Source organism: Macaca mulatta, chromosome X, assembly GCF_049350105.2.
Source record: "Macaca mulatta isolate MMU2019108-1 chromosome X, T2T-MMU8v2.0, whole genome shotgun sequence".
Classification (NCBI taxonomy): domain Eukaryota; kingdom Metazoa; phylum Chordata; class Mammalia; order Primates; family Cercopithecidae; genus Macaca; species Macaca mulatta.
The window spans coordinates 40870926-40943014 of record NC_133426.1 but is presented as its reverse complement, the minus strand read 5'-3'; the positions used below and the strand labels follow the sequence as shown (position 1 = coordinate 40943014).

The 72089-nt window shown below is 42.9% G+C and overlaps 1 long non-coding RNA gene and 1 other non-coding gene across 2 annotated transcripts; both read left to right on the top strand.

Annotated features, from left to right (window-relative positions):
- The first annotated feature begins 13598 nt into the window (after positions 1-13598).
- LOC144338861 (U6 spliceosomal RNA) lies at positions 13599-13705 on the top strand. Its single transcript, XR_013413246.1, has one exon. It is a non-coding gene; the product is annotated as a U6 spliceosomal RNA (small nuclear RNA).
- A 12152-nt stretch (positions 13706-25857) lies between these two features.
- On the top strand, positions 25858-69030 carry LOC144338444 (uncharacterized). The gene is made up of 3 exons (XR_013412613.1): positions 25858-27287; positions 44418-44480; positions 66833-69030. It is a non-coding gene; the product is annotated as an uncharacterized LOC144338444 (long non-coding RNA).
- The last annotated feature ends 3059 nt before the right edge of the window (positions 69031-72089 follow it).

Below are 72089 nucleotides of genomic sequence, written 5' to 3'. Positions count from 1 at the left end.
TTAAACCATCACTACTGCCAAATTCTGTTTCTTTTTTTTTCCACACACAAAACGGATGTAACTTCTGCCAAATTCTATTGGTCTCACAGATCAACCCTGGTGCAGTGTCAGAGGGGACATCACAAGGGTGTAAATACCGTGAGGTGGGGATTCTTGGGGGCCATCTTTTACACAAAGCAAAACTATAAAGCAAGATACATTCAGAGAGTTCTAGTTTTCACCTTTGTGTGTTCCACAGTGCCTACCTCTACCTTTAGGAAACCACTTTTGTTACTACTTGCTTTATTTTTCCATTGTTTTGTTTGGAAAAATATCAGAAAATATGTACATATATCTGTAGTTCCAAAATTAACTTACTATACACCTTTTCAGCACCTTGCTTTCTTCAATTAACACCGTGTCCAATAGACCACCTAATGGCAACCTATAGACATCTTTATTCTATTTTATACCTTAATTCAACTCCATTATATAGTGATCCTGTAGCTTACATAATGTTGTAATGGCTTCTTCATTTATCGATTTTTCTCCAGTTTTTGGACATTAGTTACTTATAATTTTCATCATCATAAACAATGCTGCAATGAATATCTTTCTGTATAAAGGTTTTGCTGGATGTGGAATTATCTTAGACTACTAGACTCACAGATACAGATTCATTAAGTCAAAGATATGTTTTTGTTTTTTTGTTTTTTTTGGTTTTTTTTTTGAGACGGCGTCTTGCTTTGTCGCCCAGGCTGGAGTGCAGTGGAGCGATTTCGGTTCACTTTAAGCTCGGCCTCCCGGATTCACGCCATTCTCCTGACTCAGCCTCCCGAGTAGCTGGGATTACAGGCGCCCACCACCACGCCCGGCTAATTTTATGTATTTTTTTTTTAGTACAGACGGGGTTTCACCGTGTTAGCCAGGGTGGTCTCGATCTCCTGATGATCCGCCCACCTCAGCCTCCCAACGTGCTGGGATTACAGGCGTGAGCCACCGCGCTTGGCCCTTGGTAGCCTAATTCTTTTTAATCTTCACTATTTTAACAGATATACCTAAGTGTATTATTTTAGTCCCTATATATTTTCACATCATGCTAGGTACTAAGTTAGTTTACTTTATGTATTTCAATGATAACTTGTTATTTTAAAAACTATACTCTCTCTCTCTATATAAAATACCTTTTTTTACTGTTTAATTTTTCTATATATTTAACATGAACTGCATGTAGACTTACATAATATTTTTCTTTTTTTCTTTTCTTTTTTTTTTTTGAGACAGAGTTTCACTCTTGTTGCCCAGGCTGGAGTGCAATGGTGCAATCTTGGCTCATTGCAACATCCACCTCCCAGGTTCGAGCAATTCTCCTGCCTCAGCCTCCCAAGTAGCTGGGATTATAGGCATGCACCACCATACCTGGCTAATTTTGTATTTTTAGTAGAGACGGGATTTCTCCATGTTGGTCAGACTGGTCTTGAACTCCTGACCTCAGCTGATCTGCCCGCCTTGGCCTCCCAAAGTGCTGGGTTTACAGCTGTGAGCCACCGTGCCTGGCCATAGAATATTTTTCTGAGCTAGTAAATATTTAGTACATTTCCATGCAAGACTAAAATATGTACAAAAATTATAAAGTGCATCAAGGATTATGATTATATTTGTCATATAGTAGTCACTAAAATTATTCAAAAAAGTTTTAGTACAATATATTCATATATTTAGAGATGCTAAATCAAGTTATTTTGTTGGATTTGTGGAATTATAATTTTATCTTGGCTATAATAATAGCTGTTAACCCTTTTTTGCTAAGAAAACGTAAACTACAGTTAAAGATCTATTATTTATGAACTACATAGTCCCTAAATGTTTTCAAAACAGCACTGCCATGTTTCCCATTAAGGTAGCTATGGCACATGTTTCTAAGTTCAGATGTCATCATTCTTCACTAGATGAGCAAAATTATTTCTTTCTCCTCTTACTTTTCAGAGTGATATTTTAAAAATATTTTTGGCACTTAATAAGAAGTGTAATTTTTAGGTCATAAAAGGTATATATAATAAAGTACTTTGCAAGATACATTCAGAGAGGTATAGCTTTCTTTTTTTTTTTTTTTTTTGAGACGGAGTCTGGCTCTGCCGCCCGGGCTGGAGTGCAGTGGCCAGATCTCAGCTCACTGCAAGCTCCGCCTCCCGGGTTTTCGCCATTCTCCTGCCTCAGTCTCCCGAGTAGCTGGGACTACAGGCGCCTGCCACCTCGCCCGGCTATTTTTTTTGTATTTTTTAGTAGAGACGGGGTTTCACTGTGTTAGCCAGGATGGTCTCGATCTCCTGACCTCGTGATCCGCCCATCTCGGCCTCCCAAAGTGAAGAGAGGTATAGCTTTCATCAATCACATTCAATACTGTGATTACTGATTGTGAATATATATTTAGGAGTTGGTAATACCTAGCGGTTTTTCTGATATGTAACAAGACTCAACAGCAGAGCTCCCTGGGGGTGGGGGATGGGGTATATAAGACCAAGACCAACTGCTAATCATCAATCTCAAGGTCCTCAATGAATAATTCTAACAAACTGGGTCAAAATGCCCTGAAATTTCTTGGTCCCCTGGAGCCTGTGGGGCCCTAGCTAAAAGGAAACACTGGTAATTAGTATGTTTCATGCCTTTGCCAGCAAAACAACTCAGGCCTGTTCGAATTAACCCTCACAGCATAAGAGCAAAGGCACTGACTGTATCTCAATACTTTCCAAAAAGCTAAAACAGTCTGGAGCAGATTTTTCGACTGCAGTGCAAAAATTAGCAAATATGGACAGTAAAAGTGAATGCAAAATGAAATTTAAAACACTTTTTTTTTTTTTTTTTTGAGATGGAGGCTCGCTCTGTCAGCCAGGCTAGAGTGCAGTGCTGTGATCATGCTGTGATCACAGCTCACTGCAGCCTCCAACTCCTGGACTAAAGTGACCCTCCTACCTCAGCCTTCTGTGTAGCCAGGACTACAGTGAGGATACTGCGCCCTGCCTGTAGAACTTTCTAAAGGTGCTTCTTGATAATCTGCATCAATATTCTTTCATGATCCATTCCCTTCGCCTAACAATTATATATCTACCATTTCATCATGAACAAATAATGGGCAGAGAAAAATTCCTAAAGTATTTACTGCAGTTCAGTGGATAGTAGCAAAAAGTTGGAAACTACCAAATGTCCAGCAACATGGAGACTGTTTTAGTAAGTTAAGTCCATATGCAATTATTCAAAATAATTCTGTAGGTCTGGTGCGGTGACTCACACCTGTAATCCCAGCACTTTGGGAGACTGAGGTGGGCGTGTCACTTGAGGTCAGTAGTTGGAGACTAGCCTGGCCAACATGGTGAAATGCCATCTCTACTATAAATACAAAAATTAGCCAGATGAGATGGTGGGCACCTGTAATTCCAGCTACTCGGGAGGCTGAGACAGGAGAATCACCTGGACCCTGGAGGTGGAGGTTGCAAGGAGCCAAGATTGTGCCACTGCACTCCAACCTGGGTGACGCCAGAGCAAGACTTTGTCTCAAAAAAAAAAAAAAAAAAGCAGAAATTAAAGAGTTTAAATAATGCCACACTCCCTATTCAACAAATGCTGCTGGGATATCTGACTAGCCATATACAGAAGATTGAAACTGGACCCCTTCCTTACAACATCCACAAAAATAAACCCCAGATGAATTAAAGATTTAAATGTACAACCTAAAACTATAAAAACCCTGGAAGATGATCTAGGAAATACCATTCTGGACATAGGACCTGGCAAAGATTTCATGACAAATACTCCAAAAGCAATTGCAACTAAAACAAAAATTGACAAACAGGACCTAATTGAACTAAAGAACTTCTGTAAGCCAAAATAAACTATCAACAGAGTAAACAGACAATTTGAGAACGGGAGAAAGTATTTCCAAACTGTGTATCCAAGAAAGGTCTAATATTCATAATCTATAAGGAACTTAAATCAACTAGAAAAAAAACGAACAACCCCATTTAAAAATGTGCAAAGGAAGCTGGGCGCAGTGGCTCACACCTGTAATCCCAGCACTTTGGGAGGCCGAAGTGGACGGATCACTTGAGGTCAGGAGTTTGAGACCAGCCTGGCCAACATGGTGAAACCGTCTCTACTAAATATAAATAATTAGTCAAGCATGGTGGTGTGCGCCTGTAATCCCAGCTACTTGGGATGCTGAGGCATGAGAATCGCTTGAACCTGGGAGGCGGAGGTTGCAGTGTGCTGAGATTGTGCCACTGCACTCCAGCCTGGGCAACAGAGCGAGACTCCATCTCAAAAAAAGAAAATAAAAAAGGGCAAAGGACATGAAATGACACTCTTCAAAAGAAGGCATACACACGTACACAGTGGGGCAGGGGGAGGGAGAGCATCAAGATAAATAGCTAATACATGTGGGGCTTAAAACCTAAATGATAGGTTGATAGGTGCAGCAAACCATCATGGCACGTATTTACCTGTGTAACAAACCTGCACATCCTGCTCATGTATCCTGGAACTTTAAATTAAATTAAATTATTTAAAAAAAGAAGACATACACATGGCCAACAAGCATATGAAAAAAGGCTCAACATCACTAATTATTAGAGAAATGCAAATCAAAACCACAGTGACCTGAAAGCCGGCAAAGCCCACCTTGCCTTAAGTCTCAATGAAACACAGACACACACGCAATGAGATACTATCACACATTAGTCAGAATGGCTATTATTTAAAAAATTAAAAAAAAAAAAAAACTGATGCTGAAAGGTTGTGGAGAAAAGGGAATGCTTATACACTGCTAGTGGAGATATAGATTAATTTGGCAACTGTGGAAGGCAGTATGGCAATTTCTCAAAGAACTCAAAGCTGACCTACCGTTCGACCCAGCAATCCCATAATTGGGTATATATACAAAGGAATAGAAATCATTGTATCATAAAGACACATGCATGCATATGTTCATCACAGCACGATTCACAATAGCAAACACATAGAATCAACCTAAAAGGCCATCTATGGTAGACTGGATAAAGAAAAGGTGGTACATATACACCATGGAATATTGTGCAACCATAAAAAAGAACCAGATCACATCCTTTGCAACAACAAGGATGAAACTGAAGGCCATTATCCTAAGCGAACTAACAAATTTTACAGAAAATCAAATATTGCATGTTCTCACTTCTAAGTGGGAGCTAAACCCTGAGTCTACACGGGCATAAAGAAGGGAACAATAGACACCTGGACCTCCGTGAGGGTAGAGGGAGGGACAAGAATAAGAATCAAAAAACTACCTGGCTGGGCGAGGTGGCTCAAGCCTGTAATCCCAGCACTTTGGGAGGCTGAGACGGGCGGATCACGAGGTCAGGAGATCGAGACCATTCTGGCTAACACAGTGAAACCCCGTCTCTACTAAAAATACAAAAACTTAGCCGGGCGAGGTGGCAGGCGCCTGTAGTCCCAGCTACTCGGGAGGCTGAGGCAGGAGAATGGCGTGAACCCGGGAGGCGGAGCTTGCAGTGAGCTGAGATCCGGCCACTGCACTCCAGCCTGGGTGACAGAGCGAGACTCCGTCTCAAAAAAAAAAAAAAAAAAAAAAACAAACTACCTATTGGTTACTACACTTATTACCTGGGTGGTGAAATAATCTGTACACAAACCCCCATGACACATAATGTACCTATAAAACAAATCTGCACATGTACCCCTGAGCCTAAAAATTAAAGAGTTGAGAAATTTGGGGATACAGGGTTAGAAAAGCTCACAACGTCTATATCCCAAATAAGAAGAGAGGAGCCCGAAAAAGACTTCGTGTCACAAAGTGTACAGGAAAGGCATTGTCATGATATGCTGATGACGCTGCACATCTTCATGTAGGCCACACGAGCGAGGCTTGGCTGCAGTCTGACCTGAGTGTTGGCAGATTGCCCCCTGATTCCCACTGGAACAAGGGGAGATGAAAACAAGGAACTGCTGCAAGGCAGTTTCTTGTCCTTATCTTGTGAGAGACTGCATCTCCCTCATTTGGGGAGGGCAACCCTTTCCACCTTCCCCACCTCCGAGCTAGGGTGCAGCTGCGTGTTTCTGAGGCACTCTACAAAACTGATCAACCATGGTTTATACCTGGCTTATCTGCAGCAGAGTGACCTGTCACTCCAGGGGCCTGTCATTTGGCTCCTCAGCTTCCATGCCACCCTGTGGGACTAAGGACTTGGGAAGCCGACACCATGCTGATCTTGCTTACGTTGTCTCTGTAAGTAATATACCATTTCAAATCCATGTGCCCTCATTACCTCTTACCAGCCAAACCTACAGTAGTGTGGCAAGCCAGCCTAAGAGCTGCAATAGTGTCAGCCACTATGCTGTTGCTGCTTAGGGAGCGCTTGACCCCTTGGCACGATGGCCCATAAGACCTCTCACTTAAACAGAGAGACCCTGCCCTAAAGGAAAAATTGATTAAGGGTGTTGGTGCCCTCACCTAAGCGTATTGCTTGAGATGACATCAAGGTAGCCACCATTAATTTGAAAGGGAGAGAAGCACAGGACCAGTGAAGCAAATACTACATAAGGGAGACTTTACCACTATGTCTAGGAAAGAACATTGGGCATGGTTACAGCACATGGAACTGTGCTGTAAGCAACAGTTGGAAGCAAAGAGATCTGAAACCTTCTATGGTTTTGAAGGAATTAAATTACCAAAGAAACCAAGAGCCTGCTCTCAAAACACTTCGAGGTGTAAAACGACCCTTGGGCAGGAAATGATGTGAGAAGGCTGCCATGTCTCCAATCCCCAACATTATCTCTCTGACTTCATCTCCTACTTTCCCCCTCACTCCCTCTATTCCAGCCAGCCTCCTTACCATTCCTTTAACCATAAACATGCTACCACCTTTGCCTTTGCTGTTACCTCTGACTGGAAAAAAATGTTTTTTTTAGAAATTCACATGGCAAAGGACACTGTGGATTCCAGCCCAAGGCCTATTTAGGGGAAATTGATAGAAACTGTCTAGCTTTCTTCCTGCAAATTGCCACTCCCACAGGCATCCAGGTCCACTGTTGGCATAAAACAAAAGCTAAGTGAAACCTAATTGCCCTGCCATCTGTCATGCAAGAACCTCAAAAAGGCCGGGTGCGGTGGGTTACACCTATAATCCCAGCACTTTGGGAGCCTGAGGCGGGGTCTAACCAGAGGTCAGGAGATCAAGACCAGCCTGGCTAATATGGTGAAACCCCATCTCTACTGGGTAGAGATGGGGTACTGGGTAAATACACACATTACCCAGGCGTGGTGGCATGCGCCTGTAATCCCAACTACTCGGGACACTGAGGCAGGAGAATCGCTTGAACCCGGGAGGCGGAGGTTGCAGTGAGCCGAGATAGCACCACTGCACTCCAGCCTGGGCAATGTATCGAGACCCCATCTCAAAAAAGGAAAAAAAAAAAAGAACCCGAAATCTCCACAAAAAGCACCTCATTATTTCCAGGAGTTGCTAGGGGTTGTCACACATACTTAGGAACAAGTCCACTGCAACAGTCTCTGTAAGACTCTACTCTCAGCTGGATACCACAGACACTGCTGCCGCTCTAAGGGCTCTGTTAGGGTGTTGGTTTCTCCTGCAGGATTGCAATAGTTCTGCCCTGGTGGCCCCCTGGACTGTAGGGGGCTGCAGAAGGTGTGCAGTGGTCTGTGGGTGGTTGGGATGAACAGCTCTCTCCCTGGGTTATCTTCTGCTAAAGTAGTACAGGGCGGTGCCAGATGAGAAATGTCGGCTAAGGCAGCTATCGGAAGTACTGTAGTAAGAAAAGGGCATTGGTGTTCTCCAGGTACACTTGTGAATTGGAACCACATTTCAGAGGACACATTTTTTTCTCTTTTTTTAGAGACAGGGTATCGCTCTATTGGCCAGGGTGGAGTGCAGTGCCTATTCACAGGCCTGATCACAGCTTACCACATCCTTAACTCCTGGCCTCCACCAATTCACCTACTTCAGCCTACCAGTTAGCTGAGACTACAGGTATGTGCCATCATGCCTGGTTACAGAACACTTTCCTTTCTTTTCTTTTCTTTTCTTTTTTTTGAGACAATCTCATTCTGTCGCCCAGACTGGGGTGCAGTGGTGTGATCTCTGCTCCCTGCAAGCTCTGCTTCCCGGGTTCAAGTGATTGTCCTATGTCAGTCTCCCAAGTAGCTGGAACTACAGACGTGCACCACCCCACCCAGCTAATAATTTGTACTTTAAGTAGAGATGGGCTTTCACCATGTGGGTCAGGCTCGTCTTGAATTCCTGGCTTCAAGAGATCCCCCCGCCTCAGCCTCCCAAAGTGTTGGGATTACAGGTGTGAGCCACTGGGCCTAGCCTTAGAGAACGCATTTTTAACATCTAATGCAATTTCAAAACATACATTCTCTCTGACCCAGCATTTCTACTACTATCTATCTACATTAGAGAGACACTCCTAAACAGAGACAAAGACACAGGGACAGAGATGTTAATCACTGGATTTTTGTCATAAGGAATGCAGGTCAACAGTGAAATAAACCTAAACCATGGCATATGCATACTGGGGAATATTACGCAGCAGTTAAAAAGAATGAAGTGAATCTATATGCCATAATTTAGAATAGTCAACTTCTAAGACAAACTGTTTACTGAATAAAGCAAGTTGCAATGTATATCATGAAATAAAATCAAAAAATCTAAAAAGCCATGCCATATATATTTCAATGAGTATCTCTATGTATACAAGCACATGTAAATGGTAACTGATAATGGTGGTTAACTCTGGGGAGAAGGAAGAGAAGGATTGGGGGTGGTGACTGAGAGTATTTTAACCCTGTACTTAAGAGCGAAGTATCTTTGATGGATAATGAATGCTTATGTAGTTAAGAAATTAATTTTTTATAACGGCCATTTGGCTGTGTAGAAAACATTGTCATGCCCCCTACCCCTGTCCCTTGTCTCTCATCAATTTAGCACACACTGGCCCAACTTCCAACTGCAGTAGCTCCTGCATTACATTGCCCAAAGACTTTCTCTGCCACCGAAGCTTGATTTCCTGCTGGAGTCAGCTTTACCACCTATGTGACAGACTGAAAATACTGGTGCTGCTCCCCTCATGCTGGCACTGCCGATGGGCCTGCCTCGAGGCTGGTTCTGTGATGCTGGAAAACCACCAACTGACTGGATTCTGGTGTAGACTCGGGCAGGGCGTCAGCGGAGTGGAGAGAAGAGACGTTCCTGGTGGGGAAACTGAGAGAAGCGGGAAGCATGCGGGAAGGACGGAAAGCACTCTGCTGTCCACTTGCTCTTGTGTTGTGAGGCTTAATTCGAACCGGCCTGAGTTGAATCAGGGCCCAAACAATGTCCACATATTGTTCTGGTGAATATGTCCCTTAAGTCTCTTTTACTGTATAATCCTTCTTCTATGGGTTGAATGTATGCGCTAAAAAGAATGTATTAGAAACTTAATCCCCAAAACAACCATATTGAGAGGTGGGGCCTAATGAGAAGTAATTAGTCCAGGAAACAGATTAGGCCTCTGTCTTCATGAATGGATGAATGCTGTTATCTCCAGAGTGGATTCATTATAAAGAGATGGGTTAGGTCCTCTTTTTACTCTCAGCTTTCTGCCCTTCACAGCACAAAGGCCCTCACTAGACACTCAAGACACTGTCTTGATCTTAGACTTCCCAGCCTCCACAACTGTGAGAAATAAATTTCTGTTCATCATAAGTTACCGTGTCTCAGGTATTCTACTATGGCAGCACAAAGGGGCTAAGACGCCTTCCTTCCATACTTCCTTTTCTCTATTTTGTCATTTACTTAGTGAATAAATCATGTCACTTGTCCTACAGAATATCCCATATATTAAATTCATCTGGTTGTATCCTATTGGTATCATATAACATGTTCCTCTGTTCCCTTTATTTTCTATAAGCTGGTAGTCACATTAGGAGACTTGATTAGATTCAGGTTCAATTTTTTGGCAAGCATACTTCATAGGGTGCTGTGTACTTCCTCACTGGGAGGCACGTGGAGATTTTTTTCCCCCCGATATGGAGTCTTGCTCTGTTGCCTAAGCTAGAGTACAGTGGCGTGATCTCGGCTCACTGCAACCTCCACCTCCTGGGTTCAAGCAGTTCTCCTGCCTCAGCCTCCCGAGTAGCTGGGATTACAGGTGCCCACCACCATGCCTGGCTAATTTTTGTATTCTTAGTAGAGACGGGGTTTCACCATGTTGGCCAGGCTGGTCTTGAACTCTTGACCTCATGATCCGCCCACCTCGGCCTCCCAAAGTGCTGGGATTACAGGAGTGAGCCATTGCATCCAGCCCCACAATGGAGATTTTTGAAAATTGAAGTGTAATTTTAAAATTGAGATAAAATTATTAAATTAAGGTTAAATTAAATGAAACTACCTAAAATATAATGTATGACTATTAACTGAACAGCTTGATGAATATTTACATATTGTACAACTATGTGACCACCATTTACATCAAGACATAAAGCATTTCCATACCCAGACTATCCTTCATAAAAGCTGATGCTCCAATTCTGTCATTTTTGTGTGTGTGTGTGGCAGAGTCTCGCTCTGTTGCCCAGGCTGGAGTGCAGTCGTATCATCTTGAATCTCTGCAACCTCTGCGTCCTGGGTTCAAGGGATTCTCCTGCCTTAGCCTCCCAAGTAGCTGGAATTACAGGCACACACCACCATGGCCGGCTAACTCTTGTATTTTTAGTAGAGACAGGATTTCACTATGTTGGCCAGGCTGGTCTGGAGCACTAGACCTCAAGTGGTCTGCCTGCCTTGGCCTCCCAAAGTGCTGGGATTACAGGTGTGAGCATCTGCACCCGGCCTCATTATGCTTTTTGATGCTCAAATTATCCATCTTGTGCCAGTGACGGACCTTAAAAAGTCGGCTCCTTCGTACTGTCATACAACCCTTGGAATCTGTAATTTCTCCCTTAACTTTTAATAATTCCAAGTTCATCTTTTACATTTCCAGCCTGGGAATTGGAATTAGCCAGTTCCCTAAGGAGTTCTGCTTGTTTGTTTGTTTTAAATAATATTTACTCACTATGATATGGATGCTGGGTCTTTATTGCTATCATGCTGTCATTTCTTTCAGGTCTTTTCAGTGCACAAAGCTAAGAAAATTTTTTTTCAAAATAAAAATAAATTATGAATAAATACTGCTATTTCTAATCTAAATTAAAGATTAAAGGGTTTTTACTTAATTTCTTTGATTTTGTGTTTGCATCTCTTCTCTCGTGTAAAATCTTGGTTCCTAATGATATTAACATAATGATCTATTTGCTTTCTTCCCCTATATAAATGAAATAGTTTCAGGATAACAATACCGATGTTATTACTAACAGATAGATCACTAAATGCCATTTAAGATTTATTCGCAGTTATTTTAGTCCTTAGGATCCAGCCCACTAAGGATGTACAGGAAAAATACTGTGTTCATGAATCACTTAAAATCATTATTATATGTGTAGTTTTGCCACCAACTTGATATATAATGAGGTTCAATTTGTTTCAGTTTGTCTTCAATTTTTAATGACTGCCTCTTTTCCTTTTTATTATATTCAGTTGTTAAATTATTATTATTATTATTATTTTTGAGGTGGAGTCTCTCTCTGTCGCCCAGGCTGGAGTGCAGTGGCGCGATCTCGGCTCACAGCAACCTCCGCCTCCCAGGTTCAAGTGATTTTCCTGCCTCAGCCTCCTAAGTAGCTGATATTACAGGCATGCGCCACCAAGGCCGGTTAATTTTTTTGTATTTTTAGAAGAGACGGGGTTTCATCATGTTGGCCAGGCTGGTCTCAAACTGCTGACCTCAGGCGATCCACCCGCCTTGACCTCCCAAAGTGCCGAGATTACAGGCGTGAGACAGCGCCCGGCCCAGTTGTTAAATTATTTACAACAGTCTTACTATTCTAACATCTACTGGTGCATAACAAATGATACCAAACTTAGCGGCTTAAAATAACCAAATTTTATTATCTCACAGTTTCTGTAAATCAGCTTTTATTATCTCATCAGTTTTCAGTGCAGTTTAGCTAGGTGGTCCTGCCTCAGGGTCTCCTCCTGAAATGCAGTCAAGATGTCAGCCAGGGATATGGTAAGGCTTGACTAACGCCGGAGGATCTGCTTCTGCCAGGGCTCACTCACGTGGCTTTGTTGGGCTTTGGATCCTCGCCACATGGGACTGCTCTACAAGGCAACTGGTTCCCCCAGAACAAGTGATCCAAGAGAGAGAAACAGGGTAAAAAGGAAGCTACATTGTCTTTTAGAATCTCATCTTGGAAGGCCGGGCGCGGTGGCTCAAGCCTGTAATCCCAGCACTTTGGGAGGCCGAGACGGGCGGATCACGAGGTCAGGAGATTGAGACCATCCTGGCTAACACAGTGAAACCCCGTCTCTACTAAAAAAAAAAAATACAAAAAACTAGCCGGGCGAGGTGGCGGGCGCCTGTAGTCCCAGCTACTTGGGAGGCTGAGGCAGGAGAATGGCGCAAACCCGGGAGGCGGAGCTTGCAGTGAGCTGAGATCCTGCCACTGCACTCCAGCCTGGGCGACAGAGCAAGACTCCGTCTCAACAAAAAAAAAAAAAAAAAAAAAAAAAAGAATCTCGTCTTGGAAATTTTTATACCATCACTTCTGCCAAATTCTGTTTTTTTTTTCCCCCCCACACAAAACAGATGTAACTTCTGCCAAATTCTATTGGTCTCACAGATCAACCCTGGTGCAGTGTCAGAGGGGACATCACAAGGGTGTAAATACCACGAGGTAGGGATTCTTGGGGGCCATCTTTTACACAAAGCAAAAATATAAAGCAAGATACATTCAGAGAGTTCTAGTTTTCACCTTTGTGTGTTCCACAGTGCCTACCTCCACCTTTAGGAAACCACTTTTGTTACTACTTGCTTTATTTTTCCGACATTTTGTTTGGAAAAATATCAGAAAATATGTACATATATCTGTAGTTCCAAAATTAACTTACTATACACCTTTTCAGCACCTTGCTTTCTTCAATTAATGCCATGTTCAACAGACCACCTAATGATAACCTATAGATATCTTTATTCCATTTTATACCTTAATTCAACTCCATTATATAGTGATCCTGTAGTTTACATAATGTTGTAATGGCTTCATCATTTATCAGTTTTTCTCCAATTTTTGGACATTAGTTACTTATAATTTTCATCATCATAATGCCACAATGAATATCTTTGTGTATAAAGGTTTTGCTGGATGTAGGTTTATCTTAGGGTACTAGATGCACAGATAGAGATTTATTAAGTCAAAGATATGAAAAGTTTCATGTTCTGCTTATGTGTTGCTAAATTGGTTCACAAAAGAGTTATACTGCATTATGTTTCCACCTACTATGCAGAGAGTGTTCGTTTTCTATGTATTGTGATCTGCATTTGGTAGCCTAATTCTTTTTAATCTTCACTTATTTTAACAGATATACCTAAGTGGATTTCTGTAGTGTCCATATATTTTCACATCATTCTTACTACTAAGTTAGTTTACTTTATGTATTTCAATGATAACTTGTTACTTTAAAAACTGTATTATAGTGCTCGCTTCGGCAGCACATATACTAAAATTGGAACGATACAGAGAAGATTAGCATGGCCCCTGCGCAAGGATGACACGCAAATTCGTGAAGCGTTCCATATTTTTGCGTAGTCTTCGATAATCATTTCAGTATCTGCTAACTAGCACTAAGGAAATAGTGTGAATCTAAGCAAAAATGGGTGGCACCCAATGACGAAATTGTGGTTTTCATTACAAAAAAAAAAAAAAAAAACTGTATTATACATATTTCAAATACCATTTTTTACTATTTAATTTTTCTGTATATTTAACCTGAACTGCATGTGGACTTAGAGAATTTTTCTGAGCTACTAAAATATTTAGTACTTACATTTCCGTGAAGACTACAATGTGTACAAAAATGATTAAGTGCATCGATGATTTTGATTACATTCCATATAATATTCACTAAAAATTATTCCAAACATATTTAGTATAATATATTCATGTACTTAGAGAGAGTGAAATATTCAAGTTATTTTGTTGGATTTGTAGCATTATAGTTTTATCTTGGCTATAATAATAACTGTTAAACTTTTTTGCTAATAAAACATAAACTAGAATTACAGATCTATTATTTATGAACTATATATAGTCCTTCAATGTTTTCAAAACAGCACTCTCATGTTTCCCATTAAGATAGCTATGGCACATGTTTCTAAAAGTTCAGGTGTCATCATTCTTCATTAAATGAGCAAAATTATTTCTTTCCCCTTTTACTTTTCAGAGTGATATTTTAAAAATATTTTTGTCATTTATTAAATATGCAGAGTGTAATACATAGATCATGAAAGAATTATTTATATAATAAAGTACTTTGGCAAGATACATTCAGAGAGGTCTAGCTTTCGTCAATCATATTCAATATTGTGAATACTAATTGTGAATATATATTTAGGTATTGGTAATACCTAGCTGTTTTCCTGAAATGTAACAAGACTCAACAGCAGAGTTCCCTGGGGATAGAGGATGGGGGTATGTAATACCAAGACCACCTGCTATCATCAATCTCATTGTAGGTTTTTTTTTTTTTTTTTTAAGACAGAGTTTCACACTGTCGCCAGGGCTGGTGTTCAGTGGCTCAATCTCCGCTAGCTGCAACCTCCACCTCCCGGGTTCAGGTGATTCTCCTGCCTCAGCCTCCCAAGTAGCTGGGATTACAGGTGCACGCCACCATGTCTGGCTAATTTTTTGAATTTTTAGTAGAGACGGGGTTTCACCATGTTGGCCAGGCTGGTCTCGAACTCCTGACCTCATGATCCGCCCGCCTTGGACTCCCAAAGCGTTGGGATTACAGGCGTGAGCCACTGCGTCTAGTCTTTTTGTTTTGTTTTGTTTTTTCTTTGTTGTTGTTGTTGTTGTTTTTGAGACAGTCTCACCTTGTCGCCCAGGCTGGAGTGCAGTGGCAGATCTCGGCTCACTACAGCCTCCACCTCATACACCCAAGTGATTGTTCTGCCTCAACCTCCCAAGTAGCTGGGATTACAGTTTCCCACCACCACACCCGGCTCATTTTTGTATTTTCACTAAAGACGAGATTTCGCCATGTTGGCCAGGCTGGTCTGTAACTCCTGACCTCAGGTGATCTGCCCGCTTCGGTCTCCCAAAGGGCTGGGATTATAGGTGTGAGCCATCGCGCCGGCTAATCTCATTGTTATCAATAAACAATTCTATCAAACTGGGTCAAAATGCTCTGAAAATCTTTCCGGCGTGGGCCCCCGCCCCTCCCTGCCCCGTCCTGCCTGTGAGGTTCCTAGCTAAAAGGAAACATTATTAATTTGTATGTTTGATGAGGTTCCTAGCTAAAAGGAAACATTATTAATTTGTGTGTTTCCAGCCTGTGAGATTCCTAGCCAAAAGAGAAAATTATTATTTTAAAAATTATTTATAACAGAAAAAAAAAATTATTTATTTATGTATTTTTTTGATATGGAGTTTCACTCTTGTTGTCCAGGCTGGAGCGCAATGGCGCGATCTCGGCTCACCGAAACCTCCGCCTCCCGGGTTCAAGCGATTCTCCTGCCTCAGCCTGCCGAGTAGCTGGCATTACAGGCACATGCCACCACGGCCGGCTATAACAGTTATAACGGCTATAACAGTTATATAACAGTTATTATTATAGCCAAGATTTCGTATTTTTTAAGTAGAGACTGGGTTTCTCCATGTTGGTCAGGCTGGTCTTGAGCTCCCGACCTCAGGCGATCCGCCCGCCTCAGCCTCCCAAAGTGTTGGGATTACAGGCGTGAGCCACAGTGCTCGTCCAGGAAACATTATTAATTTGTATGTTTCTTGCCTTGACCAGCAAAACAACTCAGGTCTGTTGGAATTATCACTCACAGCACAGGAACGAAGACATCTACTGTATTTCAATACTTTCCAAAAAGCCAAAACAGTCTGGAGCACATTTTTCTTTTTTTTTTTTTTTTTTTTTTTTGAGACGGAGTCTCGCTCTGTCGCCCAGGCTGGAGTGCAGTGGCTGGATCTCAGCTCACTGCAAGCTCCGCTTCCCGGGTTTACGCCATTCTCCTGCCTCAGCCTCCCGAGTAGCTGGGACTACAGGCGCCCGCCACCTCGCCCGGCTAGTTTTTTGTATTTTTAGTAGAGACGGGGTTTCACCATGTTAGCCAGGATGGTCTCGATCTCCTGACCTTGTGATCCGCCCATCTCGGCCTCCCAAAGTGCTGGGATTACAGGCTTGAGCCACCGCGCCCGGCCTGGAGCACATTTTTCGACTACAGCACAAAAATTAGCAAATATGAACAGTAAAACTCTACACACAATGAGATTTAAAACAGATACTTTCGGCCGGGAGAGGTGGCTCATGCCTGTAATCCCACCACTTTGGGAGGCTGAGACAAGTGGATCACGAGGTCAGGAGTTCAAGACCAGCCTGGCCAAGACGGTGAAACTCCATCTCTACTAAAAACAAAACAAACAAACAAACAAAAATTAGCCGGACATGATGGCGGGCGCCTGTAATCCCAAATACTCAGAAGGGTCGGGTTGAACCCGGTTGAACTGCTTGAACCCAGGAAGTGGAGGTTGCAGTGAGCCGAGATCACGCCACTCTACTCCAGCCTGGGCAAGAGTGAGACTCCATCTCAAAAAACAAACAAACAAAATAAAGATACCTTTTCTTTTTTTTTTTTGAATCAGGGTCTCACTTTGTCGCCCAATCTAGAATGCAGTGGTGTGGTCATAGCTCACTGTAGCCTCCAATTCCTGGGCTAAAGTGACCCTCCTGCCTCAGCCTCCTGAGTAGCTGGAGACACAGTGAGGATGTGGTGAGGAAAAATAGACCTCTTAATTCACTGCTGGACTGCTGGGCGTGGTGGCTCATGCCTGTAATCCCAATACTTTGGGAGCCTGAGGCAGTGAGATCATGAGGTCATGAGTTCGAGACCAGCCTGACCAACATGGCGAAACCCCATCTCAAAAATACAAAAATTAGCCGGGCGTGGTGGCGCACACCTGTAATCCCAGCTACTCAGGAGGCTGAGACAGGAGAATCACTTGAAACCGGGAGGTGGAGGTTGCAGCGAGCAGAGATCTCACCACTGTACTCCATCCTAGGTGACAGAGCAAAACTCTATCTCAAAAAAAAAAATAAAAATAAAAATAAAAAAATTTACTACAGGAGAAAACATGAATTTGTAGGGACTTTCAAAGGTACTTCTTGGTAATCTGCATCAACATTATTTCAAAAATCCATTCCCCACTTTTTTTTTGTTGTTATCAATTATATGTTTACAATTTCATCCCAAATGAATAATGGGCAGAGAAAAATATCTAGGGTGTTTATTGCAGTACAGTGGAGAATAGCAAAAAGTTGGAAACTACCAAGTGTCCAGCAATATGGAGACTGTTTTAGTAAGTTAAATCCATATGCAATTATTCAAAATAATTTTGTACAAGTCTATTTTGTTAGTTGCATGTCTAATATCCTTTATGCTCTTCTATACTAACAATCTGGATACCATTCAGGGCAGCAATGTTCACTGCTCCAGACACAAAATCCTGACAATTCTGATACTACTTTCGCAGACTCCCTTGCACCTGGGGCTGGACATTTTTAGTTATGGCCAATAAAATGTAAAGATAAATCTACTGAGGATTTCTCCGAAAGTTTTTGTTTTCCTAATAAAAGGGATAGATAGTATTGATGCCAGCAATCACCTACTGAGGACCTATTAACTGAGACTAATTTCTATTTATGAAACAAGGGATGGTTGGGTTTTGTGCTGGTTGAAATCAATAGTGTCGCCGGGCGCAGTGGCTCAAGCCTGTAATCCCAGCACTTTGGGAGGCCGAGACGGGTGGATCACGAGGTCAGGAGATCGAGACCATCCTGGCTAACACAGTGAAACCCCGTCTCTACTAAAAAATACAAAAAACTAGCCGGGCGAGGTGGCGGGCACCTGTCGTCCCAGCTACTGGGGAGGCTGAGGCAGGAGAATCACTTGAACCCGGGAGGCGGAGCTTGCAGTGAGCTGAGATCCAGCCACTGCACTCCAGCCTGGGCGACAGAGTGAGACTCCGTCTCAAAAAAAAAAAAAAGAAATCAATAGTGTCCCTAACTATGGTGGGTTCTGTGATGCAGGGCTCAGATCCCACTTCAGGACTCCCAGCTATTGGGAGTGCTACAGGCTTCATCTGCCTCTGGGAATTGAATTCAGTTGAAGTCAACTGCCTTGCTCAATGTCACCCCCACCCCTTCCCAGGGGCGGCTCACATCAAACGACATGGGTGTATAAAGACCCAGCTTTCTTTCTTCAATTTGGGACAGCATTGCAGGGCCCTCTAAGCAACAAAGCCGGAGCCCTTGTTGGTACTGCACCACAGTCTAACTTCTCCTCCTGTCTAATCCTCCCTCATTCCCTTCCCCCATATGTGTTGATCCTGAAAGCACTCCCTGATAAACTTCCTGCACACAAATCTCTGTCTCCGAGTCTGTTTCCTGGGAAACCCCACCCACAACACTACTGATACATTTATTCAAATGAAAAGATGTTCAAAATATATAGTTAAATGACAAAACAAGTTATAAAGCAGTATGCATGCTGTCATTCTGGTTTTTTTTAAACTATACAGGTTATAGGTCGGCCTAGAAAAAATATCTGGGGGCCAGGCGTGGTGGCTCATGCCTGTAATCCCAGCACTTTTGGGAGGCTGAGGTGGGTGGATCACTTGAGGTCAGGAGTTTGAGATTAGCCTGGCCAGCATGGCGAAACCCTATCTCTACGAAAAATACAAAAATTAGCTGGCTGTGGTGGCACGCACTTGTAATCGCAGCTACTCAGAAGGCTGAGGTAGGAGAATTGCTTGAACCCGGGAGGCAGATCCGAGATTGCGCCACTGCACTCCAGCCTGGAGCAAGACTCCATCTCAAAAAAAAAGAAAGAAAAAGAAAAGAAAAAATATCTAGGAAACTTTTGAGGAGATTAAGAGAATATTTTTATAATCTTGTGATATCGGGAAGTTTCTTAAATAAGACATAGTAGTGCAAACCATAAAGAAAGGCTTATACATTTGAATAAATTTAAATTAAAAACTTTTGTTAATGAAAAGACAAAAACACAAGCCACAAACTAAAGACAATATTTTTATATTTTCAACATGATACCTGACAAGTGATTGTATCCGGAATATATAAAGAATCAATGAGAAAAAGTCAAATCCAATAGAGAAGAGGGCAAAGATATGAAAAGGCAATTCACGAAAGAAAAATCATACATGGCCAACAAAACATTAAAAGACTCAATCTCACCAACTCTCAGGAAAATGCAAAACATTTTTCACCCATCATGTAGACAAAAATGAAAAAGATTGATAGTATCTGGTGCTGGCAAAAGTGTGGGGAATCCGGTATTGATACACACAATATAAAAAAATAGCCATTTTGTAGGTAATTTGGCCCAGCCTTTTTGAAGAGTAATTTTTAATAGCAAAAAAACTTTAAGCAACCTACATTTCTATTGGGAATAGGGTAGCAAGCAGACGTTAAAGACAAAGAAGCCAAAGTAGATGTGCTGGCATGAAACAAACTCCAAAACAAAATGTCAAGTAAATAAAGCAAGTTACTTAATATGTGAATAGTATAATCCTATTAATTAATTAATTAATTAATTTATTTATTTTTGAGACAGAGTTTCACTCTTGTTGCCCAGTCTGGAGTGCAATGGCACGATCTTGGCTCACCACAACCTCCACCTTCGGGTTCAAGGGATTCTCCTGCCTCAACCTTCTGAGTAGCTGGAACCACAGGCATGCGCCACCATGCCTGGCTAATTTTTGTATTTTCGTTAGAGACAGGGTTTCTCTATGCTGGTCAGGCTGGTCTCGAACTCCCGACCTCAGGTGATCTGCCCATCTCGGCCTCCCAAAGTGCTGGGATTACAGGTGTTGGCCACCGCGCCTGGCCCCCCATTTTGCTTTTAAAAGATCACTGTATATTTCAATATATACATATATGCAAATTTAAAGAAAAGGATTTGGAACAATATCTACCAAACTTAGTAGTAGTTGCTTCTGGAAAGGGAAAATGGTTGGGGTGAGTAGAAAAAGAGGGACTTTACTTTTTACTACATATTCTTCTGAATTTTTTAACTTTTTCCTTAATATTTCATTGCGAAAAAAATTTTTAATAAAAAATGGAGACAGGGTCTTGCTATGTTGCCCAGGCTGGTCTGGAACTGCTGATTTTAAGCAGTCCTCTCACCTTGGCTTCCCAAAGTACTGTAATTATGGGCATGAGTCACCATGACTGGTCTTATTATGAAAATTTTCATTTAATTTTTTGTTTGTTTGTTGGCTTGTTTTTTTTGAGACAGAGTTTTGCTCTTGTTGCCCAGGCTACAGTGCAGTGGTACCATCTCCGCTCACCACAACCTCCACCTCCCGGATTCAAGCGATTTTCCTGCCTCAGCTTCCGGAGTAGCTGGGATTATAGGCATGCACCACCACGCCCAGTTAATTTTGTAATTTTAGTAGAGACAGTTTTCTCCATGTTGGTCAGGCTGGTCTCGAACTCTCAACCTCAGATGATCTGCCCGCCTCGGCCTCTCAAAGTGCTGGGATTATAGGCGTGAGCCACCACGCCTGGACGAAAATTTTCATTTAATTTTTAAACATAATGGCAACATTGAGTTTTATAGCAAACATTCATAAAATCATCTAGATTTTAGCATTAACATTTTACTACATTTGTTTTCTTACTAATCTATTTATTTATCTATCCTTCTATTCATCCATTAGTCTATCTTATTTTAATGCATTTAAAGTAAATTGTTAACATCAGTATTCATCTCACTAAATACTTCAGCAGGCAAATAGTTAATAAGAGTTGAATATTTGTTTATAGTTTTTCTTCTATGTAAAATTTACCTATAACGAGAGACATATATTTTAAGAGCGTATTCACTGAGTTTTGAAAAATACCATATGATCAAAAGCCCCATGAGGATATAAAACAATTCCATTACCCATGAAAGTTTCCTCATGTTCTTTCCCAAGCATTGTCCAATCCCATCTACCAGAGGCAACCACTGTTCTGGTTTTTTCGTCTATAGATTACTCTGGTCATTCTGGAATTTCATGTAAATGTAATCATACGGTATGTAGTCTTTTATGTAAGGCTTTTTCCACTGAGCATTATGATTTTGAGATTCTTCATGTTATGGTATCTATCAGCAATTAATTCCCTCTGTGTAGTATTCCATTGTATTGAAGGAGTTCAGAACATGTCACCCTAAAATATGTCACCATGCCATATTGACTATTTGGGGTTAAAGGCACTTGAAAAACAGCAGATGCAAGAAGGACACTCTGATTCCCCTTTTCTTTTTAAAAATACGAGATAAAATTATTCTGCGAGCACTGCCTTCTTTATATCAAGAGAATAGAAACATTCTTATCAAGGATGGGCAGTTGAGACTGGAGAAATCTGTACAAACCGATCTTCTTTAACCTTCTCGTATATTTTAGTTACTTTTCCACAATTGCCTCTCTGTTCAACTCAGTATAAAAGCATTTAGGTTTTGCCAATTCTTTTTTTTTTTTTTTAGGCGGAATTTCGCTCTTGCCGACCAGGCTGGAGTGCAAGGGCACGATCTCGGCTCACTGCAACCTCGGCCTCCCGGTTTCAAGCGAGTCTCCTGCCTCAGCCTCCTGAGTAGGTGGGATTACAGGTGCCTGCCACCATGCCCAGCTGTTTTTGTTTTTGTTTTTTTTAGTAGAGATGGGGTTTCACCATGTTGGCCAGGCTGGTTTCGAACTCTTGACCTCAAGTGATCCACCTGGCTTGGCCTCCCAAAGTGCTGGGATTACAGGCATGAGCCACCACACCCGGCAAAGTCTTGCCATTTCTTTGGGTCTTCATTTCCTTGTTATGAGGTCACCTGTATTACAGAAAACTTATATTGAATAAATTTGTATGCTTTTCTCTTGCTCATCTGTCTTATGCCAAATTAATTCTCAGGCCCTGCTAGAGATCTGAAGAAGGTAGAAGTAAAATTTTGCCTCCCCTACAGTATGAATATATGAGAGCTTGTTTATCCATTCTCCTATTCATGGACACCTGAGTTTTTCCTGGGCTTAGCTGCTATGAATAAAGCTTCACTGAGCATTCATACTCAAGTCTTTGTGTAGAGAAATCTTTTCTTTACTTTTCTTTTTTCTTTTCATTTCTTTTCATTTCTTTTCTTTTCTTTCCTTTCCTTTCCTTTTCTTTTCTTTTCCTTTCTCTCTCTCTCTCTCTCTCTCTTTTTCTTTCTTTCTTTCTTTTTTAGACAGTGTCTCACTCTGTCACCCAGGCTGGAGAGGCTGGAGGGCAGTGGTGCGATTTCGGCTCACTGCAACCTCTGCCTCCTGGGTTCAAGTGATTCTCCCGCCTCAGCCTCCTGAGTAGCTGGGATTACAGGCATGCGCCACCACGCCTGGGTAATTTTTGTATTTTTCAGTAGAGACGGGGTTTCACCATATTGGACAGGCCGATCTTGAACTCCTGACCTTGTGATCCACCTGCCTTGGCCTCCCAAACTGCTGGGATTATAGGCATGAGCCACTGCGCCTGGACAGACAAATACTTTTATTTCTTTTGGGTAAATACCTAGGAATGGAATTGCTGGGTCATAGCGTAGTAAATGTTTAGTTTTATAAGAAACTGCCAGATCTTTTTCCAGAGTAGTTATACAATTATACATTTTCACCAAAAGGGTTTGAGAGTTCCTGTTGCTTTACATCCTCACCTTTTGGGGTGGTCAAGTCATTTTAATAGGTATGTAGTGGTATCTCACTGTGGTTTTAATATGTATTTCTCTAGTGACTAATGACCTTGGTCACTTTTTCATGTGCTCATTGTTCATTTGTTCATTTTATTTTAGGAAGCATCTACTCAAATTGTTTGCCCATTTTAAGTTAGGCCATTTGTCCTAGTATTACTAATTTTTCAGGTTCTTTATATTTCCTGTATAGCAGTGCTTTGTCAAATATGTATTCTATGAATATTTTCCCCAGTCTGTGGCTTGGTTTTCAATTTTATTTATTTATTTATTTGTTTGTTTATGGAGACAGGGTCTTGCTCTGTTGCCCAGACTGGAGTGCAGTGCTGCCATATTGGCTCACTGCAATCTCTGCCTCCCGGGTTCAAGCGATCCTCCCACCTCAGCCTCCCGAGTAGCTGGAACTACAGGCATAGGCACCATACCCAGGTTAATTTTTGTATTTTTGGTAGAGACAGGGTTTTGTCATGTTGTCCAGGCTAGTCTTGAATTCCTGGCCCCAAGTGATCAGCCCGCCTCGGCCTCCCAAAATGCTGGGATTACAGGCGTGAGCCACCATGCCCAGCCATTATTTATTTATTTTTAAGAGATGGAATCTCCCTATATTGCTCAGGCTGGTCTCAAACTCCTGGACTCAAGCAGTCCTCCTGCCTTGGCCTTGCAAAGTGTTGTAATTACAGATCTGAGCCACTGCGCCTGGCCTCAATGTTCTTAATGGTGTCTTTTGATGAACAGTTTTAAATTTTGATGAACTCTAATCAATGTTTTCTTTTATGGTTACTGTTTTCTGTGACCTGCTAAGCAAACTTTGCCTATCCCAAATCATGAAGATATTCTTCTGAGGTTTCCTCTGAAAGACATACGGTTTTACCATTTACATTTAGGTGTATGATCCATCTCAGATTAGTTTTTGTATATGGTGTGAGGCACAGGTTGAGATTCATATTTTTCCATATGGCATTATTTGTTGCATCAACTTTCCTTCCTCCACTGGATTGCTTTGGTGCTTTTGTAAAAAATCACATGACTATATATGTGTGTGTCTATGTCTAGCTTTTTATTCTACTTGTTAATTTATGTGCCATACTCTGTTGATGACAATAGTTTTATAATAATCCTTGAAGTCAGGTAATGTAAGTTCTCAAACTTTGTTCTTTTTCGTATTCTTGGTCCTTTACATTTCCATATAAACTTAAGAACTACATTTTCAGCCAGGTGCGGTGGCTCATGCCTGTAATCCCAGCATTTTGGGAGGCTGAAGTGGGCAGATCACTTGAGGTCAGGAGTCTGAGACCAGCCTGGCCAACATGGTGAAACCCCATCTCCATTAACAATACAAAAAAATTAGCTGCGCACGGTGGCGCATGCCTGTGATTCCAGCTACTCAGGAGGCTAAGGTGGGGGAATTGCTTGAACTGGGTAGGAGGAGGTTGCAATGAACCCAGATCGCACCATTGCACTCCAGCCTGGGCTACATAGTGAGACTCCTTCTCAAAAAAAAACATGCAGAAAACTCCCAGACTTGGGTTCATCATCTCCTCCCCAAAATCGTGGATTTGTTGTCCTACATAATCTTAACAGCAGGGAGACAGGACAATTTTGACAGAGGCTTAGGTTTTTGATGTTTGTTCTTTTTTGCTTGTTTGTTTTTGAGATTGAGTTTTGCTCTTGTCAACCAGGCTAGAGTGCAATGGCGTGATCTCTGCTCACTGTAACCTCTGCCTCCCAGGTTCAAACGATTCTCCTGCCTCAGCCTCCCGAGTAGCTGGGATTACAGGCGCCCACCATCATGCCCGGCTAATTTTTGTATTTTTAGTAGAGACAGGGTTTCACCATGTTGGCCAGGCTGGTCTTGAACTCCTGACCTCATGTGATCCGCCCGCCTCGGCCTCCCAAAGTGCTGGGATTACAGGCGTGAGTCACCGCACCTGGCCTCAAGTTTGTTCTTTTTAAAACCCAATAATTTGTTTTTTAAGACAGTTCCGCATTCCAACATAGACTCCCTTACAGTAGGAAAGGTCCTCCAAATCCAAACATAGAACAGAGTGGAGTAATACTTTCTTGGCTGTGATAAAATGTGAAAAGGCAGCCTTTGGGACTTTTGCTTCTGAGAAGATGGAGTACATGTACTATTCCTCCTGCTAAGTACAGCTCAAAATCCTAGATTTGTTTGTTGGTTTGTTTTTTTGAGGCAGAATCTCACTCTGTCACCCAAGCTGGGGTGCGGTGGTGTGGTCTTGGCTCACTGTAACCTCTGCCTCCCAGATTCAAGGGATTCTCCTGCCTCAGCCTCCCAAGTAGCTGGGATTACAGGCATGTGCCACCACACCTGGCTATGTTTTACATTTTTAGTAGAGAAGGGGTTTCACCATGTTGGCCGGGCTGGTCTTAAATTCCTGGCCTCAAGTGATCTGCCTGTCTTGGCCTCCCAAAGTGCTGGGATTACAGGCTTGAGCCACTGCACCCGCCAACACCCTAGATTTTCTATGTAAAATAAGCATATGAAGACTGAAAGGCAGAGAGAAAAAGGCACAGTCATTAGGGGCCTTGGGACCCAAGGAACAACACGGCTGTGAATTCCCAGAATTTGCTTTTTGTCTGACATCTTCCTGACTGGGTGCTGATGAAGCCAGCAACCCAGAAACATCAATAGCCACAGACAAACACACAAAACATAAAACCTCCAAGAAAAGTCTGCTCTTTCTAGCCAAAGGACCAGGAAGAGGACAGCTTAGTCAGACAGAAAACTTCTAGACAACAATCACTTTGCTGCAAGCAAACACAACAGAAAAAAAAAATTGTGGCTCCACCCTGTGGGACAAAAGCCAAATGGGGAGCCTAGACTTTCACCCTTACCAGACTGTAAGGACGTGCCCCACACCACCCCTTCCCCACACCCAGTGGGGTCAGAGAAGGCTGAGTAGGAAGGCAGCAGGAACATCCCTGCTGGGGAGTAAGAAGCCTCCTCGTTCCCTGTGTCAGTGGAAACCACATGGCAGCCTCCACGTCCACCTCCACCAGGCAGTAACAAAGTACTCCTCTCCCTCCTCTCTGGGGTGGTGTCAGAAGAGGCCTAGTGGAGAGTTTGAACTTTCACCACTGCTCCATGGTAATGAGGTCACCCTGATACGATGGCATCAAGGGAGGCAATAATGAAACACCTTCAACCCTCCTCACCAGGGTGGTATCAATGGAAGCCTACTGGGGAGCCTGAACTCCCACCCTTGCCTGCCAATAACAAGGAACACTCCTCCCACACTCACTCTCCCTGAGGGGAGAACCTGGACATTCACCTTCATCTGCCAGTAGTAAGGCACGAGAGGTCTGCTCAAACACGGGATTTAAATAATATTTGGAATCTTACAACATCATGCCCAAAATGTTTTGGTTTCAATTAAAAAAAAAAAAAATCAAAAATCACTTGTTATACTGAGAACCAGGAAGATGTCAACTTGAATGAGAAAAGACAATTAACCTAGATGACAGAATTGCTAGAATTATTTGACAAGGTTTTAAAGCAGCCATCCTAAAAATGCTCTAGCGAACAATTACAAACATGCTTGAAACAACAAAAAAAGTAGAAAGTCTCAGCAAAGAAATCAAAGATATAAGGGAGAACCAAATGGAAATTTTTAAACTAAAAATTGGAATAACCGAAATAAAATACTCAAGGCATATACTCAAGAGCAGAATATAGACAGAAGAAAGAATCCGAATTTGAGGATCAAATAGAATTTACTCAATCTGAACAACAGAGAAAAAAATGGACTAAACAAACAAACAAACAAAAAAAAGAACAGGGCTTCAGGGTCATGTGAGACTGCTGTAACAAAATCTATATCTAATACTCAGATCATGGGTGTTCCAGAAGGAGAGGAGAAAAATGTGGAACTGAAAAAATTATGGCTAAAAGCTCTGAAATTTAGCCAAAGCAATAAACCTACAAGTTAAGAAGCTGAGAAAATCCCAAACAGGATAAACCTAAAGAAATCTATGCTAAGGCCCATCACAGGCAAACTTTTGAAAATTAAGACAAAGAAAAAAATCTTGAAAGCAGCCAGACAGAAACAACATGTTACCTATAGGGGAAAAACAACTCGAACGACTGTGGATTTCTTCTTATAAGAAACCGTGAAGGCCAGCAGGAAATGGCAAAACAGTTTTCAAGTGCTGGAAAGAACTTTCAATGCAGAATCGTATAGCCGAAACATTCTTCAGGAACGAAAAGGAAATTGAGATATACTCTGATGACAAAAAACTGAAAGAATTTGTTGCCAGCTGACTTGCCCTAATGAATAGCTAAAGGAAGTTCTCTAAGCAAAACGAAAATGAGAGAAAAAGAAATCTTGGCCCATCGGGAAGGAAGAAAGAATGATAAAGCAAAAGCATGGGTAAATACAATAGACTTTTGTTCTCTTCTTGAGTTTTCTAAATTATATTTGACAGTTGAAACAAAATTATAATCTTGGCTTATGCAGTAGTTCTCAATGTATGTAGAGGAAATATTTAAGACAATTATATTATAAACGGGGGAGGATTGAGAGTTATAAAAAGAGGTAAAGTTTTAACACTTCACTCAAACTGGTAAGATGTTGACAACTGTAGAGTAAGTTACGTATATATAATGCAATTCTTAGGGCAACTATTAAAGAGATACACCCAAAGAACACTAAAGCGAAATCAAAATAGCATTCTAAAAAATGCTACAGGAAGGCAGGAAAAAAACCACTCTGGTGGCAGATGAGAGGCTGATGGGAGTGGCAGAGGGAGTGGAGGCACGGGTGCATTGGAGATGGGTATAGGGTGAGGAACTGGCCAGGCTCTTCCACAAAACTTTGCCTTGGTGGATTCGTTTATACTGGTACTTTTTATGCTGGTACTCAGAGAGCTCTTCTCGAAGCCAGCAGGCTGATCAGCCATCACACCAGAAGGAGCTCCCTGCAAAGGGTTGGGCTTGGCTGATTTCAGTACTGGCAGAATGGTGCCTTTGCATTCTGATTACAAAAGCCAGAAGCACCACTTTGTGTGTGGCCTATACTGCTGGCAAAATGGAATTAAGATGGCTTTGAAAAGGGCCTCATGAAACCTTGGCAAGGGGGAGAAGCAAGTTCAATACATTTGGAGCTGTGCCCCAGATGCTTAAGCAATATTTGGGTTCAAAATCAGAAAACCTTGGCAAACTTTTTCTACAGGATTATAACAGAGACCTATTTTAACAGGCATCTTCAGTCTTTCAACGATTCAAGAGAAAATGAATACTGATGAAAACTGACTTGCAGAGTAGTTCAATTTCCCTTTCGTTTATTGAGGGCAGGAGTTCTGTATCTTTTCAGGTAGGCAGTGAGCCCCCAGATCTTTTAGTAGACCACCTCCTAGGACCGGCTGGCTCTCTGCTTCTGGCCCCTTCAATCCTGAGTCTCCCAGAGAATACCTCTGAAGACTTTTCATTACAGTTGCTTATAATTTTTACACTTAAAAAAAAAAGAAAACAGATAACTGGAGGTTATTTTTAAAGATTTTTATTTTTATTTTTATTTTTTGAGACAGTCTTGCTCTGTCACCCAGGCTGGAGTGCAGTAGCACAATCTCGGCTCCCCGCAATCTCCATCTCCCGGGTTCAAGCAATTCTCCTGCCTCAACCTCCCGAGTAGCTGGGATTACAGGCGTGCACCACCATGCCCGGTTAATTTTTGTATTATTAGTAGAGACAGGGTTTCACCATGTTGCCCAGGCGGGTCTCGAACCCCTGAACTCAAGAGATCCACCCTCCTCAGCCTCCCAAAGTGATGGGATTACAGGCATGAGCCACAGCACCCGGCCAGCTGGAGGTTATTCATACATTCCATGCCATTTACTATTCCAAATGCTGTTTTCATCAGTTCAACATGAAAGCGTCTTAATATTCTCAATAATGGCACTGATTATGGATTAAAATTCATATTCAGAAAAAAGAATAAACTAGCCAATCTCCCCTTAAAGACACAATATGTAGATGATTAAATCTAACAGGTTTGTGGAAAATTGATATTTTCGCAGTATAAAGTTTTCCGGTGTAAGTTTCCTTGCATTTCTATTAATAATATCAACAGTATTTTACAGCTTTCTCTGTAGAGTTCTTGCACAATTATGATAGATTTAAGTATTTGCTTCTTTTGTGCTATTGTAAATGATTTCTCTTAAAATTTCATTTCCTAATTTTTTTATGGCATATAAAAATGCAACTGATTTTATATACTAACATTTTATCCTGCACTTTGGTGACCCTCCACATATACAACTTTCCATATACACAATCATGCTTCTAACAAAGCATGAGAGTTATTGCTCCTTTGCAAGACATGATGCATTCTCGTTTATTCTTTCTTACCTCATTGTACTCACTAGGAGCTACATTACAATGGCAATGAAATAGTGAGAGTGGATAACCTCGTCTTGTTTCTATTTCAAAGCTTTCAGTATTTTATCATTGTGTATGTTTGTTGTCGGTGTCATTTTAAGGAAGCCTATGTCTATTTGTAGCTTTCTAAGGATTTTTATCATGAATAGAAGCTGTATCAAATACTTACAATGCATTTTGAGACACGTATAATTTTGTTCCTTTATTCTGTTAATATGGCAAATAGTAACATTTATTTTCGGATTGTTCACTAATGCTGTGTTTCTGAAATAAACATATCCTTTTTTTATAAAAATAAGAGGCACTTTTTGCCAGTTCTACTCAGACTGCGTCATGATGAGTCACAGTGGCAGCTTTCTAGAGCTTTGAATATTTTTTATGTTATGTACTGAAATATTGTGGAAAATGCATTCTCTAAGAGGTAATAACCGGAATTGGGAAAAATCTTTAAAAAGATTTACTGGTTGGTTGCTTGTGTGAGTGTATATGTGTATGTTTGCTTTAAAACCAGATTCATAATTATCCATCCTTTTCTAATTAATGTAGTTATTACCTATTTTGATTATGCGTTGCTACACACACACACACACACGTAGCAACGCATATGTATATATAGTTTCTGTGATCTGAATGACGTGCCCTCCTTTATTCCTGATGTTAGTAATTTGTGTCTTCTCTCTTTTCTTCCTGATCAGTCTAGCTAGAGGTTTACCAATTTTATATTTTCAAGAACCAGGTTTTGGTAGCATTGATCTTTTTATTGTTTGTTAATTTCCTATTATATTGGTTTCTGCTCCTATCTTTTCCTTTCTTTGGGTTTAATATGTTCTTTTTCTAGCTTGTTTTTTTGTTTGTTTGTTTTAATTTTTTCAGAGACAGGGTAGTGGTATGTTGCCCAAGCTGGTCTTGAATTCCTGGTCTCAAAGTGATCCTCCATGCTTCGGCCTCCCAAAGTATTGTGATTATAGGAGTGAGCCACCCTGCCCGGCCCTCTAGCTTATGGTGGAAGCTTAAATAATCAGTTTTAGACATTTCTTCTTCCTTTTTTTTCCAAGAAACAGGGTCTTGCTCTGCCACCCACGCTGGAATGAAGTGGTGCAATCACAGCTGATTGCAACCTCAAACTCCTTAACTCAATCAATCCTCCCACCTCAGCCTTTCAAATAGCTGGGACTACAGTGCGTAAGCCACCGCACCTGGCCTCTTCTTTCTAATATAAGTATTTAATATTATAAAATTTCCTCTAAGGTCTAAACACTGCTTTAGCTGAAACTCACAAATTTTGATATGTTGTATTTTTATTTATATCCCATTAAAAATACAGTATTAGTTCCTGTGTGATTTCTTCTTTGACCCATGGCTTAGAAGTGTGTTGTTTAGTTTCCAAATTTGGGGGCATTTTCCAGATATCTTTCTCTTATTTATTTGTAATTTAATTCTGTTGTGGTCGAGGAGCACGTTCTGTTTACTTACAATCCTCGTAAATTTATTATGACTTGTTTTATGGCCCAGCATATGGTCTGTTTGGTGAGTGTTCCATGTGCATCTGAAAAGAATGTGTATTCTGTAGTTGTGCAGGGTATTTTTAAAATTTTATTCTTTTCACTGATACATAATAGCTGTACATATTTAGAGGGTACACGCGATCATGTAATACATTCATATAATCTGTAAGATGAAATCAATATAGTTGGGGTATCATCACCTTAAATATTTGTCTTTTCCATCATAAAGCTGGAAGCATTCTAATTCTTCTCTTCTAGCTGTTTTGACATATACAATAGATTATTGTAAACTGTAGTCACTCTTCTGATCTATCAAACACTCGGTCTTATTTCTTTCAAACTGTATATTTGAACCCATTAATCAATCTCTCTTAATCTCCCTCTCCCTGCTATCCTTCCCAGCCTCTGGGAACCACCAACCTACTCTCTATCTTCATGAGATCTGCTTTTTTAGCTCCCACTTATTAATGAGAACATGCAATATTTGTCTTTCTATGTCTGGTAATAACATGGATGGAACTGGAAGTCATTTAACATAATGCATTCTCCAAGAGGTAATAACATAATAACATTTAACATAATGACTTCCCATTCCATCCATGTTATTGCAAATGACAGGATCCCATTCTTTTTTTTATGGCTGACTAGTACTCCGTTGTGTATATGTACCACATTTTCTTTATCCATTAATCTGTTGATGGACACTTAGGTTACCTCCAAATGTTAGCTATTGTGAACAGAGCTGCAACAAACATGGGACTGCAGATATTTCTTCAGTATACTAATTTCCTTTCTTGTGGGTATATACCCAGCAGCGGGACTGCTGGATCATATGGTAATTCTATTTTGTTTTTGTTTTTTGAGACAGAGTTTCACTCTTGTAACCTACGCTGGAGTGCTATGGCCCTATCTCGGCTAACTGCAACCTCTGCCTCCTGGCTTCAAGCGATTCTCCTGCCTTAGCCTCTTGAGTAGCTGGGACTACAGGTGCGTGCCACCATGCCTGGCTAATTTTTTTATTTTTAGCAGAGATGGAGTTTCGCCATGTTGTCCAGGCTGGTCTTGAACTCCTGGTCTCGAGTGATCTGCCTGCCTCGGCCACCCAAAGTGCTGGGATTACAGGCGTGAACCACCGCGCCCAACCCCGTGTGTCTTCTTTTGAGAAATGTCTATTCAGGTCTTTTGGCCATTTTTAAATTGGATTATTAGGATTTTTTTTTTGCTATTGAGTTGTTTGGGTTCCTTATATCTTCTGGTTATTAATCCCTTGTCAGATGTGTAGTTTGCAGATATTTTCTCCCATTCTGTGGGTTGTCTCTTCACTTTGTTGATTGTGTCCTTTGCTGTACAGAAGCTTTATAGCTTGATGTGATCCCATTTGTCTGTTTTTTCTTTTGTTGCCTGTACTTTTAAGGTCTTACCCAAAAAATCTTTGCTCAGACCAATATCTTGGAGCATTTATCTAATGCTTTCATCTAGTAGTTTCACAGTTTCAGTCTTTGATCTATTTTGATTTGATTTTTGTATATGGTGAAAGATAGGGGTCTAATTTCATTTTTCTGCATATGGTTATCCAGTTTCCCCAGCACCATTTATTAAAGGGCCTGTCTTTTCCCCATTGCATGTTCTTGGCGCCTTTGTCGAAAATGAGTTGGTTGGACCGGGCATGGTGGCTCATGCCTGTAATCCCAGCACTGTGGGAGGCTGAAGCAGGAGGATCCCTTGAGGCCAGGAGTTTGAGACCATGCTGGGAAAAGCAAGACCTCATATCTCTATTAAAAACAAAATTTTAAAAATTAATTTTTAAAAAGTTCTAAAAAATGAATTGGCTGTAAATGTGTGGATTTTTATGTGGGTTCTCCATTCTGTTCCACTGGTCTGTGTGTCTGTTTTTATGCCAGTACCGTGCTGATTTGGTTACTATGGCTTTGTAGTTTTTTTTTTTTTTTTTTTTTTTTTTTTGAGACAGAGTCTCATTCTGTCATCCAGGCTGGAGCGCAGTGACGTGATCATGGCTCATTGCAGCCTTGAACTCTTGGGCTCAAGCGATACTCTTATGTTACCTCCTAAAATGTTAGGTGTGAGCCACCGCACCTGCCCATCTATGCCTCTTTGTTTGGTTTAAGGTGGTTTCTCTAGGGTTTACAAACTGCTCTTTTAACTTATCGTAGTTTATTTTCAAATAATATACCACTTTACATATTGTGTACTTCCTACAACAGTGTACTTCCCTTTTTCCCTTTACAGGCCTTTGTGTTAATTTGCCATACATTTTATTTCTACCTATCTTAAAAACTCCACAGTACATTGCTATTACTTTTGCTATAAACAATTATTTCGTAAAAGAATTAGAAAATTAGAAAAACGACTTCTGCATTTAACAACGTATTTACCATTTCAGCACTCTTTAACCCTTTGTGTATATCCAAGTTCCCTTCTGGTATCATATTTCTCTGCTGGAAAAATTTCTTTTAACATTTCTTGTAGTGCAGATGGGCTGGTGCCAAATCCTCCCAATTTCTGTTTGTCTGAAACTTTTTCTCTTTTTTTCGAGACAGAGTCTTGCTCTGTCACCCAGGCTGGAGTGCAGTGGCATGATTGCAGCTCACTGCAACCTCCGCCTCCCAGGTTCAAGTGATGCTCCTGCCTCAGCCTTCCGAATAGCTGGGATTACAGGTTCCTGTCACCACACCCAGCTAATTTTTGTATTTTTAGTAGAGACGGGGTTTCACCATATTGGCCAAGCTGGTCTTGAACTCCTGACCTCGTGATCTGCCCACCTCGGCCTCCCAAAGTGCTGGGATTACAGGCGTGAGCCACCATGCCTGGCTCTGTCTGAAAGTATTTTTTAACCTTCATTTCTGAAGGATATTTTTTCTGAGTAGAGAATTCTAAATAAACCCTTTTTTCCCCCTTTCAGTTCTATAAAGAACCGTTTTTTATGCCTTTCATAGTTTTTGAAGAGAAGTCTACAGATTCTTACCTCTGTACAACTGTACATAATGTACCTTTCTTCTCCGTGTGCTTTTAAGATTTTCTTGGTGGGGCGCGGTGGCTCACACCTATAATCCCAGCACTTTGGGAGGCTGAGGTGGGTGGATCACCTGAGGTCAGGAGTTCGAGACCAGCCTGGCCAACATGGTGAAACCCCTGTTGCTACTAAAAATACAAAAATTAGCCGAGTATGGTGGCGGATGCCTGTAATCTCAGCTACTCTGGAGGCTGAGGCAGGAGAATTGCTTGAATCCGGGAGGAGGAGGTTGCAGTGAGCTGAGATCATGCCATTGCACTCCAGCCCAGGCCGACAACAGTGAGACTCCCTCTCAAAAAAAAAAAAAAAAAAAAAAAAAAAAAAAAGATTTTTCTCTTAGGCCGGGCATGGTAGCTCACACCTGTAATCCCAGCACTGTGGGAAGCCAAGGTGGGCAGATCACTTGAGGCCAGGAGTTTGAGACCAGCCTGGCCAACATGACAAAACCCCGTCTCTACTGAAAATAGAAAAATTATCCAGGCATAGTGTCACGTGCCTGCAATCCCAGCTACTGGGGAGGCTGAGACACGAGAATCACTTGAACCCAGGAGGCAGAGGTTGAAGTGAGCTGAGATCGAGCCACTGCACTCCAGCCTGGGCAACAGAGCGAGCCCCTGTCTCCAAAAAAAAAAAAAAAAGAAAAGAAAAAAAATCTCTTTATTGCTGGTTTTTAGCAATTTGACTTTGTTGTGCCTTGAGGCAGTTTTGTTTTGTTGGGGTTCATTGTGCTATTTGGATCTGTGGCTTTACAGAATTTTAAAAAGCAAATTTGGAAATTTTCTGGCCATTCTTTCTTCAAGTATTTTTGAAGTATTCCTTTCTCCTCTCTTGAGATTCCAATTACACATATATCAAATCACTTGGTTTATTGTATAGTTCTATAGGTCGCTGAGGTTCTATGTATCGTTTCTTTCTTATTTTATTTATTTTTTTTTTTGAGACGGAGTCTCGCTCTGTTGCCAGGCTACAGTGCAGTGGCACAATCTCAGCTCACTGCAATCTCCACCTCCCAGGTTCAAGTGATTCCCCTGCCTCAGCCTCTCGAGTAGCTGGGACTACAGGTGTGCACCACCATGCCCGGCTAATTTTTTGTATTTTAGTAGAGACAGGGTTTCACCATGTTGGCCAGGATGGTGTCGATCTCCTGACCTCGTGATCCACCCACCTCGGCCTCCCAAAGTGCGGGGATTACAGACGTGAGCCACCGCACCTGGCCTATGTATCATTTCTTAGCCATTTTTCTCTTTGTGCTTCATTTTGGATAGTTTCTGTCTTCAAATCTCTGGTCTTTTCTTCTGTGGTGTCTAATCTGTTGTTAATCCAATTTGGTGAAACTGTAAATTCAGGTACTTGGTTTATTTTTCATATCTAGAATTTCCTTTTTTCTTTTCTTTTTTTTTTTTTTGAGACAGAGTCTCACTCTGTCACCCAGGCTGGAGTACAGTGGAATGATCTTGGCTCCCTACAACCTCTGCCTCCCGGGTTCAAGCTATTTTCATGCCTTGGCCTCCCCAGTAGCTGAGATTACAGGTGTGTGCTACCAAGCCCAGCTAATTTTTGTATTTTCCTAGAGACCAGGTTTCCATGTTGGCCAGGCTGGTCTCAAACTCCTGACCTTAAGTGATCTGCCTGCCTCGGCCTCTCAAAGTCTTGGGGTTACAGGTGTGAGCCCCCACGCCCGGCCTGGTTCTTTTTTTGTATTATTCATTTATATTTTCATTCAATTCATATTTCCTTTTACTGTACTTCTTAATTTTACTTTACTATATTGAGAATATTTATTTATTTATTTATTTATTTATTTATTTATTTATTTATTTGAGATGGAGTCTTACTCTGCCACCCAGGCTGGAGTGCAGTGGCATGATCTCGGCTCACTGCAATCTCCGCCTTCTGGGTTCAAGCGATCCTCCTGCCTCAGCCTCTCAAACAGCTGGGATTACAGGCGACAGCCACCATATCCAGCTAATTTTTGTATTTTCAGTAGAGATGAGAGTTCACCATGTTCGCCAGGCTGGTCTCAAACTCCTGACCTCAAGTGATCCACCCACCTCGTCCTCTGAAAGTGCTGGGATTACAGGCGTGAGCCACCGAGCCCATCCAAGAATATGTATAATAGCTGTTTTATTATCCTTGTCTTATTAACCCCATCATTTTGTGATTCCTGTGTCTATTTCTATTGACTACTTTTTCTCTTAGTTTTGGGCCATATTGTGGTTTTTTGCTTGTTTGTTTGTTTCTTGAGACAGAGTCTTGCTCTGTCACCCAGGCTGGAGTGCAGTGTCACAATGTCGGCTCACTGCGACCTCTGCCTCCCAGGTTCAAGTGATTCTCCTGCCTCAGCCACCTGAGTAGCTGGGATTACAGGCATGCGCCACCACACCTGGCTAATTTTTGTATTTTTAGTAGAGATGGCATTTCACTATGTTGACCAGGCTGGTCTTGAACTCCTGACTTCAGGTGGTCCACCTGCCTTGGCCTCCCAAAGAGCTGGGATTACAGGTGTGAGCCACCATGCCTGGCCTTGTTTCTTTATATATTAGGTAATTTCTTTTTTTTCTTTTTTAGAGACAGGGTCTCGCTCTGTTGCCAGGCTGAAGAGCGGTGTTATGATCGCGGCTCACTGCAGCCTTGACTTCCTGGGCTCAAGCGATTCTCCCACCTCAGCCTCCTGAGTAGCTGGGAACACAGGCATGTGACATCATGCCTGGTTCAATTTTAAATTTTTTTGTAGAGATGGAGTCTCCCTATGTTGCCCAGGATAGTCTTGAACTCCTAAGCACATACTAGGTAATTTCTCTTTGGATGCCAGGCATATGAATTTTACATTGCTAAGTCCTAGAATTTGTCATTCTTCTTTAAATACTGTTGGACTTTGCTCTGGCAGACAGTTTATGTTACTTGCAGATCAGCTTGATCTCTTCAAGACTTGCTTTTGAAAATGTTTAGGGTAGGTTCAGAGTAACCTTTCTTTTAGGGCTTGGTTAGCCACACCCCTGAGGTGTGAAGCCTCTGGGGTCTCTACTGAGTTCCCCATTTATTCAACAAAGTTCCTTTACTCAGCTTGGTAGAAACTTGAAGATCCCTGGTCCTGTGTGAACTCTAGTAATTGTTTGAATACAACTTCCTGGTAGTTATTTCTGTAGAAATTGTTCTTTGCGGCCAGGCGCGATGGCTCACACCTATAATCCCAGCACTTTGGGAGGCCAAGGTGGGCAGATCGCCTGAGGTCACGAGTTTGAGACCAGCCTGGCCAACATGGTGAAACCCTGTCTCTACTAAAAATACAAAAAATTGGACAGGTGCAATGGCTCACGCCTATAATTCCAGTATTTTGGGAGGCCAAGGCAGGCGAATCACCTGAGGTCGGGAGTTCGAGACCAGTCTGACCAACGTGGAGAAAACCCATCTCTACTAAAAATACAAAATTAGCAGGGCGTGGTGGTGCATGCCTATGGTCCCAGCTACTCAGGAGGCTGAGGCAGGAGAATCGCTTGAACCTGGGAGGCAGAGGTTGCAGTGAGTCGAGATTGTGCCATTGCACTCCAGCCTGGGCAATAAGAGCGAAACTCTGTCTCAAAAAAAAAAAAAAAAAATCAGCCAGGCATGGTGGTGGGCACCTGTGACCTCAGCTACTCGGGAGGCTGAGGCAAGAGAATCACTTGAACCCGGGAGGCAGAGACTGTAGTGAGCAGAGATCGTGCCACTGCATTCTAGCCTGGGCGACAGAGCAAGACTCCATCTCAAAAAAAAATTTTAAAAAAAGGGAAATCATTCTTTGCCCAGCTACGTTGAATTTATTCCGTATATGTGGGACTTAATGCAGATTCCTGAACGCCTAGAATTCTGCCTACTGTATTGGCCCACAAGTTTTATTTTGCAGCTTGGTGACCTTGGTGTAATTTCATGAGGGTAAAATTCTGTAAATGTTCTAAATTACCTAATCAATGACCTATCCAGTAATAAATGGATTTGTTTGTTTTGTAGTTTCATTTAGGTCTAACGTTTGAAGCATTTCTAGACCAAATTATATAGTATAATGAAAATATGAACACAAACTTAATCAGTATCACATTAGATTATTTTGTTGGTGAAACTACCTTGAATAATTCAGAATCTCCATTTCACCAAAGAGCACACTTGTTACATGTGTTACTACTGTCCAGGTTGTTGGAATGGAACAGAGCTTGTGTGTACACAGAGAGCCTACCTAGAGCTCACAGGTGTTCACGGGTGTGTCAAGAACATTTCTCAAAGCTTTTTAAACTTGCTAGCTTTTAAGCCTAAAGGATTCTGAAGCCTTTTTAGGTAAGGTAAAGATAAAGCCTTGTGGCAGAGATGGATTAATAATTGGCCATTTCTTAGCTGCAAGTATGAGGAAGTCAGATGGAATTACATATTATAAAATATATTATATACTAATAAAGGATTGTCTTAAAACATACAAGATAACTATTTTTTTAATGTACGTTATCTGCATGGATGACTCCTTTAGTCAATATATTAGCAAAATTTAGCGATACTTTTTTCTTTCTTTCTTTCTTTCTTTCTTTCTTTTTTAAAATTATACTTTAAGTGCTGCGGTACATGTGCAGAACGTGCAGGTTTGTTACATAGGTATACATGTGCCATGGTGGTTTGCTGCACCCATCAACCTGTCATCTACATTAAGTATTTCTCCTAATGCTATCCCTTCCCCTGTCCCCGACCCCTGACAGTCCCTGGTGTGTGATGTTCCCCTCCCTGTGTCCATGTGTTCTCATTGTTCAACTCGCAGTTATGAGTGAGACTATGTGGTGTTTGGCTTTCTGTTCTTGTGTTAGTTTGCTGAGAATGATGGTTTCTAGCTTCATCCATGTCCCCGCAAAGGACATGAACTTATCCTTTTTCATGGCTGCATAGTATTCCATGGTGCCACATTTTCTTTATCCAGTTGATACTCTTTTTTTGTTTTGAGACAGAGTCTCACTCTGTTGCCCAGGCTGGAGTGCAGTGGCACGCTCTTGGCTCACTGCAACCTCCGCCTCCCATATTCAAGTGATTCTTCTGCCTCAGCCTCCCAAGTAGCTGGGACTACAGGCATGCACCACCATGCCCAGCTAATTTTTGTAATTTTAGTAGAGATGGGGTTTCACCACATTGGCCAGGCTGGTCTCAAACTCCTGACCTCGTGATCCGCTTGCCTTGGCCTCCCAAGGTGCTAGGATTACAGGCATGAGCCACCACACCTGGCCTTTTTTTTTTTTTTTTTTTGAACAAATGGTCTCAGTCTATTGCCTAAGGCTGGAGTGCAGTGGCACGTAGCTCACTGTAGCCCAGAACTCCCAGGTTGAAGTGATCCTCCCACCAAATCCTCTCAAGTAGTTCGGACTACAGGCACATACCCCCATGCCTAGTTTATTTTTTTTATTTTTTGTAGAGATGGGGTCTCACTCTTTTGCCCAGGCTGTTCTGGAACTGCTGGCCTCAAATGATCCTCCCTCCTCCGCCTCCCAAAGTACTGGGATTATAGGTGTGAGCCACTATGCCCGGAAAAATTTACTAATAGTTTAAAGATTTTTGCTCTGCCTGTGTGATAGCACCGTAACTTTGACACTTATTTTTAGGGAAAGGAATTCTAGATTACTCTTTTTAATCATGTAATAGATAGAGTAAGTACCTGGCAAGACACATACTTTTAACGGTGAGGACAGTTGCTGATTTATTTGCATTTCTTACTCCAAATTTTTCGAATGCATAAAGGTGCCACTGTGAAAAATGCAGAAAAGGTACCAAGGAACATTTTAACAGAACCGCTGCCAATGAAACTGTAGCTTTGCATTAAATTATTAAAAATTCAGCCAGAAAAATTTTAAATTATTTGTGATTTTGGCGAATGAATGGAGGCTTTTCTGAAGTGCATTGTTTATATTTTTGGCAATTACCATCCATGATTACCATATTGGATGCTCAATAAACATTTGTTTTCTTCTATATTGAAAACAATTAAAACTGTTGAGAAAATATATATATATAAATTATATATATATAAAAATAAATAAATATATATATATATATATATATATTTTTTTTTTTTGAGACCAAGTCTCGCTCTGTCGCCCAGGCTGGAATGCAGTGGCTGGATCTCGGCTCACTGCAAGCTCCGCCTCCCGGGTTCACGCCATTCTCCTGCCTCAGCCTCCCAAGTAGCTGGGACTACAGGCGCCCACCACCTCACCTGGCTAGTTTTTTGTATTTTTTAGTAGAGACGGGGTTTCACGGTGTTAGCCAGGATGGTCTCGATCTCCTGACCTCGTGATCGGCCCGTCTCAGCCTCCCAAAGTGCTCTGATTACAGGCTTGAGCCACCGCGCCCGGCGAGAAAATATATTTAATGGTTAATAGCACTAGCACTTAGTAGAGAATCTCAGGGTGCTGAAAAAATAGATGTTATAAAAAAATTTTTTAAAATGCTATATCACAATGATTCTAAAATGTTTATGTTTTCTTTAGATATTAGATTTTAAGTTTGTTTATATTGAGGCAGGAGAATAGGGTCTGGAGGCAGGGAACCTAAGGCCGATTCACGCTGACTTCCTAGAACTAAATCAAAAGGAAAACCCCAACTTTCCACACCTAAGTAACAAAAGGACCGGAGGCTACTCCCTTTGCAAACCCCCTCCCTTTTCTGCGGTGGCAGATGGAAAATTGAAAGTACCTCTGATTGGTTGCTTTCTGCCACCAATCAGACATTTGCATAGGAGTATAACTTTGTAACTTCACTTCAGCCTCTGATTGGTGCTTTCCACAACCAATTAGACTTGATTTGCATAGACGTGTAACTTTGTAACTTCACTTTTGCCTCTGATTGGTTGCTTTCCACAACCAATCAGATGCTTGCATGGAGTGTAACCTCTGTAACTTCTCTTCAGTCTCTGATTGGTTGCAGAAAGCTTTCTACAAAAAATTAGACTGATGGCAGGCCACTACTTCATTTACATAGGGTGTACACCAAGTAATCAATGTTTCTAGAGGGTATTTAAACCCCGGAAAATTCTGTAATCGGGCTCTTGAGCCCCTATGCTTGGGTACCTTCATTTTCAATAAACCTCTGCTTTTGTTGCTTCATTTTTTTCTTGCTTTGATTGTGCATTCTGTCCAATTATTTGTTCAAAACGCCAAGAACCTGGATACCCTTCACCCGTAACAATATTGCTATTTTGTTTTGTTTTGTTTTTGCAAAAGGAACATGATATAGTGATGTTCCTGGAGTTAAAATATCTGTGTTCAAAATTCTGGTTCTATCATTTACTAGTTTTGTGACTTTGGGCAAGTCATATAATCCCCCTAGCTCAGTTTTCTCATCTTAACCTCTGTATGTGGCCCACTAGCATGAGCACCACCTGGGAACTTTTTAAAAGCGCAAATTCTCAACCTCACCCCAGACCTACTGAATCAGAAGCCTTGGGGGTGGGGCTCAGCACTCTACATTCATAATCTCTCCCTCTGATGCACGCTGAAGTTTGAGAACCACTGTTGTAAGCCACTGTGGTGCCTTCCATGGCTTCTGCTCATCTTTTGTGAAGGTGATTATAGCCGTTCTATTTCTTGGCATTGTGTGTGAAAGTTGACATCTTAAGCTTCCATTAAAAGTGTATGATGGCGGGCTTGGTGGCTCACACTTGTAATCCTAGCACTTTGGGAGACCGAGGCGGGTGGATAACCTGAGGTCAGGAGTTCGAGACCAGCCGGGCCAACATGGCAAAACCCCGTCTCCACTAAAAATATATTTTTTAAAAAAATTAGTCAGGCGTGGTGGCGGGCACCTGTAATTCCAGCTACTAGGGAGGCTGAGGCAGGAGAATGGCTTGAACCTGGGGGATAGAGGTTGCAGTGAGCTGAGACCGCACCACTTCACTCCAGCCTGGGCAAAAGAGCGAAACTCTGTCTCAAAAAAAAAAAAAAGTGTATGATGTTGACCGGGCGTGGTGGCTCACGCCTGTAATCCCAGCACTTTGGGAGGCTGAGGTGGGCAAATCACCTGAGGTCAGGAGTTCGAGACCAGCCTGGCCAAAGTGGTGAAACCCCTCTCTCTTGGGTGACAAGAGGGAAACTCTGTCTCAGGTGGAAAAAAAAGTGTATGATGGAAAAAAAAGTGTATGATGTCAGTGAATAGCCAGTAGATTATAGATATTTAAAGAAAATGTTAAGCAGACTAAATTTTAGAGGAGTCACAGAAGACGCCCCCAGTAAGGGATGCGCACTTTTTTTTTTTTTTTTTTGAGACAGAGTCTAGCTCTGTCTCCCAGGCTGGAGTTCAGTGGCCAGATTCAGCTCACTGCAAGCTCCGCCTCCCGGGTTTACGCCATTCTCCTGCCTCAGCCACCCGAGTAGCTGGGACTACAGGCGCCGCCACCTCGCCCAGCTAGTTTTTTGTATTTTTTAGTAGAGACGGGGTTTCACCGTGTTAGCCAGGATGGTCTCGATCTCCTGACCTCGTGATCCGCCCGTCTCGGCCTCCCAAAGTGCTGGGATTACAGGCTTGAGCCACCGCGCCCGGCCTTTTTTTTTTTTTTTTTTTTTTAAATACAGGGTCTGGCTCTGTTGCTCAGGCTGGAGTGCAGTGGCGTGATCTCAGCTCACTGCAACCTCCACCTCCTGGGCTTAAATGATCCTCCCACGTCAGCCTCCCAAGTAGCTTAGACTATAGGCGCACGCTACCACACCTGGCTAATTTTTTTGGTATTTTTTGTAGATACGGGGTTTCACCATGTTGCCCAGGCTCATCACGAATGGGATGCACATTTTTAACAGTGGACTTGCTCCGAGTGTCCAGCATGTCTTATTTCGGGCAGTGGGATGGGACAGACTGGGAATGGCTGGGTTGCGCTTTGGACCTTGCACCCTAGTTCTAGGCACAAAGACAAAATTCATTCCAGCAGGTATGACACAGTATGGAGGTAATATAATAGCAATGGTACTAAAGAGTTTGGCAGTGAACAACAAATGAAATGGTCAGCATGGAAGGCTGAAACATGGGAATGGAGCAAAGGGGTTTCTCACCAAGACAGCAGAACTTAGCGACCTAGGCTCCAGGGGAAGGCAACCTTCAGAGCCTGAGGCAGGCCGACAGCTAAGCAAGGAGTCTATTTAGGGAATGTTTGCTAGCAGCTGCAAAGACTGCAATCTCTGGAACAATTACGGACAAAATCTGGCAGAATACAGTCTTACAGAGGGAAATTACCCACACTGCGATTCTTACACCTAGAACAACGCAGGGTGACCACATGTCAGGAACACTGGGCATTCCCTTGCCAATCCTCAAATGGCAGTTGGGCCGACTTGATGCTGAGTTCCAGCATGGTGCTAGGGGTCTCCTATAGCTTTCTTATCCAATGGGTCTTGTTTGGCCTTAGGGCTGAGGTCAGGCTGAGCCTGTATGTGAATCCACAGTGGCCGAAGCTGTGAGAGGAGGTGAGCTATAGGCAGGGTCACACAATCCAGGGAAGTGATTCCGATGGAGAAAATTTCAGGCCGGCAAGGAGCAAAAGGGTAGCAGTGGAGCTGCTTGGTTAGACTTCTCCACAATCTATTGGTAACTGTGCTGGGTTTTTTTGTTTGTTTGTTTTTTGTTTTTGTTTTTGTTTGTTTGTTTGTTTGTTTTTTTGAGACAGAGTCTAGGCTGGAGTGCAGTGGCGTGGTCCAGGCCCAATCTTGGCTCACTGCAACCTCTGCCTGCTGGTTCAAGCAATTCTCGTTCCCCAGCCTCCCAAGTAGCTGGGATTACAGGGGTACACCACCACGCCCAGGTAATTTTTGTATTTTTAGTAGAGATGGAGTTTCACCATGTTGCCCTGGCTGGTCTCGAACTCCTAGGCTCAAGTGATCCACCTGCCTCGACCTCCCAAAGTGCTGGGATTACAGGCCCGAGTGACTGTGCCTAGCAATTCACACAGTTCTAAATTCAAAGTATTAAAGAGTACATAATGAAAAAAGTCTCCTTCTCATCTCTGTTTCTCCAGACATCCAGTTTTCCTCCCCCAGCAATATTATATTTTTGTGTGTATGGGCGGATCACTTGAGGTCAGGAGTTCGAGACCAGCCCGGCCAACATGGTGAAACCCTATCTCTAATAAAAATACAAAAATTAGCCGGTGTGGTGGCACATGCCTCTAATCCCAGCTACTCAGGGGTTTGAGACACGAGACTTGCTTGAACCTGGGAGGCAGAGGCTGCAGGGAGCTTGGACCATGCCACTGTACTCCAGCCTGGGTAATAGAGCGAGAGTATGTCTCAAAACAAACAAACAAACAAACATACACACACACCCAAAAGGCAGAAGCTTCAAAATTCCTGAACTGTGAGAGTCCTGAGTCATTCCTGCCCTATTCTATTGACCAAAGCTAGTCACAAAGCTAGCCCAGACTAGGGAAGTGAAGGGAGAATGGCCTTCTCTGCCAGAAAAATAATAATAATAATAACGTATTTGTAATTTTGACAAATTTTGCAAAATCAACCTCTAGGGATATACCAATTTACATTCTACTGGCAATGTATAAGAACAGCTAGCAATTGAGTATTTTCACTGTTTATTTTGTCCATGTAAAAAGGCTGATGCTATGACTACAGAAAAGCATTTCATGGGAATGGTTCCTGCAAGCACAGAATACCAGGTAAGGCTGAAGCTGGGGAGGATCATGTCTTTCTTGAATTTGTGGAAAGCTGTTACTTTATTTATAGAAATTCATTAATCGTTATAATTTATAATATTAATATTTCCGCTTTTCATATGGAAGCTCATTAAATAATCTTTCTAATTTGGAATATTACATTTTCTGCTTTTTATAAAACTGAAATGTGAACCATAACCCCATGACAAACACCAAATTAAAATGCCACTTTATAGTTTATGAAGTGTTTTCTCTCTCACACACACACACACACACACACACACACACACACACACACACATATATTTTTTTTTGAGACGGAGTCTCGCTCTGTCACCCAGGCTGGAGTGCAGTGTCACATTCTCGGCTCACTGCAACCTCTGCCTCCCGGGTTCAAGCGATTCTCCTGCCTCAGCCTCCCAAGTAGCTGGGATCACAGGCGCGCACCACCATGCCCGGCTAATTTTTGTATTTTTAGTAGAGACCAGGTTTCACCACATTGGCCAGGCTGGTCTCGAACTCCTGACCTCAGGTGATCCATCTGCCTTGGCCTCCCACAGTGCTGGGACTACAGGTGCGAGCCACCGCATCCAGCCCACATATATATTTTTAAACCTACTCTTCATCTGAAACACAGGTTTAAAACGAGATACTGAATTTCGAGAACTTTGCTTCAGAAATACTAATAAAGTAAAAACTGAACTAGAATGAGAAATCATTTGTCAAATTTATACCAGCATGTTCCTCATGTCCAGAGGGCCAGTTCTGCACTTCAAAGCAGTTATTTTTCTAATAGTGTTCAGAACTCCTAGTGGCTCTTGAATCCAGGCCTGTGTGTTAAAAATGAATGATAACACCATCTTATTATGACTGATTCCTGCTTTAATCATTCTTGCAAAACCTCTTCGCATTCCAAGACAATGAAAAGTGCAAAAAGCTGTTACAAACAGCTGAGTCAAGATCTAATTCTCCAGTATGCTCATTCTTTTTTTTTTTTTTTTTTTTTTTTGGCACGGAGTTTCGCTCTTGTTGCCCAGGCTGGAGTGCAATGGTGTGATCTCGGATTACTGCAATTTCTGCTTCCTGGGTTCAAGCAATTCTCCTGCCTCAGCCTCCCGAGTAGCTGGGATTACAGGCATGCACCACCACGCCCAGCTAATTTTGTATTTTTTGTAGAGATGGGCTTTCTCCATGTTGGTCAGGCTGGTCTCGAACTCCCGACCTCAAGTGATCTGCTCGCCTTGGCTCCCCAAAGTGCTGGGATTACAGACGTGAGCCACCATGCCCAGCCCTGCTCATTCTTATTAAGTTCTACATAATCTATTGGCAAAGGAGATTGAATAACACATTCTGGCAGAAATGAAAATTACTGACAAACAGCTACATGGTGCTAGATGGAAAGGCATGATAAGAATCTTTCTATGGAATCTTTTACCCACCCATTTATTTAGTGCAGGTCATGTGACCATCTTTGCAGCTTGTGGGAGAGGAATAGAATTTGCTTGTGCAGTGCAGCAAGCCTTAAAGAGGTCTATTTTTTCCTCTGCAAAGTCCCTGGTCACGAGAATCTTGAAAAGCTTAACAGCAGGAGATAATGCTATTCATTTGGAAAATAACCAAAGCCCATTTTTTTTCACTAGCAATTTGTCCACAGATGTTTCATAAAATTGATGGATCAATATGTCAATCATGTAATCCTAGCACTGCAAAAGATGTATTTTTAAAGACTTTTTCAATAGAAGATTCTCATGTCTGTATTTAATAATGTTAGTTATCTAGGCAGGCTTCATTTACACCCTTTGCTGGGGTTGGCCTCATTTCTTGTTTTTCTTCAGCAGCTGTGGATAGGATGTCACCAATAAGTTCCAATTAAAAATCATTCATCCACCTCACCAGTTCTAGCAGAAAATATGGGCAGAATTCTCTAGACCAGTGCTTCTCAAATTTTAAATTGCAAATTTACTATGGCTGGGGGCGGGGTGGTAGATCTTTTTAAAACGCAGAGGCTGATTCAGTAGGTCTGGGTGGAACCTGAGAGTCCGCGTTCCTAACAGAATACAGGTGATGCCTAAGTTGCTGATCTGAGGACCATATTTAGTTAACAAAACTGCCTTATTACCTGGGAGAGGATAAAGCTTTTACAACTGGGACTCAAAGTACAAAAGCAATAAGGAAAACATAGATTAATCTGGTTACACTAAAATAACCTGTTGCATGCAAAAAAGAAACAAAACCACCTTAGATAGAATAAAATAAGTGAGAAAATGGGGGAAAAAAATAGTTGGAACTTGTATCACAAAGAGTTACTATCCCTAATATATGAAAAAACTTTTAAAACTAGAGAAGAAAAAGACTAACAATTCAAGAAAACGGGCTAAAGATATGAGAAATAAATGCAAATGACTCCCTATCATATGGAAAGCGCTCAATCTCGCTCACAGTAAGAGAAATGCAAATTAAAACTACCATGAGATACCTTTTTTCTCCTAGCAGGCGAGAAAAGAAAAGAACTTTTGTTTGAGGAATGCCAAGTCTCTTTAAATTATCAGGCCCGGAGAGATATTAAAAGGATAGAGCAATCACATCCTGCTCCCCCTTTGAGCTATGTATTCATCTCTTCAAACCGCTTGCTATTGCCACAGGTGGCTATAAATCAATTTAACAATGCTGGACACTAACCCACACCCTGTAGCTTAACAATGTACAGTCAATCACTAATCAGTGCTACTTCTGTAAACCAATGAGAATTTTCGACAAACAGCTTTTTATCAGCCCACCCCTTCTCCCCCTGCTTTTTGCCTTTAAAAAACTGCTTGTAACAAAAGCCAGCAGGAGCTCTTATCCAAGGTTGCTTGGGGGCTGGGTCTCCTGGGCAGCTGTCCTCACTTTGGCTCAAGTAAACATTTTAAATTAGACTTTGTGTCTCAGCCTCTTCTTCCTTTTAGGTTGACGCAGGTTAGCAAAAATCCAAAAATTTGACCGCAAAAATCCGAAAGTTTCACTTTTAGGAACGTATCCCAAGGGTACATTATAAAAAGATGAAAGCACAAACCTATTGATTGCAGCATTAATTATAGTAGCAAAAGACTGGAAACAACCTTCATGCTTATTGGGGGCTTAGCTGAATAAATTCGGATACATCTACACAATGAGATACTATGTAAGTATAAAAGAAAATAAATAATATTTCTATGTACTGCTATGAAGTATTTTCCAGGATATAATGAAAAGTAAAAAAAAGCAAGGTAGAAAAATCAAAGAACATATACAAATATGTATATATTATGTACTTATATTTTTAAAAGACAATAGAAGGATAGACCATAAATAAAATGGTTACCTGTGGGAGGAAGAAGGAAATAAAGGGACAGACCCTAGTTTTTCTGAAAATACTTTGACTTACAGATTTAACTTTAGAACAATGTTAATATTTTACATAATTATAAAGCATTATTAAATCAACAGTTTAAAACACAGCATTTAAAAATCAAAAGCAAAATGAAACGAATGGATCTGTGTATTGAGCTGCAGGCTTAATCATATGGAGACAAATTATTTCAAGTGAACTTTAAAGGACAGTAATTTGATTGTAAGTTTCTAATGGGGTATACCCTAAGGATAAAAGAGAAATACAAGCCAGGTATGGTGGCTCACGCCTGTAATCCCAGCACTTTGGGAGGTCAAGATGGGGGAGGATCGCTTGAGCCCAGGAGTTTGAGACCAATCTTGGCAATATAGGGGACCTTGTCTCTACTAGAAAAAAAAAAATTAGCCAGGCGGGGTGGCGCATGCCTGTAGTCCCAGCTACTATGGAGGCTGAGGCAAGAAGACGGCTTGAGTCCCGGGGCTCAAGGCTGTAGTGAGCATGTTCCTGCCACTGCACTCCAGCCTGGGTGACAGAGTGAGACCCTGTCTCAAAAAAAGAAAAAAGAAATCTACCCTCTTGGATGTTAGGGAAAACTGTTCATTACTGTGTCCTGCTGGCCACTACACACTGCAGGAGCTGGGCACTGCAGAATGTACCGTGCTACAGGAGCCTGGTGCTGGACAATGCTACAGGAGCTGGCTGAGAGAGTGCACAGAACCCAAGAAAGCAAACAAACAAACAAAACCCCTTTCCTCCTGCTATCCTGTCTTATTTTGTTTTTTGAGATAGAGTCTTGCTCTGTTGACTAGACTGGAGTGCAGTGGTGTGATTTCGGCTCACTGCAACCTCTGCCTCCTGGGTTCAAGTAATTCTTGTGCCTCAGCCTCCCGAGTAGCTGGGATTACAGGCGCCCGCCACCACGCCTGGCTAACTTTTGCATTTTTAGTAGAGATGGGTTTCACCATGTTGGCCAGGCTGGTCTGGAACTCCTGACCTCAAGTAATCTGCCTGCCTCAGCCTCCCAAAGTGTTGGGATTACAGGTGTGAGCCACCGTGCCTGGCCGTAGAATTGTCTCTTTAGCGTCTCCTACTGACAAAAATTCAGTGCCTATTGACCAAGGAAAAAATTTAAAGGGCCCAGATTCATTTTCTTTTCTTTTTTTTTTTGAGATAGAGTCTTGCTCTGTCGCCCAGGCTGGAGTGCAGTGGCTCAATCTCAGCCCACTGCAAGCTCTGCCTCCCGGGTTCACACCATTCTCCTGCCTCAGCCTCCTGAGTAGCTGGGACTACCGGCGCCCGCCACCATGCCCGGCTAATTTTTGTATTTTTTGTAGAGACGGGGTTTCACCGTGTTAGCCAGGCTGGTCTTGATCTCCTGACCTCGTGATCCACCTGCTTCGGCCTCCCAAAGTGCTGGGATTACAGGTGTGAGCCACCGCACCCAGCTCCAGATTCATTTTCACAGAACAGTCTAAAAGGATGAATTTGGACCTGAGAGGCAATACATTGAATGCCACAGCATTCCTGGCACCTGGATTATGATCTTTGAATATCATTTCCTACTGAAAGAAACCAGAGCTCCTTAGAAAAATGTTTCATTCCAGGTCTGAGTCAGGAAAAGTACTGTATGACCAGGGAACATCTTATACAAGAAGGCAGGGGAGCTGTCAAAGATTACTGGGGTCATGTCAAAAGGACTCAGTAGCCAATGTGAAGAGGCATTCCTTAGCAAATAATGGGATGATTTAAGTATCAATAAAAATAATAATTGCAATGGATTGAAACATCAAATATGTTAAAATCCATTAGTTCATAATGAAACAAACTAGTGGAGAGGCCCGCTATGTTACTCAGGCTGGATTTGAACTCCTTGCTCAAGCTATCCTCCTGTGTCAGCCCCCTGAGGAGCTGGGATCAGATTTTGAGGCCATGGCCTGGCCTCAAGAACCTTATTAAACAACAACAAAACAACAACAACTAATAAATAAAGGGAAAGAATCAAGAAGGTAACTTCCTTTCTTGCCTTTCTTTTTTTTTTTTTTTTTTGAGACGGAGTCTCGCTCTGTCGCCCAGCCTGGAGTGCAGTGGCCGGATCTCAGCTCACCGCAAGCTCCGCCTCCCAGGTTCACGCCATTCTCCTGCCTCAGCCTCCAGAGTAGTGGGACTACAGGCGCCCGCCACCTTGCCCGGCTAGTTTTTTTTTGTATTTTTTAGTAGAGACGGGTTTCACCGTGTTAGCCAGGATGGTCTCCATCTCCTGACCTCGTGATCCACCCGTCTCGGCCTCCCAAAGTGCTGGGATTACAGGCTTGAGCCACCGCGCCCGGTCTCCTTTCTTGCCTTTCTTGTACAAACTGACCGTAAGGTGACCACATAGTGAATGAGGTCAATTTTCTCTCTATGGAAGTATTCCAATTTAAAAATGAAGAAGTTGTGCTCTGAATGGAGAGGCTAATGAACAAATTTTTTTTTAAGGTAAAAATAGAAGTAGAACAATGGTTCTGGAAGTGTGGATTCTTGGACTCTTTCAGGGGTCCATGAGGTCAAACTATTTCCATAATTCAACTAAGATATTACTTACCTCTTTCACTAGGTTGACCAGGGATGGTGCAAAACCAAGAGTAGCTAAAACTGCTGGTACCTCAGTGTGAATCAAGGCAGTGGTACGGACTAAACTAGTAGTCACTGTATTCTTTATTGCCACATTCACGGTAAACGAAATTGCTAGTTTCACTTAACAATGGCCTTGTTGAAGGAGTCAAAATTATTAATTTTATTAAATTTCAAACCTTGAGTACATGTTTTTTAAATATTCTATATGGTGAAATGGGAAATCTACATAAAGTACTCCACCTGGATATGCTGGTACACACCTGTATTCCCAGCTATGTGGGATGCTGAGGTGGGAGGATCGATTGAGTCCAGGAGTTCTGATCCAGACTGGGCAACATAGTGAGACCCCTGTCTCAATTAAAATAATAATAATAAGCACTTTGGCTGCACTCTGAGAGATGGTGGCTATCTTGAGGAAAGGCAATTGGGCAATTGTTTGAGTTGAGAGCTGAACCAGCCACTTTTTTTGTGGAACGCCATTTTTACTTGAAAGAACCACTAACAGGAAATTATGGATATTCAGACAGTGGTATTTGGCAGACATTTTATTGAAAATTAAGAAGTGAGCCTTGTCACTTCAAGGGAAACAATTTGACAGTATTTGTTGCCAGTAATAAAATTGGAGCTTTCAAATGAAAATGGGAATTTTGGGAAACTTGTATCTGCCACTGTAAGTTTAATATCTTCTCAATACTTAGACTTTTCTGATGAGATTGATGGTGACATTAATGAATGGGACATTTTGGATATTGTGTAATGAAATGTGTCAACATTTGCAATACCTGTAAAATGCAGTAAACCAATATTTTTGAAATGACTAATGCATGATGTTACACAATCAAGGATGAGTAAGAGATCCAAAGTACAAAATAGATTTTAATGAAACAGAGTATAAAGAGGACATTGATGTGGTTTCAGATTCCACATTGCAATTAACCTTTATGACGCAACCACTTTCAAAAAAGAATATCCATAATTATCTGTAGAAGCTATTAAAATGTTTCTCCCTTTTCAAACTATATATTGTGTGAAGCTGGATGTTTTTCATGTACTTCACCCAAAACAACAAGGACAGTGCCACGTTTCTCGTTCCTTTTTGTTTGTTTGTTTTGGGGAATATAGTTATTTTTCATAAAATATGTTATACGTAATAAAATAAATCTATTTATTTATTTAATAGAGACAGGGCCTTGCTCCATCATCCAGGCCAGAATGCAGTGGCAGGATCATAGCTCACTGCAGCCTCGAACTCCTGGGCTCAAGCAATCCTCCCACCTCAGCCTCCCAAAGTTCTGGGATTACAGGCATGTGCCACTGAGCCCAGTGATAGTTATTTTTAGACTTCATCTTAGTCAAAAGGCCAAGAAGCGATGTGATTGTTATTTATTTTTTATTTATTTTTTATTTTTGCAACAAAGTTTTGCTCTGTTGCCAGGCTGGAGTGCAGTGGCAGATCTCGGCTCACTGCAACCTCAAGCGATTCTCCTGTCTCAGCCTCCCAAGTAGCGAGGACTACAGGTGTGTGTCACCATTCCCAGCTAATTTTTATATTTTTAGTAGAGACGGGGTTTCACCATGTTGGCCAGGATGGTCTCGATCTCTTGACCTCGTGATCCACCCTCCTTGGCCTCCCAAAGTGTTGGGATTACAGGCGTGAGCCACCGCACCCGGCAATGATTGTTATTTTTATTTTATTTTTTTATTTTTATTTTATTTTTATTTTTATTTTATTATTTTTTTTTGAGACGGAGTCTCGCTCTGTCGCCCAGGCTGGAGTGCAGTGGCCGGATCTCAGCTCACTGCAAGTTCCGCCTCCCGGGTTCACGCCATTCTCCTGCCTCAGCCTCCAGAGTAGCTGGGACTACAGGCACCCGCCACCATGCCCGCCTAACTTTTTTTGTATTTTTAGTAGAGACGGGGTTTCACCGTGTTAGCCAGGATGGTCTCGATCTCCTGACCTCGTGATCCGTCCGTTTCGGCCTCCCAAAGTGCTGGGATTACAGGCTTGAGCCACCGCGCCTGGCCGATTGTTATTTTTAAATGAACTAATACATTTTCAAATTTCTCAGTTTTAATATTAAGTATGGTAACTATAAATAGATATAACTGACATAAAGAGATCCAAAGTATATAATATATTTTAATGAAACAGAGTATGAAGAGGACATTGATGTGGTTTCAGATTCCACATTGCAATTAACCTTTATGACACAACCACTTTCAGAAAAGAATCTCCATAATTATCTGTAGAGGCTATTAAAATGTTCCTCCCTTTTCTAACTACATATTGTGCGAAGCTGGATATTTTTCATGTACTTCACCCAAAGCAACATATTACAACAGTTTGAAAATAGAAGCCATAAGAATCTAGCTGTCTTCTATTAAGCTAGACATCAAAGAGATTTAAACAAATGGACAGTGCCACTTTTCTCATTACTTTTTTGTTGTTTTGGGAATATAGTTATTTTTCATAAAATATGTTATGCTTATGATACTTATGTTTTTTTTTTTGCTGTTTGTTTGTTTGTTTTTATGAGATGGAGTCTCACTCTGTTGCCCAGGCTGGAGTGCAGTGGAACGATCTCGGCTCACTGCAACCTCCGCCTCCCAGGTTCAAGCGATTTTCCTGCCTCATCCTCCTGAGTAGCTGGGATTACAGGCATGCACCATCATGCCCAGCTAATTTTAGTAATTTTAGTAGAGATAGGGTTTCACCATGTTGGCCAGGCTGGTCTCGAACTCCTGGTCTCAGGTGATCCACCCGCCTCAACCTACCAAAGTGCTGGGATTACAGGCGTGAGCCACCATGCCCGGCCAGATATTTATGTATTTAATAGAGATAGGGCCTTGTTCTGTCACCCAGGCCAGAGTGTAGTGGCACGATCACAGTTCACTGCAGCCTCGAACTCCTGGGCTCAAACAATCCTCCCACCTCAGCCTCCCAAAGTGCTGGGATTACAGGCATGCACCATCATGCCCAGTGGTTATTATTTTTAAATGAACTAATGCATTTAAAAATTTCTCAGTTTTAATATTAAGTATGATGAATATGTATAGATATAACCAATATAAACAAACGCTCTTTGGGGGATCCTCAATGATTATTAAGAGCATAGAAGAATTCTAAGTTCAAAAAGTTTGAGAACTTTTGAATTAGAATATCATTATTTTCCAAATAGTTACTGAAGTAACAGATTTAGGCATTAATCATCAATGGCTACCATATGACCAAAAAAAGGAGCTCTCATTTACCTCCTGATAGAGGTTTACAACATCGCCTATGACGTATTGTTGCCAAAAAAAAAAAAAAAAAAATCAAATCTGACTTTGATAAAACTTCTAGATTCCACTACCAATTTATATGAAATACAGGGGGCAGAGGAACCTGTTAAAGACATTCTGGGATGCAATAAGCAAAACCCCAATGTAATAGGTCATTCTATAGGACAAATCACCCCATTTTTTTTTCAATGAATATATTGCAAGGAAAAGAAAAGAGGGAGAAAGAGAGAGAGAGAGAGAGGGAGGAGCAGCAACCCGTGGATTTCTGTTTGGAGTGCTCTACCCTGCTTTTCCACTTGGTGAACTCTTACTCATTTTTGTTGTTGTTGTTGTTTTTTGAGACGGAGTCTCACTTTGTCACCCCGGCTGGAGTGCAGTGGCGCGATCTCGGCTTGCTGCAACCTCCGCCTCCCCGGTTCAAGTGATTCTCCTGACAACCTCCTGAGTAGCTGGGACCATAGGCGTGTGCCACCACGCCTGGCTAATATTTTGTATTTTTAGTAGAGACGGGTTTTCACCATGTTAGCCAGGATGCTCTCAATCTCCTGATCTTGTGATCCACCCACTTTGGCCTCCCAAAGTGCTGGGATTACAGGCGTGAGCCACCACGCCTGGCCATCTTACTCATTTTTCAAGTGAAAGCTCACATGTTACCTCCTCAGTGAAGCCTTTCCTGTCTTCCTTGGGCAGAACCTGTTACTCTCTTTTGTACTGCGATGGCATTTCATGTGGATCTTTAGTTTAGTACTTACCATACTGTAATAGTGTCTGTTTACATGTTTATTCCCCCTTGAGTGCTAGCACCATCTTCTCCATATTGATGTATTTCCTAAGACTCAGCACCATCATTTTGCTTCATAGTAGGCACTCAATAGACGTTTGTTAAATGAATGAATGGGATGATGGTTATGTCCATGCTCAAAGTCCATGAATCTACTCTTCATTCCTTTTCTGATGAACTTCACTACCTTTGCCTCTCCTACATCTTTAGGTTCTTCACCATTTTCCTTTGTGCAGGAAACTAGGCTTGACACAATGTCCTAAGGTTCTGATCAGGACTAATCTTGGCAGGAGACAAGTTTAACAGTAAGCAAAAATGGTTATTGAATGCCTGTTCTATGGCATGCTGTAGCAGTAGGATGGTCTGAGGATGAAGCAATGTGGGGCCTGCTCCCTTGTGCTTGTATCCTATTTAAGAGACGGTTAATAATCAAGTGAACTCATAACAGTGATTCCAGCTATGGTAGGTGCTCTAAAGAAAATAAACTGGATATTGTGATGGAGAATCAGGGTGTGTGTGTGTGGCTGGGGGCAGTAGGGGTTACTCTAACTAGGATGGTAAGGGACAAGGTAACATTTAAACTGAGATTCAAGGAGGCAGTCATGCATGGAAATGGGGGAAGAACTTGACTTACAGGCTTGGGGAACAGTAAGTGCAAAGGACCTGAGGCAGGGAAGAGCTTGGTATGCTCAAATTGTTGGAAGGCAGCCAGGCTCAGTGACTCACTCTTGTAATCCCAGCACTTTGGGAGGCCAAGGTGGGTGGATCACTGGAGCTCAGGAGTTTGAGACCAGCCTGGGAAACATGGTGAAACCCCATCTCTTAAAAAAAAGCTGGGCATGGTGACACACACTCCTGTGGTCCCAGTTAATTGGGAGGCTGAGGTGGGAGGATCGCCTGAGCTCAGGAGGTTGAGGCTGCAGTGAGCCAAGATTGCGCCACTGCACTCCAGACTGGGCAAGAGAGTGAGACTCTATCTCAAAAAAAAAAAAAAAAAAAGAATAAAAGAAGCATCAACAAATGTTAAATGCTATTGAAGCTGGGTAAGGGGTACAGGGAGGTTTATTGTGATCTTTTGTGTTTGTTTGGAAACTTTCACAAGAAATAGTTAAAAATAATGCCAAGGGCAAATTACAAATAATAACTATTGTGGCAGACCTTCTGTTTTTTTTTTTTTTTGAGACAGAGTCTCACTCTGTCACCCAGGCTGGAGTGCAATCTTGGCTCACTGCAACTTCCGCCTCCCGGGTTCAAGTGATTCCCTTGCCTCAGCCTCCTGAGTAGCTGGAATTACAGGTGCATGCCACCATGCCCAGCTAATTTTTTGCATTTTTCTTTATTTATTTTGAGACAGAGTCTCCCATTGTCGCCCAGGCTGGAGTGCAGTGGCGTGATCTTGGCTCACTGCAACCTCTGCCTCCCGGGTTAAAGCAATTCTCCTGCCTCAGCCTTTCAAGTAGCTGGGATTACAGGCACCTGCCACTATGCCCAGCTAATTTTTTTTTTTTTTTTGTATTTTTAGTAGAGACGGGTTTCATTATGTTGGTCAGGCTGGTCTCAAAGTCCTGACCTCATGATCTGCCCACCTCAGCCTCCCAAAGTGCTGGGATTACAGGCATGAGCCACTGCACCCAGCCATTTTTTTGTATTTTTACTAGAGATGGGGTTTCACCAGTTGGCCAGGCTGGTCTTGAACTCCTGACCTCAGGTGATCCACCCGCCTCGGCCTCCCAAAATGCTGGGATTACAGGCGTGAGCCTCTGCTGTGGCCATCCTTCTTTTCAAAGTTACATTGGTACATTTATGGCTCGTGGTTAGTCTCTTCTCAGTTAAGATCTCTAGGTGTTCCGCTAGATCTGCATAGCCTCCCCCTTCCCCGTGTTGCTGTGGTGTACATCTTGTTCTTTCTCCAAGTGGGCTACCCTCCATTGAATTTTCTGAATTTAAGAAATACAGAATATATCAGAGTCACTTGAAATACGTACTGGGATCTGAGGGCCTGGATATTGGAACTCTGTTTTCCTAGTAACTAGTGCGACCTCGGGAAATAACTTCAACTCTCTGAGCCTCGAATTCCTCTTTGTAAAAGGAAATCAATATTTTTTACACGCAGGTTGATTTAAATAAGAAATACATATTTAAGTAAGAAATATGTGCAGAACACATTTCCCAGGACTATGTAAATAAATGTGAGCCTGGCACTCATTCCCTCCTCGAGTTGTGAGAAGCTCATGTGAAACTGGCCAGCAGGGATTTCTCTTCCATCATTCAACAGGTCAAGGGAAAATTCTAATGTGAGCATAAGGGGAGAAGGGACCCCTGCGGAAAGCCATTTGTTACACTGAATCCTCTTGCCCCTAGCCAGCTAGAACTATCCCTAAGGTTGAGCAGCTCTTTCTAGTGGCCTGACTCACTGATTTCCCCTGGCTCTGCTGAAATATGTGCGGAGTACCTTTGAGGCATAGTTATGTCTCCAATTAGTTCAGTTCTACCTTTGAGAGAATATTCATGTCACCAGCTTGCAGGGTGAATGAAACCAGAGGCGTTTGCATGGTGGCCTGCGATTAGCTTGCCCAAAGTCTACCCCCCTTGCGGGCCTCCCCACCTCAGTCCTCTTCCCTCTGATGACGCCTGCCTCGGCTGCGCCTGGGGAATTTCCTGCCTCTGCGTCTCCAGGCAGGCCAGCCTCTGGTTCCTGCTTCTTCCTTTCTTCCCAATTCGGCTTCCCTCTCCTCTCTCATAGTTGCTTCCTCTCAAAGCAAGTTTTCTCAATGTCCCCTTTTCTGTGGTCCCTGAAGACAGTTGGTGTGTCTGTTTTGGTTTTAAGGGTTTCAAAGGATGGTAAGAGCAACATCTGCTGTGATGCAGGAGCATCTCCTTTGCTGTATTTTATTTCATTTAATTTAATTTAATTTAATTTATTTTATTTTGACAGGATCTTGCTCTGTCCCCCAGGCTGGACTGCAGTGGCGCCATCTCAGCTCACTGCATCCTCTGCCTCCTGGGTTCAAGCCATCTTCCCACCTCAGCCTCCCGAGTAGCTGGGACTACAGGCATGCACCACCACACCTGGCTAAGTAAAAAAAAATTTTTTTTTTTTTTTTTGAGACGGAGTTTCGCTGTTGTTGCCCAGGCTGCAGTGCAACGGCAGGATCTCGGCTCACCGCAACCTCTGCCTCTCAGGTTCAAGCCATTCTCCTGCCTCAGCCTGCCGAGTAGCTGGGATTACAAGTGTGCACCACCAGGCCCAGCTAATTTTGTATTTTTAGTAGAGATGGGGTTTCTCCGTGTTGGTCAGGCTGGTCTCAAACTCCTGACCTCAGGTGATCCTCCCGCCTTGGCCTCCCAAAGTGCTGGGATTACAGGTGTGAGCCACTGTGCCCGGCCATAATTTTTTTTTTTAAGAGACAGGATCTCACTTTATTGTCCAGTCTGGTCTCAAACTCCTGGGTTCAAGTGATCCCCACTTGTCTCGGCCTCCCAAAGTGCTGAGATTATAGGCATGAGCCACTGTGCCTGGCACCCTTTGCTGTCTTATCTGATTCTTAGAGCCATCTCGATCCTGTGAAGGCTCCGTGGTATTGAGGAGGCTGAACTGGGTGGTGGTTAGGAGAACAAACTCTGGTGTCAGCAAACTTGGGTCATATCATGGCCCCCCTATCTACTAACTGAGGGACCTTGGCTAAATCATTTAACCTCTCTTGGTCACTATTTTTTCACATCTAAACTAGGGAAAATACCATTTACTTCCAGGGATGGTGAGAGTTAAATGATGCGATGATATGGCATGGAAGGGTTCAATTAAGGAAGAAAATCCTGGTCACTCAGGTAGCGCTAGATAACTTCTGTTGCTTCTCAGACCTGCTCTCCAGTTTCCTCCACCCTGCTCTCTGTCCCTCTGACTTCTGCTTGGGTTTGGCTAAGGGGGAGCTCCAGCAAGAAATCAAAGGAAGATGTGGGAAGCCAAGGCAGGAGGATCTCTTGAGGCCAGGAGTTTGAGACCAGCCTGGGTAACATAGTAAGATCTCATCTATACCAAAAGCAAAAAAAAAAAAAAAAAATTAAAAATTAGCCGAATGTGGCAGCACGCACCTGTAGTCCTAGCTACTTGGGAGGCTGAGGTGAGAGGATCGCTTGAACCCAGGAGTTTGAGGTTAAGGTGAGCTGTGATTGCGCCACTGCACTCCAGCCTGGCTGACAGAGTGAGTGAGACCCTGTCTGTAAAGCAACAGGGTAGAGTGAAGCCAGGGATCTACGTTCCTGGTTTTTCCCCTACGAGGTCACTGCAGTGTGGCTGTGTTCCTAGACAAAAGGTCATAGCTCTTTTCAAGGTAGCTTCTTTATGGGACTTTCCCCTTTTGGGTTCCAATTACCACTCTGTCTCATTGACTTTGGACCTATGAGTGATAACGGCCTCAGGGTACTGCACTGACCTTCACTGACACAGCTGGGAGCTTCCAGAATGACCTCCTTCTTGGTGGGCTCCTTCCTTCTCAAAGGCTTGGGCCTTCAGGGCATGTCTCCTCACCAGGACTTTAGGAAATAATCAAATGAAATACTGTCTAGAATACTTCTCCACAGTAAAGCACTGTATGAGTACAAGGGTTTTATTACTACTATGAGTTGACTGAGCCCTAGTGGGTGAAAAATGACTACAAGAGTCATATAGTGGCTGGGTGCGGTGGCTCATGCCTGTAATCCCAGCACTTTGGGAGGCCGAGTTGGGTGGATCATTTGAGGTCAGGAGTTCAAGACCAGTCTGGCCAAGATGGTGAAACTACTATTCTCTACTAAAAATACAAATATTAGCTGGACGTGGTGGCACACGCCTGTAATCCCAGCTACTTGGGAGGCTGAGGCACGAGAATCGTTGAAAACCATGAAGCGGAGGTTGAAGGGAGCTGAGATCGAGCCATTGCACTCCAGCCTGGGCAACAGAGTGAGACTCCATCTAAGAAAAAAAAAAAGTCGTATAGGAAAATCATCTGGTCACCCGAGATGTTTACCTTAGGCCTCTCTTCTATTTAAATGCTTGGATTATAATTTCAAAACACAATATATAAAAATGACACCCAACTATCATTGAGAACCTTAGAAAAAAAATATTGTTAGGCATCTGTGTTGTAGGCAAAGAGCCCTTAGGGTAGTCTCCTGTCTTTTCTACCACATAGCTGCAGCCCTTCAGTCTCATTCAGGATTCCATTTGTTCTGTTTTGGTCACCAACACATCTGTCTTACCAAAAGGTGAGGAACTTTGGTATATATATTTATTTACGTATTTATTTTTTTAGATGGAGTCTTGCACAGGCTGGAATGCAGTGGCACAATCTCGGCTCACTGCAACCTCTGCCTCCCGGGTTCAAGCAATTCTCCTGCCTCAGCCTTCTGAGTAGCTGGGACTATAGGCACACGCCACCATGCCCAGCTAGTTTTTGTATTTTTAGTAGAGACAGGGTTTCACTGTGTTAGCCAGGACAGTCTCGATCTCTTGACCTCATGATCTGCCTGCCTTGGCATCCCAAAGTGCTGGGATTACAGGTGTGAGCCACCATGCCCGGCCTTGGTCTATATTTTCTTTTCTTTTCTGTGGTGTTTGTTTGTTTGAGACAGGGTCTCACTCTGTCGCCCAGGCTAGAGTGCAGTGGCATGATCTCCACCTCCCAGGATCAAGCAATCCTCCCCTCTTAACCTCCAGAGTAGCTGGGACTACGGGCATGCACCACCATGCCCGGCTAATTTTTGTGTTTTTTGTAGAGACAGGGTTTTGCCATGTTGCCCAGGCTGGCTGTATTTTCTTGGTCTGTGAATTACGGGAGCTTTGCCTAGTCCCTAAATACAATTTGATACAACTTAATGTGCACATCAGACTTTTAAAAATTTCTGATGTTTTTCCCTCAGGCTGCCTCACAAGCTCTTAGGGCTGGAAGGTAGAGAAAACTCACTCCTTTGGGCACTGGTTTCAGGCCAGAATTAAGCTTTTAGTATTTCTCCCTGGAGCTCACAGTTTCTCTGAATTGTACTCTCAGACGTGTCCAAGTAAGATCAGCGTTTCTTCAGCCTCTTCTCTTAACAAAATACCACCCACCTCTTCTTGATTGTCTTGCTTAACTTCCATCCAATTTGTATTAATATATGTCCCTTCCGGTTCTGACTTTTCTAAGACTCAATGTTCTCTTCTTCTCTAAACTGTCAATCTTTTTTTTTCTGGTTTTCTTTTCTTTTTTTTTTGGGAAAGACAGGGTCTCACTATGCCCACGCTGGTCTTGAACTGCTGGTTTCAAGCAATCCTCCCATCTTGGCCTCTCAAACTGCTGGGATTAGAGGCATGAGTCACCACAATCAACCTCAAATATAATTTTTGAGTCATTCTTCTACCCTGTTGCCCAACCTCTACCTGAGCCTATGAGTCAGTTTATGTCGTTGTTACCTTTTCATCCCAAACTCATCTTAGTTGTTATCATGAAGGCATAATTAGTTATTATCGTGAAGGCATAATAACAATTCACATAATGAAGGAAGAGTCCGTCATCCCAGTTTGGCTAAATCAAGTGATCTTGTATCTGTGGCCACAGAATTTGGTTGAATAAACTCTGAATTGCTATACATGTGTGGGATACGTGGGTTCCACGTAAGGCCAATTTTTGTTACTCATCCATCCGTCCCCAGTCAGTTCAATTGAACAGTTACTGTCTGCCTTTTAGGGACTGCTTCTTGATTGAGTTGAGCCGTACTGTGCAGAACATTGAGAAACTCTCAACCATTTTCTTTAATTGATACCCAAGGGTGGCCACTTCCTCTCTAAACTTTTCATGACGGCCTGTTGCTGCCTTCCTCCAGTCCCATGATTCTACAGCCATTCTTCCCTTAAAAAGACAATGTTTGTTCTTGTTAAGGTCTTGTTAAAAAAAAGCAAAACAAAACTAGGCTCAAGATAATGGCAGATATGTGCGTTAAAAGAAATAAGATAACGACCTGAAATCACCTACACAGTCATTGTAAACCCTGCCTGTCTGGTGACAGTTATGGTTAGGCAGAGAGAGCTAGAATGATCCAGAAACCTGAAGGACATAAGTGAATGGCAGTGCTGAAATCAGCATTGCACTCTGGCGACATCCTAAAACCACTCAGAAACAGGGCCAGGAATTCTGCTAGACTCCTAAGGATGTCAAACTACTTGGTTTGACACAATTAGTTTTGTTCAAATCAGAGCCAACACCAGCACCAGCCATAAACTGCCTCTTAAAGGAGAAGAAATACATTGGCTTAAATTTTTTGTTTTTGTTTTTGTTTTTGTTTTTGAGACAGGGTCTCACTCTGTCGCTCAGGTTGCAGTGCAGTGGCATGATCACGGCTCACTGCAGCTTCGATATCCCAGGCTCAAGCGATCCTCCTACCTCAGCCTCCCGAGTAGCTGGGATTACAGGCATGTGCCACCATGCCTGGCTAATTGTTTTTTTTTTTTGTTTTTTTTTTTTTTAGTAGACATGGAGTTTCGCCATGTTGGCCAGACTAGTCTTGAGCTCCTGGTCTCAAGTGATCCACCCACCTTGGCCTCCCAAAGTGCTGGGACTACACCGTGCCTGGCTTTTTTTTTTTTTTTTTAAAGAGACAGCGTTTCGTTCTGTGGCCCAGGCAGGAGTGCAGTGTGCCATCATAGCTCATTGCAGCCTCAAACTCCTGAGCTCATGGAATCCTCTCACCTCTGCCTCCAGAGTAGGTGTGACTACAGGCATGCACACCACATCTGGATATTTTTAAATTTTTTGTAGAGACAAGGGTTTCACTATGTTGCCTAGGCTGGTCTTGAACTCCTGAGCTCAAGTGATCCTCTTGCCTTGGCCTCTCAGAGTGTTGGGATTACGGTGTGAAAGGTGTGAACCTTAGCACCAACCAGAAATTTATTTATTTATTTATTTTCTTTTCTGAGACAGAGTCTTGGTCTGTCACCAGGCTGAAGTGCAGTGGTGCGATCTCGGCTCACTGCAACCTCCACCTCCTGGGTTCAAGCTATTCTTGTGCCTCGGCCTCCTGAGTAGCTGGAATTACAGGCACGTGCCACCACGCCCGGCTAATTTTTGTATTTTAGTAGAGACAGGGTTTCACCATGTTGGCCAGGATAGTCTCAATCTCCTGACCTTATGATCTGCCCGCCTTGGCCTCCCAAAGTGCTGGAATTACAGGTGTGAGCCACTGCTCCCGGCCTGAAAATTCTTTAAAACTGAAAGGAAAGGCCGGGCGTGGTGGCTTACACCTGTAATCCCAGCACTTTGGGAGGCCGAGGCGGGTGGATCACGAGGTCAGGAGATTGAGACCATCCTGGCCAACATGGTGAAACCCCTTCTCTACTAAAAATATAAAAAATTAGCCGGGCGTGGTGGTGCCAGCCTGTAGTCCCAGTTACCAGGGAGCCTGAGGTGGGGAATCGCTTGAATCCGGGAGGCGGAGGTTGCAGTGAGCTGAGATTGCGCCACTGCACTCCAGCCTGGCAACAGAGCAAGCCTCCGTCTCAAAAAAAAAACAAAAACAAAAACAAAAAAAAACCTGGAAAGGAAATACTTCTGAGTCCAGGCAGACAAAGCCTGGTGGGTTGAAGGGCGGTCCCCAAGGGATGTGTTCTCATTCCTAACTCTGGAACCTGTGAATGTGATCTTACCTGGCAAAAGGGTCTTTGCAGGTGTAATTAAGTTAAGGATCTCAAGATGAGGAGATCACCCTGGATCATCTAGGTGGGCCCTAAATTCCAATGACAAGTGTCCTTATAAGGGAAAGGTAAACTGGGCGCGGTGGCTCACACCTGTAATCCCAGCGCTTTGGGTGGCCGAGGCAGGAGGATCACTTGAGCCCAGGAGTTAGAGGTTGCAGTGAGCTATGATCACGCCACTGCACCGCAGCCTGGGTGACAGAGCGAGACCCTGTCTCAAAAAAAAAAAAAAAAAAAAAAAATTAAAATTAAAAAAAAAAGGAAGAGACAGAGAGAGACTTGAGACAGAAGAGAAGATGTAGCTACACAGAGGAGTTTCGACAACAGAGGCAGAGATTGGAGTGATGAGGACACATGCCAAGGAATGCTAAAGATTGCTGGCAGCCGTCGGAAGCTAGAAGGAGTACAGCCCTGTGGACACCTGGTCTCCAGAAGTGTGAGAGGATGCGTTTCTGTGGTTTGAAGCCACCATGTTTGTGGTAATTTGTTGTGGCAGCCCTAGAGAACTAGGACTCCAGTAGTAAATCCAGCAAGTTGGAGGTCAAACTCCAGGCAGAGCCAAGAGTTTGGGTCTCTGGGGGACTCAGGGGGTCTCAGGGGGTCCCAGGAGTGGAGACGATCTCTTTTTTGTGAGGATGAGCTGGTGGTTGTCTGGGTTGCACAGTGGTCCCCCTGTGCACTCCTGTGACCAATGGCCAGGAGGAATCCACGGACTGAGGACTGGCTTAAGAACATTTCATACTCTTGACCACTGTCAGCATTAGTGCTGCAGGGATCGGTGGATGCTCTAGACACAAGTGAGAGTGAGAAGACTTTTAAAAAGCAGCCAAGGAGAAAGCAATCTATATTTGCTTGGTGGAAATAAAATTTTACTGCGCTGTGAGCCAGGCTTATTAATTCAGAGTAGGGAAAAGAAATTGGCAAAGCCAGCCACCTTTTATTTGATAAAGTGACCGGCCACCTGAGGCAGGCACGTTTTAAAGACACTGGGTGAAAATGCTCACTGCGTGAGGGTGGAAGAGGGAGACAAACAAGTATGATTGTGAAAGAACGATGGCATAGAACGTTCACATACATACAGGCTCCTAGGAAGAAAACGCTGAATTTCAAAATTCTTCTTCACTGGAAACTGCTCTAAGACCTCCTTTCTCTGTTGCAAAGAGAGGGGGCTACGATAAGGAAGAGAAAGGAAAAGATCTTTGATGTATTTATTTATTAACATTAGAGCTTTGACTATCCACCTCAGCATTATCCAGGGAGATAATATCCTGTTGGTTTGATAATGTTTAAGAATCCCTGAACATTGGTTTGCTCCTGTTCACGTGTAATTTCACGTTTAATTTAATTAATGTATCTATTTTGAGATAGGGTCTCACTGTATCACCCAGGCTAAAGTGCAGTGGAGAGATCATCGCTCACTGCAGCCTCAACCTCCTGAGCTCAAGCGATCTTCTCACCTCAGCCCCCAAGTAGCTGGGACTATCAACTTGTGCTCCACCCCTGGCTAATTTTTTTTCTTTTCGAATTTTAGTAGAGACAAGGTCTCCCTATGTTGCCCAGGCTCAATTTCGTACTTTATATTTAAATAACTAGATTTCCTAAATAAGAATCACTCCTTTCTCTTTTAAGAGAAGATAGTTACTTAGAGGGTAGATAGGACTGATTATTTTCTTTGGTATGTCCTAAGGAACTATGTAAACCTTGATAGAAAATTTCCAGACTACAAAAATGGCTTCACTACCAACTCCTTCCCCTCTTCCATCTTTTGAGCTTAGAAAAACAAGATAAAGAAGGTTATATCTTTTCAGTTATTCCTTTCTCATCTATTTCCCCAGTTTGGTCTACACTGAAAGCATACATGATTCATCCTCCATTGGTTCATTTAATAATCTTTTTTCCTTAGTTCCCACATATCCAATCTATAAATCAAGCACATGAGATATATAGATTCTAAGTATCAGGTGGAATTCTGCCTTACACTCCAGAACAGTTTTTTTCTAATGCTGTTTTTCATGTTAAGCAAAATCTGTAAGTATCGTAACAGGATTCAACCAGGGAAACGGAGCCACTGTGAGTATTCTAGGAATAAAACCGTTCACAGCTGTGGGAAGAGCTGGGTAAGTGAATGTCTGGAAGGAGGAGTCAGAGGATCAGAGAGTCACTAGCTGTTGCCGGAAGCACTGGTGCAGTTGGGCAAATCAGAGCTTGCAGGAAAATTCCAGAAGCCAAAGCACATCTAGCCACCGAAGCGGGGCTGCGGAGGGGGAGTTCGTGGCGAGGTTTATGGGAGCTGTGGTCTCTATGTAGCTCCCGCCCTATGTGGCGCGACAGCCAAGCCCCTGGTGGTGGGCCCGAGGCAGCTGTTGGGTAGCAGAGCCAACAGCAGGAAATGTTAGCTGGGAGGGAGCAGAGGAGAGAGCCGGATAAACCAGGAGCTGCAGGGCCTCTCAGGGCCCCTCTGTTTCTGTCCTTCACTGTATCTGACGGGAAACCTGCCAAGGGCAGTGACTGCTGCTCGCCTTCCGCCCTACAATTCTTGCACAAGGTTCTCTTTTGGCCAACTCTAACCCGGAATCATAGCAGGGAGGGGCTTCTAGGAAATGGAGTTCCCAGCTTTAATTGAGTTGCCATAGCACAACTCAGCACCGCATCTCCCAGCGTGATCAATGAAGTGACATCACAAGCTCGGCAAAAGCCATTTAAAAATAACTCCTTCATTCTACTGTCCCTCAGCTCAAAGTCAGGTGCGTGCACAGGTCGCCCTTCGTAAGATTCTCCACTTTCGGAGGTGGTGGACCTGGCAGGGTGTTGTAGGAGGGAGTGGCGTGTGCTGAGAAGCTCACAGGATCCTTAGTCTTGGCTGTGACTCACAGGCATTGTGTAACCTCAGGCAAATCCCTCCTCTCTGTGCCTCTGGTTTGTTCATCTGTAAAATGGGCAGAATTGTACTCAGTTGTACTCAGAAAACGGAAGTGAAAGCCCCTTGTAAACTGCTGAATGCCAGGATAGTTATAAATTCCTTTTTTTTTTTTTTTTTTTGCGGGAGCGGGGAGGACAGAGTCTCGCTGTGTCACCCAGGCTGGAGTGCAACGGCACAATCTCGCCTCACTGCAACCTCCGCCTCCCGGGCTTAAGCGATTCTCCTCCCTCAGCCTCCCAAGTAGCTGGGATTACAAGCGCCTGCCACTGTGCCTGGCTAATTTTGCATTTTTGGTAGAGACGGGGTTTCGCTATGTTGGCCAGTCTGGTCTCAAACTCCTGACCTCAGATGATCAGCCGCCTCGGTCTCCCAAAGTGCTGGGATTACAGGCGTGAGCCACCGTGCCCAGCCAAATTCCTTTATTTCAAAGAATATTCTTCAGTTTGGCAAATGTTTGGAGTTTATGTACAAAATACATACTCAGAAGGAATTATGAAGTGAATGAATTCCTGAATAAACATGACTTGGCATCATGGGGAAACAATTTACAGTGTTGGTGGGTACATAATTTCAGAGATGGAAGCTGCCAAAAGATCTTCTTTTCTCCTAAAAACCCATCCCGTGGACCCTCATTGGTGGCCTGATAACCCAGAAGTTTCCCTGCCACTAAAGAGATCTGTTTATTTTCCAGTTAACAAAGAGTGAAGGGGACATTATCATCATCATCATCAACATCATCACCACCATCATTGTTATTTGCCTGAAGGCCCAGAGTACACCGTAATGGAGCACTGCTGATTGGAAAGGAATTAGCATTGACATCTCAGGAGGTTAATTTGGGAGTTTAGCTCATGATCTAGTAATTCTGCTTCTGGGAGTTTATGGGAAGGAAGTGCTTTAATATGTGCACCTGTGTGATCGCTGGGCTTTAGCATTTTAGGGGTGAGCCAACTGTATCTCAGAGGTGACCGTGTCTTGCATTGAGGAGAGAGAGCACCTGCAAGAACTTCCATGCTACATTCTATTTGGGAAGAACTTGAACCTTGCATAATGTAGACAAAGAGAATTAACAAGAATTTGTGGCACCCCTTTTTGTCAGTTCTTCTTCCAGATAATAGGAATATAGCAATAAACAAAACAAACAAAGTTCCTGCAATCATGGGGAAGAGAGGCAATCTAAACATGAAAAATGGGCCAGGCACGGTGGCTCACACCTGTAATCCCAGCACTTTGGGAGGCCGAGGTGGACAGATTACCCAAGGTCAGGAGTTCGAGACCAGCCTGGCCAACATGGCGAAACCCCATCTCTACTAAAAATACAAAAATTAACTGAGCATGGTGGCACATGCCTGTAATCCCAGCTACTCGGGAGGCTGAGGCAGGAGAATCGCTTGAACCAAGGAGGTGGGGGTTGTAGTGAGCTGAGATTGTGCCATTGCACTCCAGTCTGGACAACAGAGTGAGACTCTGTCTCAAAATAAATAAATAAATAAAAATGAAAATGAAAAATGTCACCAAATGTCAGATTAAGTACCAAGATGGAAAATAAAGCAATGTCAAGGATTAGAGGTAATATGGGTGCTATTTTTAGATAAGGTGGTCAAGGCGGGCCTCTTTGAGGAGGTGCCGTTGGGTCAGAGACATGAATGAACAAAGGCAGGAAACTATGCTAATATCTGAAGGCAGAACATTTCAGGAGGGGGGAAAGTAATGCACAGGCCGAAGATGAGAAGGAAGTTTATGAACTTCGTTTCTTAGACAAGATCTCACCCTATTGTCCAGCCTGGAATACAGTGGCGTGATCATAGCTCACTGTAACGTCTAACTCCTGGGCTCAAGCGATCCTCTCGCCTCAGCCTCCTAAGAATGAACTTCTTTATTCAGGGAACAGCAGGGAGACCAATGTGGCTGGAGCATGGTGAGCAAGCAGGGAGGGTAATAGCAGCTGAGGTTGGAGAGAGAGAGCCAGGGGACAGACCACATTGGCTTTCGATTTGGGTCAAGTCAGATGGGAAACCATTGGAAAGTTTTGAAGTGGATCATGACCTTTGCTGGCTTAAATATTGAAAGACTATCCATGAGGAGTAAATTACAGCTGGGCAAGAGTGGACACAGAGAGACCAATTAAGATCTGTTGCAAGTGGTCCATCCAGGAGGCTGTCAGGAGGCTGGACCAGGGCAGAGCAGCAGTGGAGATGGTGAGAAGTGGTCAGAGGCAATATACACTATAAGAGCAAAGCTGAAGGGATTTGCTACCAGGTTCAATGTGAATTGTAATAGAAAGATGAGAGTCAAGGATGACTTCAAGGTTTTTGGCCTGAACAAGTGGAAGAATGGAGCCGCTGTTTACTAAGAAGGGGGATGCTAGGCAGGAGCAGGTTTGGGAATAATGCAGAATTTAGTTACGGTCAGATTGAGAATGAGATACAGGGCCGGGTGCGGTGGCTCAAGCCTGTAATCCCAGCACTTTGGGAGGCCGAGACGGGCGGATCACGAGGTCAGGAGATCGAGACTATCCTGGCTAACACAGTGAAACCCGTCTCTACTAAAAAAATACAAAAAACTAGCTGGGCGAGGTGGCGAGCGCCTACAGTCCCAGCTACTCGGGAGGCTGAGGCAGGAGAATGGCGTAAACCCGTGAAGCGGAGCTTGCAGTGAGCTGAGATCTGGCCACTGCACTCCAGCCTGGGCAGACGGAGACAGACTCCGTCTCAAAAAAAAAAAAAAAAAAGAGAATGAGATACAGCCTGGGCAACATGGTGAAACCCCATCTCTACTAAAAATACAAAAAGATTAGCTGGGCATGGTGGGCATCCCAGCTACTCGGGAATCTGAGGCAGGAGCATTGCTTGAGCCCGGGAGGTGGAGGCGGAGGTTGCAGTGAGCCCAGAGTGTGCCACTACACTCCAGCCTGGGCAACAGAGTGAGACCCTGTCTCAAAAAAAAAAAAAAAAAAAAAAAAAAAAAAGAAAAGAAAAAGAATGAGATACAGAATAACTATCTAAATCAGGTTATTTAGGTTCTATCCAATACTTCTGTATTTTTAGTGGAGCAATTGGACGCGTGAGTCTGGAGGTCAGGACAGAAAATACAAATTTGAGACTCATTAGCATATAGAGGGTATTTAAAGCCGTTAGACTGGGTGAGCTCATGCAGGAGTGAGCAATAATAGAGAAGAGGTCTAAGGTCTGCGTCCTGGGACACCCTGACGCTGAGAGGTCAGGATGAAGAGAATGAGCCAGTGAGTGAGGAAGAAAACCAGGAGAATGTAGCATTCTCGAAGCTAAATGAAGATGTTTTAAGGAGGAAGCTGCTGCCTGGGATGTGGGAGGGATTAAATAATAAGCAGGAGGGACTGGGCGCAGTGGCTTATGCCTGTAATCCCAGCACTTTGGAGGCTGAGGCAGATGGATCACCTGAGGTCAGGAGTTCGAGACCAGCCTGGCCAACATGGCAAAACCCCGTCTCTACAAACAATACAAAAATTAGCTAAGCAAGGTGGAGCATGTCTGTAATCCCAGCTACTTGGGAGGCTGGGGCAGGAGAATCGTCTGAACCTGGGGAGGCGGAGGTTGCAGTGAGCCAAGATCGTGCCGCTGCACTCCAGCCTAGGTGACAGAACGAGACTCTGTCTCAATAAAAATAAAATATAAAAAATAAAAATAAGCAGGAGGCGTTTGGAATTTTCAGGGCTGCTTGAGTGAGGAGATAAAGAGTTTAGGTACAAAGGCTGGGCGTGGTGGCTTACGTCTGTAACCCCAGCACATTGGGAGGCTGAGGCAGGAGGATTGTTTGAGACCAGGAGTTTGAGACCAGCCTGGGCAATGTAGGGAAATCCTTATTTTTAATATTTTTTTTTTCTCCCAGGTTCATGCCATTCTCCTGCCTCAGCCTCCCGAGTAGCTGGGACTACAGGCATCTGCCACCACGCCTGGCTACTTTTTTGTATTTTTAGTGGAGACGGGGTTTCCCTGTGTTAGCCTGGATCTCCTGACCTGGTGATCCGCCCGCCTCGGCCTCCCAAAGTGCTGGGATTACAGGCGGGAGCCACTGCGCTGGCCAAATTTTTTTATTTTTTTAATTAGCCAGGCGTGGTCATGCATGCCTGTAGTCCCAGCTACCAAGAAGGCTAAGGTGGGAGGATCACTTGAGCCCAGGAGTTTGAGGCTGTAGTGAGCTATGATTGAGCCACTGTACTCCAGACTGGGAGATGGAGTGAGATTCTGTCTCAAAAAAGAAAAAAAAAAAAAAAAGAGTTTAGGTACACAGAAAGGAGAGAAGATATAAAAAGGTCAGGGGGTCAGTAAAGAAAGCAGAAGGCAGAAGGCCCCAGGAGCATGGCAGGATCCACAAAGGAATGCCATCCGTGAGAAGTCCCCAGGTGGTGGAGAATGGCCAGCAACTTTCTAGGAACAGTAATATCTGGTGTGAATTTGATGACTTCCTGCCCTGTATTATGATTGTCTTTCATTTCCCCCGAAGCTCAGTGAAAGCTACACGTGGCTGCCATGCATTAGTGGCACTTTGGACACATGAAGGAAGAAAGGCAAAGTCATGTTGAAAGGGGACAGCTGCCCACGAGGATGAAATGCTTGCAGGGATAAACAGGAAAACAGTGAGAAGCGTTGAGAGAAACAGAACCCTGCAGAGACCTCTTGAAGACTTTGGGGGAAGTGCTGAACTTCCCTTTGTTGGAAGGGATGAGTCTCCAGCATTTTATTTAGATATTAAAGAAAAAGGTAAATTGTGCAGGCTGGAAGACCTGGAGTTACCTGGGTAACAAAAATAAATGGAAAAGTGCGCAAGGATGTATGTGCAGACATGCTCTTAGCAGCATTTTTTTTTTTTTTTTTTTTGGAGACAGGCTTTCACTGTGTCACTCAGGCTTGAGGGCAGTGGGGCAATCTTGGCTCACTGCCACCTCTGCCTCCCAGGTTCGAGTGATTCTCCCGTTTCAGCCTCCCGAGTTGCTGGGGCTACAGGCACGTGCCACCATGCCCTTGTAACTTTTGTATTTTTAGTAGAGACGGGGTTTCACCATGTTGGTCAGGCTGGTCTTGAACTCCTGAGCTCTAGGGATCCTCCTGTCTCAGCCTCCCAAAGTGCTGGGATTACAGGTGTGAGCCACCACACCCAGCCAGCAACATTATTATTATTTTTTGGGACACAGTTGTGCAGTGGAGCGATCTCAGTTCACTGCAGCCTTGACCTCCTGGGCTCAGGTGAGCACCTGGCCTTGCAGTTTTTTGTTTGTTTACATTAACAAATATTGGGAGGCTGCTTGGATGTCTGGCAATGGGAGAGTGATAAAGTAGGTTGTGATGCCTCTTTTTCATGCAGCCCTTAGAAATGATGACAAGGAGGCCGGGCGCGGTGGCTCCCGCCTGTAATCCCAGCACTTTGGGATGCCAAGGCGGGCGGATCACCTGAGGTTGGGAGTTCGAGACCAGCCTGACCAACATGGAGAAATCCCGTCTCTACTAAAAATACAAAATTAGATGGGCGTGGTGGTGCGTGCCTGTAATCTTAGCTACTCAGGAGGCTGAGGCAGGAGAACTGCTTGAACCCAGGAGGCAGAGGTTGCAGTGAGCTGAGATCGCGCCATTGCACTCCAGCCTGGGCAACAAGAGCGAAACTGTCTCAAAAAAAAAAAAAAAAAAAAAAAAAAAAAAAAGAAATGATGACAAGGGCACATATTCTGTTGAATGAGAGAAGCAGGTTTTGAAACAGTGCAAATACTGGGATCCCAGTTTCATAGAGGTACTATGTGCACATCTAGGTGTCCACAGAAAGAGAATTAAAACATATTAACCCATACATTTGAAATAGTAGTCCCTGAGTGGTGAGATTATGGGTAACTTTAATTTTTTTTCTCCCTTATACCTTCTCTAGTTTCTATTTTTTTTTTACAGTAAATATTTATTACTTTTATGATTAGGGAAAGCAAT